Source organism: Elgaria multicarinata, chromosome 3 (genome assembly GCF_023053635.1).
Source record: "Elgaria multicarinata webbii isolate HBS135686 ecotype San Diego chromosome 3, rElgMul1.1.pri, whole genome shotgun sequence".
Classification (NCBI taxonomy): Eukaryota; Metazoa; Chordata; class Lepidosauria; order Squamata; family Anguidae; genus Elgaria; species Elgaria multicarinata.
The window spans coordinates 120,435,513-120,504,186 of NC_086173.1; the positions used below are offsets into that span (position 1 = coordinate 120,435,513).

A 68,674-nucleotide genomic window follows, 5' to 3' on the forward strand; every position below is an offset into this window, starting at 1 on the left:
CTCCATAGCAGGAGGGAGCACGGACTTTCTGGCAGTCATCTGGCTCGCCGAGCCTGCTCTCTTGCCCGGCCTCCCCACAGTTCCAGCAACCAATTGGTGGCCACGATCTTCCCCCTGGCGTGAACCCAAAGCACGGTCACCATTGACACCCAGAAGAAGGTTGGTGGTGACCTCGCAACAAATGGAAAAGTCACGGGAAGTCCGCAACTTTTTAAATGCACAGCTTCAGGGAAATCCCCCGTGAATGCTGCGAGTTGGTGGCTGCATCGTATAACTGACACAGCGCCACCGTGCAGCCACCACAGAGTAAATAGGGTATATAGACAAGCCCCACATCACTCTTCTCCATTATGGTGAGATGTATTGTCTTTCTGTTTAAATTATTTCTAAATTTTCAGCTATACATATAAATTTGCATATGCAACTGTTATGCAAATTGGTGCCCCCTTTCGTCCTCTTCTTTGGGGATGGAATTCCTCTTTTTATTGGCCACTCTAATCAGAGCCCCCAGTTCTACTACAAGGCATTGACTGGGTTCGGACAATTGCGTAGGGAGAAGAAGCTATAGTGCCTCCCCCCTTCCACCGGTCCTCTGCATGCGATGCGTAGGACCGCCTTTTGCATAATTCCCCCAATGCAGCACTGGTTGGCATGTCATCCAAAGCTGGCACCCAGTGGGCACAGATGGCTTTGTACCCACCCTACAACCCACAACTTGCAGTAGGGGTTGTAGTTTGGGTAGGAAGGCATCCCTGCTGCACCATGTGCTGGCTTCAGATGACACGCCAACATGTGCAGCATCACAGGGCATTATGCAAATAGCGATCATGCACATGGCATACGCTGGGGTGGAGGGAGAAGCCGTGATACTTTCTTCTCTGTACCCAGTCGTTGAAACACTCCCATGTGCAATAGCCCGTCTGGCTTTTGAAGAGTGCTTTCCCATGCCATCCTTTGCCTCGGTGTTCTCTTTTCCAGGCCAGACATATCTAGCTCCTCCACCCTTTCCTCAGAGGACTTGTTTCCCATGCTGCTATTTATTTTATGGATATAAAAGCCATGAAGCACCAAAACAGCGGGCCTCCTCTGTAGTGGCACCCACCATTTGGAAAACCCTCTGTCGTGTAGTTCAGGAGGCAGAAAATGTGGCATTTTTTAAACACCTTCTGAAGACACACTTGTTCACCCAGGCTTCCCCTGGGCCATAAGTAAACAAACTAATTACGCCACGCCATTTTACTGCTCCTTTATTATAGTTTGAAGTGTTTTTATGCTGTGTTCTAATATTGTGTTTTTAATACTGTATTTAACGTTGTGAACCACTGAGAGATTCTATTATATTTGGTGGTAGATATATTGAGCAATCTTTATGATTTAACTGACTGCAAGCAATCTTTATGATTTAACTGATTATATATATAAGAGAGAGAGAGAGAGAGAGAGAGAGAGAATGAATAAGGAGAATAGAAGGAAGAACAACTCCTTTGAAATGTGGTGTTGGAGGGGAGTTTTGCTGATACCATGGAACATGAAAAAGACAAACAAGTGGGTTCTAGAGCAAATTAAGCCACAACTCTCACTAGGAGCAAAAATGCTGAAATTGAGACTATCCTACTCTGAACATATAATGAGAAGAAATGACTCATTAGAAAAAAATAATAATGTTAGGGAAAGCAGAAGGTAGAAGGAAAAGAGGAAGACCAAACAAGAGATTCCATAGAGGAAGATAAAGACATAAAGTTTCAAGATCTGAATAGGGTGGTTTACAACAGATGCAACTGGAGGTTGCTGATTCATAGGGTCACCAAAAGTCAAAGTCGAATATGCAATAAAAACAACAACACTAATAACAATAAAAACAACAATAAAATACATACAATAAAAACAGCACACCTAAAAGAGTGTATAAAAGTCAAAAGCATACACAGATATAATAATAATAATAATAATAATAATAATAACAACAACAACAACAACAACAACAACAACAACAATGATAATACGCTCTTCCTGAATGAATAGTACGGTGGAAAAAGCAAAGAGAAGGGGCTAGTTATGGGGAAATTTACCCTAGAGAAAATGGTTGTAAACAAGTAAATGGATCACTATACTGCAGTATACAGTCCAAAGGCAAAAAGTTCCTTAAAACAAAACATAGAGCAACCATTTGATCTGTGTTGTTAACATTGCTATAATTATTAGGTACAAAAAAGTAACCACAAAAAATGTCTGAAAATACATATACCCAGTTCCCCCCTTTGAATTTAATCTTGGATACAACCTAAGAAGCTCATAAACAAAGCATGAAAAAAATATTCCTTCTTGGTTTCCTGACCAGAAATTAGTTATCAGTGGTATAGTACCTCCTAGCCTCCTCCAGAGGGTTTGGGGACCCTGACCTGAACAGCCCGGGGGGGGGGGGGGGGCTGCAAGAGAAAGGGGGGAAATTCACCTCCTTTGACCTCCAGTGGACCACAGAGCTGTCAATGAATGGAGGCCTGCAATGTATATAGCTTGAATTCCATAGGTGAATTTATCATTGAGTTTAATGAATGGCCTGAGAGCTTCTGGTGCTATAACATCATTGAAGCTAAGTATGTGTGACTTTGGGCCAGATCTACACCAAGCAGGATATAGCACTATGAAAGCAGTATAAAAGCAGTATAAAAGCAGTATATGGTATGTGTCATGGACCTAAGGTTTATCCCAGGATTGTCCTGGGGTCAAACCTGTTCATCTAAGTGCCACACAGGGCATCCAGCGCTCAGGCAGGGATGAACCCAGGATGATCCTGGGATAAACCTTAGGTCTAGCTATGGCCATGGGCCCCAACAGTTGTCAGTGCACTTCAATACCACTATAAAGCAGTAGTGTGGCTCCTGCCTTTTAGATACTACTTTTATACTGCTTTCATAGTGCAATATCCTGCTTGGTGTAGATCTGGCCCTGGTATGGCTACAGGAAACCACATGTATTCTGCTCTGAACTTTCAAAGGAAGGACAAGAGTTATAAGTTGAACAACTATGTTAAATTTAATGATATGTTTCATGAAGAAGTGTTTCCTTTTGTTTGTCCCAAACCTAATTATATTGGACGATCCTGGCTTTTAGGGTTTTCTGAGGAATATTTTTTTCTCTGTGTCCACTTCATTCCCTACAGCACTGGGAAGGGGCAGACATAAAACTCTGTTCTACTTATCTGCCCTGGTTTCAACTGCATGGATTATAAATCTATGTGCTGATTAAAGAAGTCTGACCCTAAAGGCTGAAGATATTACTGCAGGCTTCAACCTGTGTTTTTAAAACAAAATAACCTTGAAGTGCCCACCCCTAGGCTCTCCTTAGTATATATGCCATGTTTTGGGTGTCTAGGTTTCACAGGCCTTAGCTAGACCGGGCTTTATCCCGGGGTGAACCCCAGGATCGTCCCTGTGCATCCACATGACGCACAGGGGATCCAGGGATCATCCCTCTCTTGCCCCGGGATAGAGCCCTCCCCTTTGGCCCCAGTTTTTCCATGGTCCTGGGCTGTGCCCATGTATCGTGGGTTTACCCGGCTCCGCGCAATTCCTCATGAGGAGCTGGGAGCCGCGCACAGGGCACAGCACTCCTCAGGAGCACTGAGCCCATCGGGGGTATGGTGGGGTGAACAGGGGAAATAATTTAAATTTTAAAAAGGACTTACCTTTAGTGCACAAGCGTTCGTGCGCTGCTGGTGCTTTAAAAAAAAAAGGTGGATGCGACGCCTTGCCTCTCCTACTGAGGTCATCGCGTGTCACGTGTAGACAGAGGAGGGATCTCGCGTTAAGCACAACACGAGATCTTTCCTTCTCCATCACGGGATAGCAGGTAGGTCTAGCTAAGGCCACAGCCTTAGCACTATGGGGCTGATGGGCAGATAGATGGACAAACAGACAGACATCCTCTTTTATTATACACACACATGAACAAAAAGACTTGTTATCACAAAGTATATTTCTTCACATTTACTTGAAGTCAAAGAGGAGTGTCATCTGCCATTCTGTTGGTAAGGCACCCAATTTGCAAAGGTTTTTTTGGATCTTTCACATTTTTTCATAGCACCACCAAATTGGTCTCAGTTGCCATATCAACCACAACTACTACAAGCCGCAGAGCCACTATACTTATCTCCATGTTGTGACCTGCTAACCCACACAGTAAACCAGGAAGATTATTGAATCTGTATGGGTGGCTCTGTCCACATGGAGAAAAGCCATGCAAGTTCTTGCACTGGATTTTCAAACATGGGTAGTCAAGAGTCAGGCTTGTTGATCTATAGGCATAGTTCTCACTCACGGTATGAGAGATCCTGGGTTCAGATCCTGAACAAGTTCTTCTTGCCCGGCTAGCTGGGGGAGGAAGAGGAAGAGGCCCACACCATAAAGAATTTTTTACTTTCTGTAGTGACAGTTTTATCAGAGTTTTCTGTTCTCTGTGTGCAAAGTCCCTGGTTCAAGGCTGCCTGTGATGGGAGAGAGGTCAGTCTGGCTGACACCTTTGAATGTGTGAATTCATTTACTCTGCTCATGAGTGGTTAAGGAGTTGGTCTCAGGTAGCAGATTAGGAGAGACTTCTGTCTGTGATCTTGGAGAGTCACCATCAGTTGGCATAAACTATGGGCATGTCTACACCATACAGTGTAGAGGGAGGGGTGATCATGGACTTACCTGCTTCCACAGTCCTCACCCAGTGTCTTGACGGCTGCACAATGTCCCGGAAGGAAAGAGGACGTTGCGGCTGCCATTTTCTTTTCTGCAACAGGAGAAGAAGCACAATTGCGCTCGTCCGGAAAGTAAGTTAAAAAAAAACCCCAATGACCTAAAAAAAGGGATGGAAGAGGACATCAATTTGTATAAAGTTAAATAGAAATGCAGTTCATCTCACCCCAGTGGGGAACTTTGGGACCAGTTGACTTCCTGGGTGCCTGCTCAGTCTACTGTCCAGGTGTTGCTGATGGGCAAATTCAAGCCTCTCTTCTCCCCCTTCTTAGGGTTTTTAACAGCCCTCCAAACAGGGGATGCCTTCAAACAGAGGACTGTCCTCTGTAAAGTAGAACACAAGGCCACTTAGTCAAGACTGTCTTCTATTTTGAAGGCGTCTTCTATTTGACGATCTCTACTTTTTAATGACGATGAATTTCTTCTTTTCTGGTGATTCATAAATGGCAGTGTTAAATCAAGCTGAATGTCCATTGAAATGGTATGTTATTTACCTGGCGTCCAGTGGTCCAGACCAGCCTGCCAGGGTAGAGAGTTCTATAGCCTGATCATTGCACCTGAGAAGGCTCTATCCTACATCCCCACCTTTCACACTTCTGTCAGTAGTAGGACTGAGACCAGGGTGTCCATCAAATACCAGAATGGAGGGACATGTTCATGTGCAAAGAGAAGGTCCTTTCAATATCCTAATTCCAAACCACTTCAGAATTGACTGGCGCTTTGAACTGGGCCCAAAACAGGCTGGGAGGCAATGATGAATGTGCAATATCAGAGTCACATATTCCCCTAAATGGGCTCTGATCAACTGGCTACATCATTTAGTACCAGCTGGTACAAACATCAGCTGAAGCTTCTGAACGCTTTTCATAAAGCGCATTGCAGCAATCCCATCACCATGTTACTGAGCCATGTGTGACAGTGACCAGATCTGGCTTAGCACACAAGATCCTGTATAAACTTGTTCCTCAATCCAGCCTGATGTTGATGAAATGGATAACATGGGAAATCAATGTTAAGGAGAGTAAGTGGATATACCCCAATTATTCCAGGGCGTGCCCTCTGTGATTAGCCATCATAAAGATTGATAGATACACATTTGGATACACAAAGGATTATGTGTATTCTATGTAACTCATAGAAAATGCAACCTACTCCTGTTATGATCTGGTTCCATTAGTTAGTGTGAGGCTGTGCAGTACTCCTCTCCCTTTCCCGCACTTAGCCACATGCCTCTCCAGAGATGTCTGATCATTAGGTTTATTTGGCATTGTAATTCCTATATCTTTTTAAGGTGAACAAGGATTTGAATGGTCAGCATTGTTTGTTGTCATTAGTACTATTACTCTATTGAAGCGAGCCAATCTGCTCAGGGGATTTCAGCCAAGTAAGCCCAACAGCCAACAAAACAAAGTATTACATACATCCCTCATCTGGAAGTTATTTTTATTTATGTTATTGTAAGTTGTCAGGGTGATGTCTGGGCTTGGGCCCCAAGGTGGAAAAATCTGGAGGTTGCTACACAGTAGATATCTTTCCAGTTGGGAAGGACTGAAGGCTGTTCAGCTGAGGCTTCAAGCTGGGTTGCCTCACAACAACACACGTTTGGAAAGAGAAGGAAAGGTTGTCTGGTGCCCTGTGCTTTATGATGCCAAGGGCACTGGCCATTGCTTTTCATGAGGAGAAAATAGACGATGGCTTTTCATAAGAAAAATTAAGTCAACCCTTCCCACATTTAAATGGACACATAATATTTTGGGTTCCCTTGGTACCAGAATGGGAGAATGAACAGTACATTAAGGAGAGAAGAAGAGCCCTGCTGACTCAGACCAAAGGCCGTCTAGTCAAGCCCCTGGCTTCCCATGGTGGCCAACCAGTGGTCTTTTGGAAGCCCACAAGCAGAGCACAAAGACCATAGTCTTGAATGACTGTTGGCACACAGACTGGTTGTCAGTAGCTACATATTGCCTTTGCACTTGGAGGTCCCACAGCCAAGATGTCTCATTGCCTTTTGCAGGACAGGGTTGGAATATGATGTCAGTGATGCAGGATGGAGGCCCAGGCCAGGCAAGGTTTCATTGAGTAGTTTTGGACACACTGCTGTCTTTCAGGCTCAGATCCTCGTAAGTCCAAGGCCTAATTCTGTGCTGGCATTCTGACACCTAAAGCAGCATCCTTTGCTAGGCAATATTTGGGGCTATTAAGCTTGGGGGGGGGGAGAGAAGCAAGTAAGGGGGGAGATTGTATATATGTATGGAGTTTAGAAGTAAAACCAGCAGTACCAGAGAGATGGAGTTTGAAGGAGAAACAGGAAGTGAGGAGGAAGAGGAAGAGTGTTAAGAGAGGCAAGGAGAGACCAGAATGCCCTCTAACTTATTTGTGAGAATCCTTCTTAATAAAGCAGGCCATTTGCATGAAATTACGAGCGGCAATACTTTGAATAACTAAACAGTGTCACATGAAGCAATGATAAAGGTGTATAAATTTATACAAGGTGTGGAAAAAATGTGTAAATATTTTAACGTGTTTTTCATTTATTTGTTTGCAGGCTAGTCTGCTGTGGAATCCATGCATTGGATTGATAGAAATCTAAAGTAATTTAATTCCATTACAGAAAAAGATTATTATTCCTCCTCCTCCTCCTCCTCCTCCTCCTCCTCCTCCTCCTCCTCCTTCTTCTTCTCCACCATATTTTTACTTTTCTGGTTGTTTTTTCTAGTTTGTATATAAGGGTATCATTTTGGTCTGTAACCAAAATAATTTTCTTTAACCATGTAAACCAGTTTCTTTAACCATGTAAACCATTTATTCCACTGAAGAACGAAAGTAGTCTAATTACACATAAGTTGTTTTTAACAAATCTGTGTTGGTTAATTGCAGTCTTTAAGCCTTTCAGACAAATCCGGTGGTCTTGCTGTAATAATCCATAATCAAACAGCAAAACCTAGTAAATTGGTTTAAATTGTTGGTTTCAAAGTAATCCAGTCTCATATTATAAATATGCCCCATAATCTGTTCTAAAAAAACCCATAAATGCATACTTTAGTGTTATAAATGTGTAATTACAGACAAAACAATTGGCTTCAATACACCAAACATTATTCCTATTAACAGGAACTATATGGTATAACACTAGACATTAATATGAAGCCTCATTCCATTGAAAGGGGGAGGACTAGCAGCAGCCGATATTCTACACTGATATTCTTCCTTGGTACAATTCTCATATGGATTTGAACCAGTGGTTTTCAAACTATACTGTGTGGAACGTTGGAGTCTATGAAATGTACAGCTAGAGTGACCAGATAGAAAAGAAGGCAGGATGATGAGGGCATTTCACCAGGTGCTGCATGCGTAGAAATGACACCTGCTGAAATTCCCTTTTCTACACAACTGTTAAAGATACAGGAGCCCTGTCCTCCTTTCCATATGGCCCACCCTTCAGAACCCGCTGCTGAGGGAGGCTAGGTTCGCTTCCTCTCTGTTGTCCTTCCACCGGCAGCCACAGACCACTTTATTCAAGGGCTTTGGCCTGTAAGTGGGTCTGTTGGGTTGGGTGCTGTTTTTTATTTTCCTTTTTCATTCTGTAATTGTTATGTTTTTATTGTATTTTAATGTATTTTTTATTGTTTTAATCAATTTAAATTGTGCCTGTTAAGCCACCTTGAGTGGCATTTTTGGGTAGAAAGGTGGGGGTACAAATCAAATCAAATAAATAAATAAATAAATAAATAAATAAATAAATAGACTACTTCTTTCTCCTGTGATAAAACAACATAAACAGGAGATGCAAAGAAAAAGAAAAGAAGCACAGGCCTTATTCACCATTATGGTAAGCAGCCAACAGACTAATACCCTGCCCAGTTAGGTTCTCTGGTATGATTTAATTATGAAAAGGAGGACAGGGCTCCTGTATCTTTAACAGTTGTATTGAAAAGGGAATTTCAGCAGGTTCTGTTTGTATATATGGAGAGCCTGGTGAAATTTCCTCTTCATCCCAACAGTTAAAGCTGCAGGTGCCCTGCCCTCTTTTAAATCTGGTCACTCTAGTATAGCTCCTGCAGCTTTAACTAGTATAGCTCCTGCAAATTTAACAGGAACCCTGTCCTCCTTTTCATATGGTCACCCTAATTTAATCCTCTGGACTTTCCTAATGTAAATAGCCCAGCTTCCTTTATTCTGTACTAGGCTTCCTAGACACACCCCTCATCACAAAGCAAAGAAGCACTGGCTAATGGCTACATTCCTGGCTTGGGGTCAGTTACAATAGTAGCCTAGCCTACATAAAGAATGCATATTATCTACACTGCAGAAGGTGTTGCTAAATCTGAGCCGTCCCCACTGCTCCTGTTCCCAGAAGTTGATATTCACTGGCATATTGCATCCTCCCTCAGCAGTATTCTCAATTGAGGTCTTCAATCATCAAGAGCCATAACATAAGTAGGCTTATTGACTCTGTAATGTTACATAAGAGCGGGGGGGGGGGAGATGTCCCACAGTGATGCACTGATCCAATAAACCTGCTGAAAAACAAATCACTACAAACCAAAAGGACAGATTGTGTGTTAATTTTGACATGCCCTGTTTAATTCTAGAGGTTTGGATCAAATTTAATGAATGATTAAGTGAACCCGTACAGAATGAATAAAGTGTGGCCACTTTTCAACTAGCTTTCCAAAGTAGGAAACCTACCATATTCAAAAACCACTGCCTATATTAATGGATGATAGTTTAGTCACTAGATATAGTGAATGAATTACCTGTATGCTTCTTTAAAAAAAACATTGTTTTTGAGAATTTCCAATTATTTATTGCAAAGAAAGTAGGCTGGAAATGCTTGGCATAATAAAAAGGGCTTTTTTATATAAGGGCTTATCCAAATGACCAAAACTTGACTTCTCCACCTCTCTGCCCCCATCCCATAGTTTAGCCTTTATGCAATAGTTTTGCTGCCCTATACACAGCATCCAGTCTACTTGAAATGGATCAAAGGCAATATCCTGGATGCAGGACAGACATGGTGCTTTTCTTATCTTTTAAGAAAACAATCGCAGTCGATGTCCACTGTAAAGACTAGAACCAGAACCAAACAGCCAAATAAAACAAAATAATCAAAAAGAGGAATTAAAGGAAATGAACAATCTAGTCTAGTGTAAACCATGAAGGTGAGATGGGGTGATAAAAATACTGATGGCCACAATGAATGACATAAAACCTTGAGGAAATCAGGTCACTCTACTCCACATCTGCACCCAATGAAAAATCTGAGTTAAGTCACATCCTTTTCACCACATGGGCTATAAGCAATCAGATCCCCATGCAATTGTGGGCCCACAACAGCAGCAGGGCAATTGGACTGCACCAAGGTAGAAGCATCTGATGCATCTAGCACCCTTCTGGAAGAACAGCTTCTCCAAGGCCTTAGCTAGACCTAAGGTTTATTCCAGGATCGTCCCAGGATCATCCCTGTTCATGTAAATGACACACAAGGGATCCCGGGAGCAGGCAGGGACGACCCCAGGATGATCCCGGGATAAACCTTAAGTCTAGCTAAGGCCCAAGTCTGTCTCTCAGGTTTTAAAAAGCAATTTTCTTCCCATTGTGAGAAGGTGGTGGTCTAATTTTCTGCATTGGTCGGGAGCATGGTTGAGGCCTGGGAGAGGTTTGGATCATGTAGATCCAGAGCCTCCCGTGCTCTGACCACACCATGCTCCAGACCCTCCCACTTTCTCTCCCCCCCCCAATATTGTAGAGAGCTGAGGGGTGCAGAACTTTCAGCAACATCAGAAGGCAGTGGTGGTGTGAATTCATGCACCACCTGAGGTGGCAGAAAATCTGCCACTGCAACTCCTCCCCACAACCTCCGTTCTGATGCGCACACACCCATCTTTCTCCTGCCTGCCTCCCAACCCCCGTGTATTTCTCTCTCTCTCCCTTTCTCCCTCTCTCGGAAGAGCTTCACTGGCTGACAAAAGTGGCTGGTGTGGCTCTTCAGAAAGTTGCCTGGCTCTGATGGGGTCCTTCCTCAGAGCAAGGCATTGACTGGAGAGGTGTCCAAGGAGATTGCCTGTGGCGCATTCACCCATCTGCTGTTACCTCTCCAGCCAGGTAATGTCTGGTTCTGAGGAAGACCCCCCTCAGAAACAGGCATTTCAGACAGGGGGACTCTCGGAAGAGCTGTGCTGCCTGCCTTTACAGCTGCTGTGGCAGTAGGGAGCCATCCTGGGGTGGGGAAAGTGCACCATTCGCCACTCCTCCTGCTCTACTGCTTGAGGCAGCCAATTCACCTGGCCTCATGGGAGGGGAGATCCAAGATCTGATCTCCTCCTCCTGGGTGGAGCTCTTTCTCTGATTTTAGAGGGGCCCTGGGACCCCATTCCATGGACAATAAAATTGCAGCCTAAGTTGCCATTTGGTAAATAGTCACCTGTATTTTCCCTTTGATGTGCACTGTGCATGCCATATGTCCTCAAGCTCAACATGCATGCATGCAATCTGGTATCTTGCACAGGATTTGACAGTGTGAGAATTTATTTTAAATTAAGTTTCTAGTCCTCCTAGTTTTAGAGAACTGCTTGGAAAGGGAGGGGAGAGCGAAAGAAACAGCACCATCAGTGAAGACGGTGCTTTACAGAGTTTCAAAAGCAAAAAAAGACATTTCTCCGCATGCAAGGAACTTACAATTTAGCATTTATAGTGAGGAATACTACTATGAGGGAGGGCGAAACAAAGGGAGTGAAGGATGTGAGCAGATGCAATAGCATGATCTCAAGCTTGGTTGGAGTTGGAAATGTGGATTAAGGAGTTAAGCTAAAGATCTTGAGGAAAAAGTAGATTTTGACAAGGGATTTTATGGAAGAACATGCATCAGGAACCACGGACAAAACTTCCATTGGCCAGGAAATAGCCATCAACGGCCTTAAATGGTCTCTCTGCACATTTTTCCATATGTCTTCTCCTGCTCATGTATTTATGCATAACTGTATTGCCCCTACCTAGCAGAACAACTGAGGCAAAGTAAGCACTGGCATGCAAATGCAATTAATTTGCACAGTTTATGTCTGAGCCCAGAATTTGGGTGGATGGGTTATTTTGGTCCAGAGCACATACAGATCCAACTGTGTGCATGCTCTCTGCTTGTAAATGACAAGGAACGAGGCTGAAGAATTGGCGCCCATCCCAGCTGCTGGATCTCTTCTGTTTGCAGCCAACAGCACAACCCCACTCTTCAGGCTGAACTGGTGGACCTGTGTTTGTCATTCCTTGGCATCATCATGTTTGCAAAACGCTTTGCCCTCCCCTTGCTGCTACCACTACGGACTATCTCTCTGTTTTCCACTCCATGAGGCCTGGGACATGCTGTCCATGGGGGAAAAAAAACTATTCTCATCAGAAAGCAAAGCAAAGGCGGCTACCTGGCTGCCATGGATAGAATTCTGAAAACAGGCCAATTCAAAGGCAGCCAAGCCTGGGTGTTTATGTCCCTCTTACATTTGTGAAGGGATGGCTTATTAAAAGCCTGGCATCCATTTGGCACAATTACCTGATATTGTAATTACACTTTGGGGCCTCAGCCAAGCAGTCTCTGAAAACAATGGAAGCAGCAGGCATGGGGTTGCTGCTTGGAAAACTGTGTAGAAACTCTGTGTGGAAACCATTTATTTTAAACTGTTGAAATCTCTCTCTCTCAAAAAAAAAATAAAAAAAAAAAATAAAAAAAAATCCTGAGGAAAATTTCCAAGATTCTGCCCCCCAGCCCCTACCCTCATGAAAAAGAAGGCCGCTCTGCTTAACTTTCTCAGAATATTCACCGTTTTTTGTGGCATGGCATCACAAAGGGGAAAAGTCATCAGGAGAGATGACTATAAGGTTTTCTGTGCCAAAAAAGGTACCTCCAAAGCATTTGTGTTATACACGTCTACTCAAAAGTAATCCCCATTGAGTTCAATTGAGTGTACTCCAAGGTATGTGTGTAGGACTGTAGTCTTAACCAGAAGCTCCCAGGCCAGCTAGATTATATTTTATACTGTTTTTACCTAGGTTTTTTATATTATATGTATTTTTGATGTAAACCACATCAAGATTTTAGGTTATTGAGCAGTATATAAGTAGTTTAATTAATTAATTAATTAATTAATTGGAATATTGTACCCTGAACCATTTGCCCACTTGATGTAAAAAAACCATACCAAGGGTACCTCTGTCAACGGTTGGAGTGTATCGCCTTATAAAACATCAAGGCTTCAGCTTACATAACACAGCAAAGGGTCAGAGTAATCATTAATCTTGCCCCTTTTCCAGTTCACTTTGTACTCGAGTCACCTGTTTGCTTGGATTACACATATAAGCAATATGTTAGAGGAGAGGGGTGGGGGGTGGGACATGTTCACAGCTGCTGTGTTCCTGGAGGATGCATAGAGCTCAAGGGGAAGAAGAGGAGAGGCATGCCAGAGGACACCAGTTTCAAAGGGCTGGAGATCCATCTTCTTTCATTCAAATGGTTCCAAGAAGCTCTAATGAGTTCACAAGGAAGTGGCACTAATCATGCAAAGTGGAAGAACCAGAAAATCTGAAAGACCTACTAAGGAAACAGAAAGATTCCCTTGTATTTTGTTAGACATGGCACTGGTCATAGAGGGAGGCTGGCTTTTAAATGAATGAATGAATGAATAAATAAATAAATAAATAAATAGTTCAATGAAATAAGCAATTACCAGTGAAGATACATGGCACTATCAATTAAAGGGCCCATTTGTACAATCAGCAGAAATGTCCTGTTCCTTTTTTCCCCCTTTGGCTGTGTGACTGAAGGTGGGAGGTTGCAATTTTGGTGGGAAACCTCAGAATTAGCCTATCAGGGAGAAAACCGATTACTTTTCTCTGATACATTGCTACTTATCTGTGTTCACGGTATTGTTATTCACAATGGAAGCGCTCAAATAGAAGCAGTGGCAAGAAGTTGTGCAGTCGAAGAACATATTTAGCACTCCATTTTTCTGATCATATCCAATGATCCACTTTCTGCCCTTCCTGCCACAGATTAAGAGCTGGTTCATACATTGCAAAGAGAAGTGCAAAAGTGCAAGGGATTTGTGCATTTCTCATCCCCATTTCTTCTTATTTGAGAAGCAATGGTGAAGTGGGCCTCACCAATCTCCACACACTCATGATAAGGTCTATGAGCCTTCAAGTAACTTCCTGAACTTATGGATATATAACAGCAAGTAATATCCATAAATCCAATTTAAATATTATAAAATGCAGGGAAAGAAACACAAGTCATTGACTTCACAAAGTCGGAGGGTGCCTTGAGGGTCAGTGGCTGAATGGCCAGACTAGCTGGAGATGAATGCAGTTGTAGTGCAACACATCTGGATGGCTTCCAGATGTTTTAGATTTCCACTTCCAGAAGCCTCAGCAACATGACCCATGTTCAGAAATGCTAGTTGTTGTTGTTCTGGAGGGCAGCGGGTTACGAAGAGCCACCTAGACAGTGCCACGAGAAGTGCTCCTTCAATCTCAGAGTGCTTTCACGTCTCACATGTTACAAATGTGTGTGAGTAAATGTATTTGCCATGTCTCCAATCCTCTGTTTGTTCAGCTGAAAAAGATTCCAGATTTTCCTCAATCAGTGATTCCCAAAGAGTGAGTTATGTGATGCATCAAGCAGGCATCTTATAAGCAAAATCCCATGCTGCCAGTGGAGGTTTGGGGATAAAGTGTCTTATCACAAGCTAATGTAAGTGCTGCTGGTGCATCCCTTTAATAAACAGTTTATGAACTACTGACACAGGAAACCATGTTTAGATACATAATAGCCCTGTTTTGACAACATGCTAAAGCATGACTTAATACTGTATGTTGTGTGAACTATTCCTAACCATGGTAGCTACATAACCACGGTTTAACCACGCTCACTAACCATGGTTTAGTGTGTTGTCTGAACAGGCATATCAGTTCACACAACCCCAGCATGTGTGCTGCAAATATGCTTGAATGCCTGCCTACAATGCTTAGAATATTTTTTTTTATAAACCAAGGCTTACACATACACATTTGTACACAAACTCCAGCACCTAGTCCCATCCATGCTGATCTGTAGGAATATTTTAGCGGCCTGATGTAAGGAAAACACACACACACACACACACACAAATTTGGTTTGAATCCAAGATTTGTCTTCCATGAGAGGAAGGACTCTGCTCATAGAAGGCCCATCCACCTGATTTTTGGTTTCTTCCCCTCCCACACAACTCATCCTGTTCAGCAGAGCTAGGGGGCAGGTAAGTCCATTTATTTATTTATTTCACTTCTGTACCACACAATAACTCTCTGGGTTTTCCTACCAACCCAGTTGATCCAGCATAAATCTGGATCCAATCCTTTATAACAGCAACTGATCCTAGAAATATAAACAAACATGTTGCCCACTGAGATGTTCAGTTTCTGCTCAACATTTCTGAATACTGAGAACTATTTTAATGCTCAGTTAGATGTGTCCCTCTGGGCCATCAAAAGATCTTTTGACAATATGGCTTTTAGACCTTGTTAGTGCCAACCGTATAAGCAAATGCCTCATTCTGTAAGGACCAGGGCTTATTTTGCAGTGTGGGGTAGTTGTGACCCCAGTAAGAATCAACTAGCTGAAGGGACTATGAAATGTAATTCAGGGCAATGCCTTACTGTGAAATGGGGCTAGGGAGAGGGCCAACCAGAGCCCCCCAGAGCAGGTGGGAATAGGCAGCAGAAGACTTCAGTGGGCCTCAGTAGGCCAAATCAGGAAGGGCAAAGAAGGGTCCATGAATCCTTTGCACACATATTGTCCATTTGTGATTTTGTCTTGGATGTTTGAATGCCAAATAGTAGCCTTTGGTCTTGCCAACACACTCAGATGTTAACCGCTGCTGCTTTTGACCATCCCCACCACCAAAAAATCACCAGAAACGAGGGCAAGAGGAGCGGGCTTTGCATGACAGCTGCATGGATGCAAGTTTACAAATCATTATTATAATTGCATTAGAAACATAGTACAGCTCGCCGTTATGTAGAAGATTCGGACAAGGTGACCTATAGGCCTGCCTGTTCAACCTCCTGTCCAGGTGCTGGCAGGTGATGGGCAACAGTTGTTATAGTTCATTACCTTTAAACTGGAACTGGACAGGACATCCTTTCAAACAGAGGACAAATTCAAATAGAGGACTGTAAAATATGACTCCGTGCTCTCCTCAAAGACTTGACAACTTGACAAAGACTTGGCGGCGGCTTCTTCCGCTGAACTTTCCGACCCGGGTGGGCCCGGGTGGCTCTTTCGCCAGTAAAAGGAGGCCGGTGGGTAAGTGGGCGGCGGCTGATTCCCCAGCGAAGCCACCAGGCGCGGCAACTCTTCATCCCGTCCCCGCAAGGGGCGATGCGGGGCCGCCTCCTCCTCCTCCTCTTCCGCCTCTTCTTGGAACGGTTAAGGTAGGGTGTACATCATCGATTTCGGGGCGCCCTAAAGCACCTTCAGGGCGTCCCGAAGCCTGTGTGTGGATCTGGCCAACATGTGTGTGGAAAGTAAACCAAGAAAATCACTTTGGATCATTTGTAAAATTTCAAATTTCTTTTTATTGTCAAAGTAAATATATTTTATGAAGAACAAAAGAAAAAAATATACAGAATTGTAACTTATGTACACTGGCTTTAAAGATATTCTTTTGTTTCCAATTTACACATTTTTTCATATGTTATTAAAAGATATTTTATATAGATATGCAATATGTACAATTTTATTTACATACATTCATAGGATGTGAGATAAAAACCAGTCAATAAAAGAAAGATTAATTTATACTTATTTCTAGAGGACAAAGGAATGCATTCCTAGAGGAAGTTAGTGGAGCTGTTGCTTACATGACATGGTCTCCATTTTGACCTACTAATGCTAAAATTGCAGTGCTTTTTTCGCATTTGACTGATGACAAGAGGAGGAGGAGGAGGAGGAATAGATAGGGCGTAATCCTAAAGAAATTAATTGCAACAAAGTCCCATTGAAATCAATGGAGCTCAAGCTGGTTTTAACTAATCCTCCTGCCCCATTGCTTTCAATGGGATTGAGCCAAGGATAACACTTGCTTCGTTTTGCCTATCTGTGATCAGGCAGGAGACTTCTCTAATTGCCAGATTCTATTTTGCTAGAAAGCTTCCTACAACCAGCAGAGTACATAAGGGGAAAAATGCCCAGGGGGTATGTTGCTTAACACAACCATTTTTGTGGCCAACATTGGATTATATGTATGTATTTACTTGTATGTATACATGTATGTATTCTGGGGGTGGGGTAGCCCTCAAGCCACTTATCACTCTAGCTAGCTAGAACACCTGTTGCCCCAAGTTGCATTGCTCTCTGAATAGTGGCCCATGAGAATATTCTGCATTTGCTTACCATTTGCTGCCTAAGGCTCTAAAAGTGCTTTTAGAAAACATTCACTAAGTCTTAACTCCTCCCACCCCCAGCCACTGGGGATATTTTATTCCGTACTGCAAATGGAGAGAAATGGGCCCAGAATTTCTTCACACTTCAGCCTGGGAAGATGCTAAGCCATCACAGTGACCGCTGTGGCCATTAGAAACCACAGAAGGAAAATGTTAAAGCTTTTTCTTATTTTTGCCAGAGGTATGAAAACTCTTGCAGGACTGCTACTTGACTAAGGCTGTCCACACAGGGAAACACAGTGGCACAGCAAGCAACAGAAACAAGACATCAGCCGTATAGCCGGTCCTCCCACATCATGATCACGGGACTATGTGATGGACCGATTTAAGCCAAATGACAAGCGTCATTTCTGCAAACATCTGGGCAACCCCCCTCCTTCTCCACTGTTCAGTCTTCTATATAGAACATTAATCAATCTGTATTTTGGTTCCTGGAAAAGGCAGTATTCAGTGCTTCTCTCCAATACCAGTCTAGAAGCAGGGGTGGGGGAAACTCGGCAATTATCTTAGCCCTTTTCAGTTGTTCAACCTGCAGGACAAGGAACATGTGTGGCATATAGGATGGCTGCTTGCACATTACCACTAAAAAGGAAACACATCGCCCCCAAAAAGGACAAAAGAGGGTGCCGATTTGCATTAAATATGCATGTGCTGATTTGCAGACATAGATGCAAATTTAGACAGAATTCTTGTAATGTAAAATACATCTCACCACAGCAGGGAAGGCTGAGACCAGTGTGCCTGCTCAACCTGCTGCCCAGTGACTAAAGGTATGGTGACAACCCCCTGCTCCCCTTTTTAGGTTTTTGGGTTGTTGTTTTTTTAATCTTTAAACCAGGTGTGGACTGGGCCGCCCTTTAAAGAGAGAATAGCGAATGCCTTCAAAGAGATGACTGTCCTCTGTCAAGTAGGGCACATGGCCACCCTACCGGGGGCATCTTAACAGCAGGCTCTATCCGTGAGCTATGCATGTTTACTAGAACATCTGACGAGAGGGCCTCTACATACGAAGATGGGGCAGAGCCTGTTGCTGAGATGCACCCCACCCCATGCATGGTCTTTATCCCTGGATTGAACAAGTGGAAAGGGCCGGTGCATTTTAGAAATCAGGCCTTTCCTAATGTTAGTCATGACTCTCTTACGTTACCATAAGCCCCACTGATTTCAATAGGTCAGCTCTGCATCCAAGCCCTTGACCTTACCCTCCAATCTCTTTCCCCTCACACGCTTGGGTTGCCAACTTTTTATGCCCAAAATAATGGTTGTTGTGTGGGGCCGGGTGTGTGTGTGACCACGGCAGAATGGAGGGATCTTGCCCATCAGAAGAGGAACCCATGAGGGGGGAAGGGCAGGAACTGGTGTGTTATGGGTGTCAAGCCTGACAGACTTTGGCAGGTTGTGCACCGAACTGGAAAGCATCTGGAGACCACAATTCTGGTTATGAACAGAATACAATTTTCCGGCCCAGATGAGTAAAAACTCGCTAGTAGGCAAACCCTCTCCCAGCCCCCCAGCCCCACCCCACACACACACCAGACCTGCTCCTGCTCTTCCTCTTTTGGTAATTGCTACAAACTCCTAGCTAATGAATCCCAAAACACCTCAACAACAAAAAAGCACGATCCCCCATCCCACCACCTAAAAACAAAGGGGGTGTTTTCATTCCAAAAAGGAATTTGCTGTTTCCAAACTTGACAAATAGCCCGGCTTAATAATAAAAATTAAAATTAAAAAAGAACTCACAATGAATAGCCCTGTACATGAGCAAAGCCCTCAGGAATGCCAGAACTATAATTAACTAGCAGCAAGTAGCCCATAAATTATCATGGTGCAGGAGAAAACAGCTAAAAATAAAACACTGTAATTTTCAAAGGAAGAAGCAGCAGCAAAGGAAAGGAACGAAATAAGGCAAAGGTGATGAGGAAAAGAAGAGGCGTGCATGAAGTCACGGCCATGGCTGTTATATGGAGACAAATAAATTATTGTGAGACAGAGACTGAAGGAAAGTGCTGCCGGCTGCTGTTCTCGGATGGACAGGTGGAAAGGAGCTGGCAGGACAACAACATCAGTTCACTGAGCGCATAGAGCGGCTGCTTCTAGGAAACCGGTGGACTTTGACGTGCTTGGACAAGTGGTCGCTCCGAGCAAACTTCTTCTCACACACAGGGCACTGATAAGGCTTCACTCCAGAGTGGGAGCGCCTATGCCGAGAAAGCTCGTCCGACCGCGAGAACCTGGAAGTGAAGGAGAAAAGGCGATCAGTCAGTCGCTTTTGTCTCAGGGCCTGCCGTCCATACATGCGAAAGCATCGAACAGAAGACTTAGCGTTGTTATGGAGGCCCACGTGTTCCTCAGCCCTGGTATAGTGCTTTAAAGGATTTGTTTTTAAAAGGATTTCCCCCACATACATTATCCCAGTAATCCTTACAATACGCCTATCATTTTAGGTTGGCGTTATTATTCCTACACCACAGATGCAGGTGGCGAGGTTTGGGTGGATGGGTGACGGGGACTCAGGCTATGAAACAGTAGCTTCCCGGAGGCCTCCTAGGGGTTATCTGCCTACACCCTAGAACAGCAGCAGTTTACTTCAGCAATGTGTCCCTTCTCTTTTGTACCACCTGCACTGCCAATGCTGTGGGGAGGAAACTACTTCTCTTCACTTGGGAGAATTTGTACCTGCTGAGAGGAAGCACCCTACCGCTGAAGTTACACCTGGAGCAAATGGCTGCTCTTCAAGAGTGCAGGTGCAGACTAATGCAGGCTCAATGAGTTCACAGCTGAGGGGAGATATTTTACTTATTTCAGAAAATTTCTATACCATTTTTTATTTAAACAAAAAACAAATCCCAGTGAGGTTTACAAGATAAAATGCAACGAAACCAATCATTAAAACCATGACAAAAAACAGTAACATCTCACTAAAATAACCAGGGGTAGCTAACAATACTACCCGTCAGGGAAACACCTAAGCAATCAAAGTGGGTTTTCAGTGGAAACACTCCACACTAGGATTCCACCTGATCTCAATGGGCAGATCATTCCACATGATGGCACCACACTAGAGAAGGCTGTCCTCTGCGCCATAGCCAAATAAAGCTCAGTAGGCGAATGTACAGTCTGGGGTGGCCTATATGGGAGGAGGTCTCTCAGATATGAGAACCTGTCCTGGGGCTAACCATAGCCACCACATGACACCAGCTCTTTTCAGGATACCTGAGTACCAAAATATACACATTGTAGCACACAGCATATGTTTAGCTCCATTGCACTTTAAAATGCACGCTAGTGTCTGGGTTTGCAAGTATGTAAAAATGGCTAGAGCGCAAGTATTTAGTAGGCAGGTAAGAGGAACCTGCCCTATGATGTCACACACAACCCTTTAAGGATGTTGTAATTGCTTACTATTCCTTTCCTTTCCTTTATCTTTTTTTAAAAATATGGTCCTATCTTTAACAGTTGTCCTTTATTTCCTACAAGTACAGCTCCATGATATAAAACATTTCTGGAATTTTAATCTGGCAGATGTAAAACACACACATATTGGCTTGTTCATAAGGTATGATGTTTACAGAAATTATCACTGACTGGTAGGCCTCCTCAAGCCAACCTCAAAGATCTATACATCCACAATGGGGATATTATTTTTCTTACATACAGTCCAACTCAGTGCACATGCATATACAGGGACCTAATGGATATTCCTGCTATTTCAGTTCTGGCCTTCTTCCAATATTAGACAACATCTAAAAATTAAGCCCCATAATACTGTGGGATTTTTGTACCATTTGAACTGGTCTGTCTCTCTATGAGCCCAGCTGAGGGCTGGGGCACAAAAGGTAGAATCCAATGTTGGTCCTGCATAGAGTAGACCCATTGACATGAATGGGACAAGTTAGTCATGACTAAAGTCCCATTCATTTTAATGGGTCTTCTGTAAGCAAGACTAACATTAGATGCTACTCAAAGACAGCTAGCAAGCAGGCCACTTTGATACACTTTCTCTCCTACCACCCACACCAGCATCTTTTTTTAGTCTTAGGCATAAAACAACAGCTTTTAATGACTTTCCATGGAAGCTGACTTCACGTGGTGTCTGGATCATGCTGTTTTCCCCTTGCCATCACAAGACTTCATCAGAATTGTGGTAGCATGGAGAAAATTCTCCAGTATGTTTGGGAAGCCATTGTCCTTGAACTACTAGCTCTGTAGAGATGTCTGCCATCAAGGGTATTAAAAGCAGTCATTTCATAGCCATTTATACTGATTTTTTAAATGAGGAGGATCACACTATCTCATTGGCAAATTCTGCTCTCACACAGAAGTCCATCAACAGTATCTGATCACAATGCAGCTCAGTCAGATTGATGCTAATACAGATAGGGAGGAAAATATGGCCCTCCTCTGCTGGTAATCTTAATCTTCTGAACATCTTATCCCTTAAACAGCTTCCACCTATCCTCAGGAACGGGGAAATAAAAACTTAAATATTTTGTAAAATATTGAGAAAAATCCATAAAAGGCAGTGCCGTATCCAAGATTTTGAGGGTCCTTGGGCAAGACTCTCTCCATAGGCCCTCTCCCTCAGTGAGTGCTTTCTCACCAGTTTGTCACCAGCTCCTATTGCTTTCTTGTTTGATAGACAGAGGGCTCATCTACACCAAGCAGGATAGTGCACTATGAAAGCAGTATGAAAGTGGTATATAAAAGGCAGGAGCCACACTACTGCTTTATAACGACATTGAAGTGCACTGACAACTGTTGGGGCCCATTGACACATGCCATATACTGCTTTTATACCACTTTCATAGTGTTATATCCTGCTTGGTGTAGATGTGTCATGAGCCCCAACACTTGTTAGTGCACTGCAGTACCACTATAAAGCAGTAGCATAGATCCTGCAGTGCACTTCAATACCACTATAAAGCAGTAGTTTGGCTCCTGCCTTTTATATACCGTTTTCATAGAGCAATATCCTGCTGGTGTAGATGAGCCCAGAGAGTCGGAAAGCAAGTAGGCCATGACATCTCCTGCTCCCTCCTTTCACAACTACCAACGTCTGGGCCAGAGTGGGTGGCAGGATGAAGAGGAGCAATGCCAGGAGGTTCTTATCAGTGGGCCCTTCCTGGGGTGTGACCCCTGGCAGGTGTCTACCATTGATGCCAATCCTGATAAAGAGTTGCAAAGCAGAAGGGCAATCCTAATTCCTAGGCCTGATCAGTGCTGAAACTAGAGCTGAGCTGAAATCTCTCAGAAGATATTTTTTCTGGGGGGAAATAATGCTGAGGTGTTTCTTTTTCTCACCCCCACCTCCCAGAAAAAGAAGACCACTTCAGTTGCTGCTGCCACTTGCACTAGGGTGACCATGTGGAAAGGAGGATAGGGCTCCTGTATCTTTAACAGTTGTATTGAAAAGGAAATTTCAGAAGGTGTCATTTGTATATATGGGGAACCTAGTGAAATTTCCTCTTCATCACAACAGTTAAAGCTGCAGGTGACCTGCACTCTTTATATCTGGTCACTCTAGTATAGCTCCTGCACCTTTAATTGTTGTGATGAAGATGGAATTTCATCAGGTTCTCCATATATACAAATGACCCCTGCTGAAATTCCCTTTTCTATGCAACTGTTAAAGATACAGGAGCCCTGTCCTCCTTTTCATATGGTCAACCTACATTTGTATGCATGCAGCACCTGGTGAAATTGCCTCTTCAGCACAGCAGTTAAAGCTGTAGTAGCCCTCTAGAGTGACCAGATACAAAAGAGGGCAGGGATCCTGCAGCTTTAACTGTTGTGATGAAGAGACAATTTCACCAGGTGTGCTATGCATACAAATAACACCTGCTGAAATTCTAGTCTATATTTAGTTTTAATGTCCCTATCCCTATTGGTTTTCCCCCTCCGTCCCCTGTCTGTTATGGTGATTTTAGATTGTAAGCCATATGGCAGATTTTGTTTTGTTTTATTCTGTACAGCGCCATGAAAATTGATGGTGTTTTATAAATATTAATAATAACGCTGAAATTCCCTTTTCTATACAACTATTAAAGATGCAGGAGCCCTGTCCTCCTTTCCATGTTGTCACCCTAGCACAACAGATAGCAATGTTTCTTCCAGGGGTAGCAAGAACAGCAACACAGAAACGGTGCGGTGAACCCACCCCTGAGAAACTTTTGAATTTTCTGCTTTAGAAATTCAGTGAAATTGAACACACACACACCAATTTCTCTGTCCAAAAATAGGGTGGAGAATTTGAAAGCCATCAGCACACTGCTCTAGCTGAATCTCCTCTAGAACACTCAAGTGTTCATGATATACAACTGAGAACTGGCGTTGTAACTTTGACTGGCATTGTAACAAAGTGGATGTCAGCCAGAACAGTAACAAAGATTGGCACAGAAAGAAATTCCTAAGAAATGCCGTCACCTGTTTATTTATAGTAAATAAATGAAATCATGTTAATTTACTAACTGAAAATTAAGAAGGGGGAATCTGTAATTTGTGTTTACATAAAACGATGGTAGGCAATGATACCTAAGCAAATGCATTTCTTTCTTTCTTTTTTCAAAAGGAGGAGGATGTTCATTTTCCTCAAGAGACAAGTGGGCTTTCCTGTCACAAATCAACCTGTGTCAGAACTTTGGGCACCAGAACTCAACTACTGTCAATCATTATTTCATGCTTTGGTTCATTTCTGGTTGTGTTTTAACCCCACTCTTCAGTATCAAGACAGGGCGAAGTTTCCAGTTTATGATCCCAATACAATTCCAAGTATTTCCCCCACCTAAACAGAGATTTCATTGTCTCCGTAAATTCTCCAATATTTATTTAGTATACCTGAGCAAAGGAAGAAATGCTGAGTCTGTTGTAATTTGTCTTTATCCTGAGCTCTCCCACACTAGAGGCATTCAAGAGGCAGCTGGACAGCCATCTGTCAGGGATGCTTTAAGGTGGATTCTTGCATTGAGCAGGGGGTTGGACTCGATGGCCTTATAGGCCCCTTCCAACTCTACTATTCTATGGTTCTATGATTCAAAATTGGGGAAGAGGAGACGCTCACACACATCCAAACTATGTGCTATCTGAGCCATGGAAAGCAACATGAGTTAATATGATATAAATATATTTTGCATCATAACTAGGCTTGCAGTTGATCAGGTAACAATGTTGCTATGCTATTGCCCAGCTTACTTATAAAGATCAGCTTACTATACCCACAGAAATAAACTCACTGCTTGTTAGGTGTTTACAAAAACCCTCACCAACCTAAAGGTTACAACATAAGAAACAGGTAAAATTCTATGGGTTGTTATGTAAGGCTCCTTCACCATAGCAATGTGCTAAGTGCTTTACAAACTTTTATTTGTCCATTTTGGCTTCCGTTTATGTCACACAGTTTTACTCTACAATGAATGATGCAGCATATCTGTAAACAACTCGACTAGTAGATGGTTCTTGGGGAAACACGCAGTAAGCCTATTGACCCATGGTAGATTTTGAAACCACCCTAATAAGTTGTCTGGTTTTCAGCAAGACATCAGCAATTAACTGAGTCCAGAAACTGAAAGAAATGCTGAACATGTGTCCTACTTTACAGCAGACAGTTCTCTATTTAATGGGCTGTTCATTCAAGTCTGATTTAAAGAAAAGAAACTGAAAGGAGAGAGAGAGCAAAGGGGCCCAAAGTTGCCCATCAAGAGCACCTGAAGAGCAGAAGTCTGAGCAGGTACACAGGTCCCCTGGTCTCAGTCTTCCCCACTCATGGTGAGATGTAGTGTACTTCTATTTGAATTCTAGTATTCTTTCTAAATTTATATTTATACATATACATTAGCATATGCAAATAAGAACACAAGAAGAACCATGCTGGATCATACCAATGGTCCATCTAGTACAGCACTTTGTTCACACAGTGGCCAACCAGCTGTCAACCAGAAACCAGCACGAGACGGATGCAATAGCCCATGTTCCCCAGCAACTGGTGCATATAGGCTTACTACCTCTGATACTGGAGGTAGCACATAGCCACGAGGACTAGTAGCCATTGATAGCTTCTCCTCCAGGAATTTATCCAACCCCTTTATAAACCCATCCAAATTGGTGGCCATCACTGCATCCTGTGGTAGTAAATTCCATAGTTTAACTATGTATTATGTGAAGAAGTCTGTCTCTGTGTGTGTACTGGAGGGAGAAAGAATGTGCAAATTTATAGAGTATATTGCCCTGCCTTGCTATGTGAAGAAGTACTTGCCTTTATCTGTCCTGAATCTCCCACCAATCAGCTTCATGAGATGACCCCGGGTTCTAGTTTTATGGGAGAGGGAGAAAAATGTCTCCCTATCCAAATTCTCCACATCATGCATAATTAATTTTGTACACCTCTATCTTGTTTCCCTTACTTTCCTTTTATCCAATGTTTTGCAAATGTGTGCCCACTTTTGTCCTTTATTTGGCCATGCATTTCCTCCATACCATTTAAGAACTACTGAGATAACACAGTGTCTTCCATGTCTTACAGAGGTCTTTAAAGGCCAATAATAATAACACCAATAACAAAGGCCAAGTGCATTCCCTTGGACCTGTATGTGGAATACATCAACTCAGAAACATGGGTTGTTCTTTGTTTGTTTCTACTTTGGTATCTAAAATCCAACTTTTCAGTGAAATTGGGCAGAAATGACACACAAATATACAGCTGGTATATATTTCTAGGGCTGTTATATAAAATTGCAGGTATCATATCCTAAAATATCAATGATGGGATTTAAATATCGATTTCATAGGTCAAATACCAATGTTGGAACTGGATATTTGCATTTCAGCATGAAATCTGAGTTAAGGTATGTGAAATGCAGCAGATTCCAAATTGGATTTCTGAATGCAGAATTAATTTCAGAGTTAATTATGGCAGTCCAATAATGTCTTCTACCAATCTCTCTTGTGTTTGATATTTCCCTAGTGCTTCTTCCCTAGTGCTTCTTCCCAACACTTAACTCTAATGATGTCCATTTTACTATATGCAGAGTCAATAAATAGTTAAACACATTGACATATGTTCCTAAAGGAGATTTAGTGCAAATGAATTATAGCAGGACTATGTGACCTCCTTGTATGGGGTTGGGGGGAGGGGGATACTGTGGACACCCACAGTAGTGGGGGTCATTGCCAAGATCACTTAATTGCAGTGTCTTCATGCCAAGTCATGCAGAGGTTTAAAAATCATGGGAAATCATTCCTTCCAAGAGGAGCTATTTCTCTTTTGCCTGCAGGACTTGTCTGACTCTATAAACAACAGGATAATTTATCTTGTAGAATTCCATATTGGTGCAATAGTAATGAAAGCAATCAATGTAACTGAAAATGAGTAAGGGCTGGCTGAGGTGTTCCAAAGCCCAGCTCCTTTCTTATGGTAAGTTTCCATGCTTGACATGTAACAACATCTACAAACACTCACCACATCCTGTGGTTCCATCACTCTGGGCAGCAGCCAATGGGGGGCAATCACTAGTGCAAATTAGGTGGCGCTCGCATAAATTACTGAAGCACAAGGCCAAGAGCATTTCCCCAGGAAATCAGCATGCCAGCTAACGCTATTGGCATTGCGGTAGAGTAGTTTACACTAGCACGATGTAATTTAAATTAGTGGGTGCACCCTGTTGGATAGTGCCCATTGTTTCCCTACCTCCTATACTGGTTGCCACAGGAATATAGAAAGGAGCCTTTCAGCTGGCCAGACCATTTGTCCATTTTCCTATTCTGCTTGGGAGTGGCTCTCCAAGTCTCAGGCAGAGGTTTTCCCTACCACTTGCTACCTCACCCTTTTAAATGGAGATTGGGGGGTTGAACCTGGGACCTTCAGCATGCAATGCATCTGCTCTACTGCTGAGCTCAGTTTCCTTCCTGCGCCAGTGATATGATGCAGGGTCAGGGAAAACACCCAGCTCTTCTGCCATCTGACGTCACTTCAGGGCTGAACGGGGGGCGGTCCCTAGTGGAAGGCAACCGGCGATTGGTCGCCTTCCACCAGGAAGAGGCGGGGTGCGGCTCCAATACTCAGGGAAACTCACAGGAAACCCAGGAGAGGGAAAACACAGAGTTTCGGAGGGAGTTAGCGCCAACCCAGTGCTGTGATGACAGCCACCTGAGAGGGGGGAAATATTAAAACAGAGTTGCCAACCAACCGGAACATTTTTTTAAAAAATCTATTTCAAAATCCTGTTTTGTCTTTTAAAAATCTGGCCTGGTTAGATTATTATTTTATTTTATTTTATTGCTTTCAAGTCAGAAAAGCAAGGGGTATGTTTCACCACCACCACTTAGCTATTTGGTTTAGTTTTTAAAGCTATATACCTTGAGTGAATACACAGCATTTGTGCAAGGCTGTGCCCCCCAGACCTGCCCAAAAAACCCACAGGAGGTTATCCCCCAACTCCACACCTGTACCCACTCTGAGCTCTGACCCAAGGCTTCAGCCAGGTACCAGTTTTAAAAAAACGAACAGCTGGCAATCCTACATTGGAGCCAGGAGCAGCTGGAGAAACTGTTGCTTTTAATTTCACTGTCCCAACAATTGAGAAAGAAGGAACAGCTTTTGCTCTGTCCAGAACTAAATGTTATGTTTCCATTTACATACACCAGGGAAATTTTCTTTAATTGCTCTTTGTGCAGATTTTTAAATTATTCTTTTAAAGCCCAACAACCTTAAATGTACTCAGAAAAGAAACCCGACCCACATTGGCACATAGACGAAAGGAAAAAGTCTAAAGGAAAAATACCAGAAGTATCTTGTGCTTGTGTGTTCATTTGGACTGATAAAGAAAACTGGAAAAAAACAGAGGCTCCAGCACAGTCATGTGAGGTCCTCTCTCTCTCTCTCTCTCTCTCTCTCTCTCTCTCTCTCTCCCTCCCTCTCTCTCTCCCTCTCTGATCTTCTGGAAAGTAAACATGCTCCACTGATAAAAGGAGAACTGTGTAATTCCAGGCTTAGATGGCTCTAGCTACTTGCAGTTCTGACTTTGATGTTCAAGAATACACAGCATGTGCTGGAATCTCAGGTGTACCCTAAAGAGGGGTATACAAAGGAAACAAGACCCTTGGAAAATGTGCATCCACCTCCCCACTTCCCTTTAGTATCAAACCATTTTAGGGTGACCATATGAAAAGGAGGACAGGGCTCCTGTATCTTTAAAATTGTATTGAAAAGGGGATTTCAGCAGGTGTCATTTATATGCATGCAGAACCTGGTGAAATTCCCTCTTCATCACAACAGTTAAAGCTGCAGAAGCCCTGCCTAGTGTGACCATATACAAGGCCCTGACCTCTTTTTCATATGTTCACCCTAAATCCCAGTTGCAAAGGTCAGAACAACACCAGAACTGCAATAGGATTAGATCTGTTCCTTGTCGATTTCCTTAGTGCACTGGTCCAGCTCTCAAGAAAGACCTAGAGAAAGTCCCAAGACTTGTTTGTTGCCATTGACAAGTTTCCTTTATTTACAGTTTAATTAATCCTTCACCTAAGAGTAATTCTTATATTACCTGAATTGGCAGATTTGTGTACTTAGTGGCTCACGTAAGTGTTCAGCTCCCCAGAAGAGGAGGAAGGCAATCACAAAAGTTTGCAGATCAGCTTCCAAGAGCAGGAATTTCTGGTTTGGGAGCATTCACTGCTTGTAGAAGTTGATTTGCAAAGTTCTGTTAGTCCCCTCATCATATTGACCACGTATCAGAGCTGTTAAATGACCCTATTAGTTGATGCAGGTGATGTAGGCACTGGTTCAATGTGAACCAATATTAAAGGATGTGTGGTGATCCACAGGACCTGTCATTTCTTGATTAAAGAATGTGAAGTACATAGATATTATTAACCTCCCACACCACTTAGACCCATATGCTGCAGTCTTTCAGCTGCCTATACCAGGCCTACACAATTTATGATACACCTAGCCCTAAGCAGCAAACAAGTTGTGTACTGTACCCAGACAGATGCTTGATACTCCCTTCCCACTCTTTTGCAGACCCTGGCAGGGAGCAAAAACAGGGGGAATTGGGAATCAAGTGTCTAGCAATGTACACTGCACAGCTTGTGGGCTGTTGCATAGGTCCATGCAGGTAGCAAAAACATGAAGTCTATCAACGCTGTGGTGGGCCACCATATGTGGCTGATGAACCAAATTCTGGTTACTCAGCCCATTGTCACACAAGCATGCAAGCAGTCCTAAATCCAAATTACAAGGAGATTCCCCATCCCACCAATCCAACACTTCAGTTTAACACATTTCCACATAATCTGCAAAATGACCACTGGTCAGTCTCCTATGAGCATCTACCATTTTCTGAACAGTGAGGAAATTGATCATAGTCTAGTCCAGTGGTGGGTAACATGTGGCCCTCCAGATGTTTTGGCCTACAATTCCCATCTGCCTTAGCTAGTATAGCCAATGATGGAGGATGAGGATGAGGATTTCAGCCCAAAATATCTAGAGGGCCACAAGTTGCCCACCCCTGGCTCTGGTCTATAGTTTTCATACAAAAGCACTCTCAAATATTTTTTGTATCACTGAAGGAAGCAGTATAGGGGAACTAGAAAAAGCAGGTACTGGGAAAAAGCAGGTTCCAGAAGGGCTGGCCTTACCATGAGGCAGTATGAGGCAGTCACCTTAGGAAGCTGATTTTAGGTGTCATAAAGGGCAGCCAATTGTTAGTTATTTACTTCGTTATTATTGGGTTTCTACTACCATAGATGGGGGAGATGGTCATGGCATGTTCTGCCTCATGTACCAAAATAACTTGGCTGGCTTTGGATACTACGGACCTTAGGTGAGTGAGTGAGTGGGTGGGTGGGGGCACCATTTGCTGCTCTGTGTCACACAGCAAAATGTCTTGGGCCAGCCATGGGTTCCACCTCTGGTGCACCAGTAGTTTGGATCCCACTGAACAGTCCGAATGCACAGGGGCCGTAAATGTTGTTTTCTAGATTGTGGATCAAAAGGGAACCATCTTCCTGTTGATTGTGAATGGACTGTATGATCACACCCAACCATCTAACCCCATGCACATTCACTCTTGTGCAACAGCAGGGGATTTCATTAGGCTTACTCTAATGCAGTGCTTTGCGGATGGCTTCATTACATTTCAGCCATTGTCCTCTTGACACTTCTCCTCATACCATCCATACTAACTCTCCAGAAACTAGGAACGTAACACCTATTTGCATCTGTAAAAAGCATGTTTAATGACAAAGGGCAGGGTAGACAAATTGGTGCCTTCCAGATGTTTTGGACTAGAACTCCCATACTCCCTGACCATTGGCTATGCTGGCTGGGAATTTGGGATGTTGTACTCTAACACATCCGGAGGGCATGAGGTTGCCTAGCCCTGGACCTACAGATCTCAGATGGACTTGTCAGAATTCAAGTCCATGAACTAAAGAATGCCAATTGCTACAAATCCATTTTTGCACCAGTTCTTTTTAAACAAAAATCTGAACATTGGTCATTATCTCCTCACACCCTTTTTCACACAAACAAACTTTCCATACAGGTTCTTACAATAGGTTTTACTTTTAAGAAAGCAACTATTATAAATGGCTACACAGGATGTCATCAGGACAGAAGGCACATCTTGTAGTTAATAGTTCAATATTTCCCTAAAAAACCCAGGGAAGAAACATCATCCCACACAGGCATAGGACATATAATTAAACAACCTAGAAAAGTGTTGCAAATTCCAAAATTCAAGGTCATAAACACTGGGTCAAGCAAGTGTCCTTCCTCCAGGTAGAACCAAAAGTGGGTACTCTGTAGCAAGCAATTAAGCAGCAATTTATCTGTCTGTGCTTACTCACTTAGGGCACAGCCATATGCATATTTAGATAGAAAAAAGCCCTATGACTCCCACCATGGCTGGCTGGGGAATGCTGGGAGTTTTAGAACTTTTTTCTGTCTAAAAACACATAGGATTCCGTCTTTACAGCCTGCAGCAATCAGAGGTTATGAGGTTTAACTAACCCTTCCCTATGAAGTACATGCATTTTATACATATATCCAAGAACAAAATGTATTAACAATCAACCTTCATCCAGTGGAAGCTGGTGGCTCCAATTTCGGTGGGGCTGTCCATTTTGGGTTGTAGTCAGAACTAGCCAGGACTCTCAGGGCCATTCAAGGTGTTGAACCCTAGCCCCAAAGTAGTTCCAGAACCTCATAGAATCATAGAATAGCAGAGTTGGAAGGGGCCTACAAGGCCATCAAGTCCAACCCCCTGCTCAATGCAGGAATCCACCCTAAAGCATCCCTGACAGATGGTATGGCTCCTTTAGAGTGCTAGCTGGTTCTGACTAAAACCCAGAATGGATTCACTGTCCCACCAAAATTGGATCCACCAGACTCCACTGCTTCATGCAATTATTGTTTTTCCATTGCGAGTTGACCTTTGTAGTCACTTCACAGTGCAGAAGGACAGGGAGGTCAGTCACATCAAAGGCTCCAAAATACATGGATCAGTCGAAGACCAGTAAACATTCAACAGACCAGATTTGCAAAGATATACTGAACTGGTGGTGACCCATAATCTGAATGACTGTTGACTGCCATTCAGAAAACTGACATTTCGATGGATCAGGATGTGTAAAGTCACATAAAGATGGTTTAAAAAACAACAACAATCATTTTGGTAACTGCAATTATAGGAATAACTAGCCTAGAATTGTCTACTGGCAAAGACCCCACAGGGTCTCGCCTGACCATTTGACTCAGGCGTGCAGAACCTGTTTCAGCCCAAGGGCCAGATTCCATTTCTCAGAAGGACTCGAGGGCTGCTTTCCAGTGGAGGGCGGGGCCAAAAATACCAGTAACTAAGCAACCCTAGGAGAGATACTACAAGCTTTCAGAATGGGGAAAAACCTGCACCAAAGTCAGGAAACCAGCAAATGATTGGCGTTTGGGTGGGGGGAGGTGTTGGGGCCAGGGGAAGGCGACGTAGCCAGCTGGGGAAACCTGGATGGGGTCCCCAGATTTGGGCTCTGGGCCTGAGGTTCTGCTCCCCTAATTTACCTGAAGATGGTGGGGATTGAACTTAGGATCTTCTGCATGCAAAGCATGTGTTCTGTCACTGAGCTCCAGCTAGTACCTACTCTTCACTTTGCTACAGTGTGTAGCAAGTAAGTTGCACTAGGACCCATACTGTACAAACGGAGGTGCCTCCTCCAACAAACTTAATTTCTCTTTTATGAAATGATACCAGTTCAGACAGCAATCCTATGGCCTCTAGACAGTGTCTGGGGTGCCATAGGATAGACAAGGTTCCTGGATCCAAGGTTGGAGAAAGGGTTCCAACCTCCGACCCAGGAATCTATGCTCCCCCTCCCTCCATAACTGGTGTGGAGAGAACTACGCAAAAGTGACCTTGGAAAGGGGGGAAAGTGCAGTTCTGTGGGAGGGGAGGGGAGGATACTGGGGAGGCCAGCCTAGAAGAATCCTCCGGCCTCCCCAGCCTCCTTCCCTCCTGCTTCACAGAGCCCCAGAAAAACAGGTGAAAAAGCCCATCTAACAAAAATGCCTCCATGCTCCTCCTACTCTGCATAGGATGCCAGTCAGCCTCCAAGTTTGGAGGCCAACGGGCGTCCCGACAGGATTGCACACTTCGTGTTTTAAAATACATGTTTGCACCATTAGATGGGTTGTGCTATTCAATTCACAGACATTCTAAGATGATCTAATTTTTTAAAAATGTACCTAAATTCTAATAATGAGAAAAATGCATGTTCAGAATGCTGGCTGACAAATGATGTGGCGTGAAGGGCAGTATTTGTGAAAGATCATCAGCTGCCATATCTCAGTACTAACCTCCATCCGCAACCCGGCCAAGTACATGCAAAGGGTTTTTCTCCTGTGTGCCTTCTCAGGTGGGCTTTCAAATGGCTGCTTTTTGTGTACATCTTGGTACATCCAGGGAAAGTACATTTGTGCATTTTAATGAGTTCTGCCGCAGGATTCTTTTGAAACTTTTGACCCATGATGACCCCAGCTTGGCCTTGGATTGTACCTCCTGGCCCAATAGGTTTGGCAGCTATTGGAACTGGGGCAATGCGGACAAATTTGGAAGATGAGTTCAAGTTGGAGGACTGGACAAGCTGTGGCACCAGCGCAAATGTCTGCCCTTGGATGTTGACCAGGAGCTGTGCAATTTTAATGTTCTCTTGCACTGGTCCTTGTGAACTAGGGCTCATGTCTGATGGTTGTTTAACTTGCACTGGTTGGATTTGGAGCATGACTGGAATCCCTCCATCAAGGGACACTGCTCCATTTGATGCATGGCTACTTTCCGTCATGCTGCCCGACTGTTCACTTTTACTATCTTTTAAACTAATACTGGGCACCGTGTGGTCTTTTTGCTGTATGGAAGCCACTGTGATCTGGCTACAAGCTCGCATGTCTTTGGTCTCACTTTTAGGCCCTTCCTTGAGATCGGTCTCCATGTTCTCTTCTAGAAACTCCTCTATCTCCTCAAGGGTGGGCTGGAATGGTCCAGAATCTTCCATCTCCACCATGAACTCCGGCATCCTGAAATGCTCCTCCTTCACAATGGGCTGAAGTCTCCTTTTGTCCCACCAAGAGGCATGGCCATTTCCTAAGGATGCCTGGGACAACAAGTAGTCCAAGATACTGTCCTGACTCTCGGCGCTCGATGAGCTCCCATAGCTCGAGCCAAGAACCTGGGAATCAGGGCTGGAACAAGAGCAAAAACTCGAAGAATCGCTGTCATCTTCAGACAATGGGGAGGGCAGCATTTGGTAGGACCTCCCCATTGCTGTCATGTCCCCAAAGTATCCGATCGAGGGCCGTGTGGATGAGAAAGATTCATCCGCAGGAAGCAAGTGATCCACCATTCCTGGATGAGCTCTTTATGCTTCTCCCACCAGCATGTACCAACAGAGCGAAAGCCTGAATATGGGAAACACAAACATTGACAGTCAGAAGTCAGGTTTAATCATTCATCTCAATGTGCTAAAACTACAAAGCTCTCTGTAACTTGGCTTAGAACCCTTGTCGAGTGCACATGTTGCTACATGTTTTGATCTTGTTGGTATCACCCAAGAGGATTTCTTGAGTGCTCAAAAGACTTTTCCGAGATTGCACCACATGCTTGCAAAAGAATTCTCTTGAAAATCCTTATGAAAAAAAAGTTTCACAACTAGGCGTTCATTAAATTTACAACAGCCTCTGTTCCAAAAAGATTGCTGGCTAGAAGAAAGATGTTGCCGTTCTGTGTCCTTTCGCTTCAGCATAGATCCTACAGCCAAAGCCAAAGGACATGGAGAGGGAAAATGATTGCAACTTTTCAGCATCCCAAACCTCCGAGTCAAATACAGTGTTTATTGCTGGACTGTAGGTTTCCATTGGCTTTATTTTTAACTTGCTCCCATATACAAATATAGGCTAATCAGTGTAATGCAAGGGCTCAAGTGTGACAGGAGCTAAAAATATTGGCTTGCCTTCAACAGCAAATACACTAGGAGGATTTTCCTCTCCAGATTAATGAACCAAGTTTCTAGGGCCATTATCTTCGGTGCTGCTCCTTATATGGCTTTGAATTCAGCTGGATTAGTCAATTGCCATACTTTGGAAAATACGATCCCATTTCTTTCCCTGTCCCCACCCCATGAAAAGAAAAAGATTATGGGCAAAAGATCCCTGTCAAACTGTGGCTCTGGCTTGCAACCCCTGGCATGTCCACAAGTCCACTGTGAAACTAGAGTGACTTCACTCTATATCCTTCTGCCTATCATTTCAGAATACGGCCTTGGGATGATCTATGCCACATGCCAGCTGCTAAATTTGGAAGACTCTTGCTCGTGTTGGCACCTCATTCTGCCTTTGCATTTTGAAGCATTGTGGTCAACCACATTGTGCTGGGCTCCGGCATCAATTTGCTCATCAGCTCAGGAGGAAGACCTGAAATTGTCACATCTATTAAAGCCCATTGGGAGTTGGTGGGGGGGGGGAGGGGGAAGTAGGTGTAAAATTTGCCACTCTTTTCAAGCAAAACTTGCACAGGGGGCATTGCAAAGCCTGCAGCTTGAACTTTCAGTTGTGAAAGTAAGAAGAACAGTGTTGGCCTACATTTATTTGTCCTGAGCATAGGGACTGACTGAAAACAGCTCTGTGACTATGTTTCAGAATACAACTTCTTCTCTGTGAAGGAACGCAGATTGACAAGCTTCCTCTACATCCAGTCAAGCCCCAAGAACTTCAGAAGAGGCCTTATTGGTTGTTCCACGACCAATAGAATAGAGCCGGGTAACAGCACGTAATCTTCTTAGTAGTGGCACCCACCCACCCTCTGGAACATTCTCTGACACATGGTCCAAAAGGCAGCAACAGTGCCTTTTTCAACAGTGCCCCTTGAAAAACTATTTCTTTGCAAAGACTTCCCCTGCCCTGTAAGGAACTGTGACATTGCACTGTTTCATTGTTGTCTTTGCTGTGTTGTTGTTAATTATTTATTTTATTCTGCTTTAATATTGTCTTTTATAGTGTATTACATATGCATTTTAGTGTGTATCACTTAGGGTTTTTATTAAATTAAGTCGTACAGAAGTATTATAAATCGAAATAAATAGAAATTGTGGAGGCAAGTTATTTGATCTCCATTCAAGAGAGAGGGAAGAGTTCTTTTGCTAAATGGCAAGGCATGTGTGTGGCCTAACACAAAGGAAATACCAAACACAAAGTCATTTTTAAGATGCTCCCCCACTGTTGCTACTACAACCAAATTGGCCTGGTTCAGACAACACGCTAAACCATGCTGCTTAACCACAAAATGGTTAAAGGAATGAATTTTTAATGCATTCCATTAACCATTTTGTGGTTAAGCAGCATGGTTTAGTGTGTTGCCAGGCCAATGTCACAAACTGTTCATCTTGTCCAGGGGGAAAAGATGTGTATTATCCTTGCCTAATCCACACTGCTTATTCTGTTTATTTCCTTCTCCCCCATCCGTAGCCATCTTTGTTTTGCTCCACTTCAGGAAACAAAATCCCATGCAGGCACGCTGAGGCTGATTTGGCAAGAGAGATTTTGCACAATGCCCCTCACATGCTCCATCAGCATCAGTCCATTAACATTCCACAGGAAGCCCGAATGAGTAAAAGTACATTTCTTCAAGATATGGCTTCCTGATTGAGGCAAGGCTGGGGATGTGGATAGTTAGTTCTGAAGAAAAGACACTTGTTGGCCTGCCAAGCGGCACGCTTTCCCCGGCGTACACACCAATGGCAGCCACATCTTCCCGTCAACTGACAACACTTATGAAATGCTCACATGTGCTGAATGGGGAGGAAGTTCAAGCAAAGGTTGGAGCGCATGTTGTGTGACCTTCACCCATCACCGTTTTTTGAGTAGTAAAAGTGATCCCTCACATATCTGAGTTATATGCCTAAAGACACAGAACACAAAATACCACCCTGGTGCTGCAAAGCTTTTCAGAGCAACCCTCTATGGGCTCATCTACACCAAGCAGGATATTCCACTATGAAACCGGTATGAAAGCGATATATAAAAGGCAGGAGCCACACAATTGCTTTATAGCGGTATTGAAGTGCACTTCAGGATCTACACTACTGCTTCATAGTGGTGCTGAAGTGCACTGACCACTGTTGGGGCCCATGACAGATCTACACCAAGGAGGATGTACCCTATTGCTTTTAAATTATATATTGTTTTAACTTGGATTATGGTTTAATTTGTTTTTAACTGTGTATCTTTATTGTTTTATACTGTATGTTTTTATCTGTACACCGCCCTGAGATCTTAGTGATATAGGGCGGGATATAAATATTTTAAATAAATAAATAAAATAAATAACACCATGAAAGTGGTATATGGTATGTGTCATGGGCCCCAACAATTTTCAGTGCACTTCAGTACTGCTATAAAGTAATAGTGTGGCTCCTGCTTTAATATAACGCTTTCATACTACTTTCATAGTACAATATCCTGCTTGGTGTAGATGAGCCCTATGTGTCTCCATTCAGACAGGTAATGTACGCAGGATTGCAGGCTTGATCAGTTTAATTGGCAGATTGCTCAACTCAAGCTTTAGTTGATTAATTAGCAGGGTTTGTTTCTCTTTAATCAGGGAGGCTGCAACTTAGGGACACATTTGTTTATTTGTTCAGGCTGTTTTGACACTGGTGTGTTAATGCAATAGGGAATAAAAAAAGAAATTATTAAAGGTGGCCTTCCTTTCTAACAATGAGTGCTTATTAAATTAAAAATGATCTCACCCTCCCTTTAATATGTCCCCAAAACCCACTCATATAAAAGTATTATAAATATACACATGAATGTACATTTAATCAATTCATTAGTGGATTAATCACACAACAGGCAGCTGATTATTCTTTTAATTCATAAATCTATCCCAGAATTTCATAGGGGAAAGGAAGGACAAATCTACTAAAGCAATGTGAATAGCCTATAAAAGAGCCATCTGGTATTTTCTTGCATTCTTGATTGTATAAAATGCAGATACAGCAACAGTTGTTGTAACTGGTAGAACTGCAATATGCTCACGTTTGGTTTCCCAATGCAGCGTCAGCAGGAGGCAGAAGGTTGTGCTGGAGACTGGAGTCCCATCCTATGCAATTCCAGAAGGCTCAGTTCTGTCCTCCATGCTTTTTACATATAGGTACATGAAACCAATGATAGAGATTTGGTATTAGGCAGTGGAGGCTGGTGGCTCCAATATCAGTGGGGTGTGAATCTGCCCTTGGTTTCAGTCAGAACTCCTTGGATAGCTCCTTTAGCAAAGCAGTCACATCCTTCAAATCTAAAGAGTATTCCTCCGCTATTTTCTCTGCAGTCCACATCTGTGGAGATGGGTGATGATTATTGAGAAGGGTCAAGACTTCAACTATTGAGATTTTGCCTTTGGGAAAAGTCTGAATATCTCAGGAGACTCAAATCACCTACTTTTGTAAGTCTGCATTCTTCCCGCTTAGATGGAAGACTTTCTCCTTTGCTTACGTACATGGGAATGCAAGCATAGACTTCCTTTAATAACGTGGGAAGATGGTCATCTTTTTCTTTGATATCTTCTCAGAGACTGGTAGAGTCGTCCTGTGCAGCTACAGTGGGGTAGCACGGGGTAGGCCTGGGCTTGGCTTTGGCGATCTCCTGGTGCGCTCGGTTCTCCAGGCTGAACTTGCTAAATACGTGGGTCACCCTGGTGCCCCTCATCCTGGCACACACCGGATGTGAGGGCGATCTTAATTGCCATGGTTGATTCAGCTCCTTTAGAGTTCTAACTAAACCTGGAGTGGATTCACTGCCCTACTGACTTCAGAGACACCAACCTTCACTGGTATAAGGTACCATTTGTCTGCGGATAACACTCTGCTCAATTTCTCTTTTTTCAGCAAAGCCAAGTGTGGTAATACAAGCCCTGATCAAGTAATCTGGGGCTAATGATAGACCAGATGAGGATGAACAAAGTGAAACTTATCCTAGCAGTTAATGCCGGGAGATTCCATCGATCTGGGTGTTGGCAGTTCTATGGTGCTGGGATTGGGGACACAACATTTATCTTGAAGGATCAGGTGAGCAGCCTGGAATGGAGGTGTCTGGGTCTGGCAGTACTCCTGGAATCCCAACTCAGGGCAACTGTGGCCAGCGGTACCTTTGAACAGTTTAGATTGATACATCAGTTGTATATCTGCTCCTAAAAACTGTAGCAACCTGGCCACAGTGATGTATGCGTTGGTAACCTCCGGGCCGGACTACTGTAACACACACTATGTGGGGCTAGGACCGAAAACTGTGAGAAACTTCAATTAATTCAAAATGTGACTGCCTGCCTAGAAGTGGGAGCAAACCCATTCACTTCTGAGCACAATCCAGACTAGTGTATGTCTTAAATCTAGGGCCCCCTAAATGAACCTTACCAGGTTACCAGAGACAGGAAGAAGGTCTGGATGATTTGCAGATCACCAGCAGTTGCATCCAATTTTACTTAATGTAGACCCATTGAAATGAATGGAGCTCAAATTACGCTAACAATGGAGAGAACCCATTTGATACAACCCCAAGGTTGTATTCCAAATGCCAATTGTTTCACAGCTATAATTTTTACAGTTAAATTAGACTGTTAGAATTCCTGATTTATTTATTACATTTATATACCGCCCAAGAGCTGAGGCTCTCTGGGTGGTGATCTCTAGTAACTCTGATGTGGATTTGTATTTCAGAATGCAGGTCATCCTAGGGGGTTCATACGATTCAGTAGTAATTGGTTCTACCCCTTGGGTACAAATTGATGGAACTCCGGCTCTAATAAAAAGCAAAGTAGATAGACAACTCTTCCCCACATCCCAAACATCCCTTTGGAAGGGCCCTGTTGTGAATTCCCCCCCCTTTTTAAGCTAGATTGATAGGAATGTGAATCTTCTCAGTAATAATAAAAAACCTCCTAATAGAATGCCCTCCCCAGAGATGCTGGTCTGCTCCCTTAAGAAAAAGTATTTTTTTAAAAAATACAAACTTTTATTCTGGCAAGGCTGTAGTAGGGGGAAGACAACATTTTAATTACCATTGGTTGTATGCTGCTCTGAATCCATTCTTAATGCCCTGATGTTTTTAGATTGCCATTTTAAACATTTAATGGTGCTTTATTGTGCGATTTCTGCATTACCATTTTAATATGATTATTAGCTGCTCTACAGGTATTGTTGAGCCTGTGGTGGAATATAACATTTCAAAATAATAAATACATTAAACAAATTATCCCCAGTTCAGTCCAGTTCTAACACTGCCCCTGTATCTGGAAGTAAGCACCAGTGAACTCAGTGGAACTTATTTCTGGGACATGCATAGGATTGTGCCGTAAGAGCTACTTCACAATTTACATAGCAGCCAACGTGCATCAGATTTCCATGGGACAACAGGGATCAGAAGTCTCCAAACATGCAGAGAGCACATGCTGGAGAACTATGGCCAATCACAGCTCTGGCATATGTTTGCTTTATATCTCTCTGTGTTAGTGCCTCACCTTTAGAATTTAGTGCCACCATCCAGCACAAGGTTAGGCACCCTTACGGTCAGGTTTAGTCAGAAAAAATAGTCCTAAAATTTCCAGCATGCCCCAGCCAGCATGAAGCTTACAGCACAATCCTATACATGTCTACTCAGAAGTAAGTCACATTGAATTCAAATAAGTGTCCGTGGGCTTGCAGTCTAAAAGCCATCAATATCAACAGATTGAAAACTCGGCTAACGTGGTGATGGATTTACGACCAATGTGTTTACCTCCAAAACGCTGGTGTATCCAGCCTTGCTGTGCAAAATGCCAGGACAAAACAGTATTTTAGGAGGGAAGTCTGTATTCCAGAAGTACAGAAAAAGAAGCATAGATGAATGGGTGGACAGAAAAATAATCGGAATCTCTCAGGCTGCAATCCTTTACCTACTTTCTTGGAAGTAAGCCCCACTGAACTCAATGGGATTTGCTTCTGGGTAGACAGGTACAGGAAGGTGGCTTCCAACCAGTGATAAGGATGATATTTAATTTCAGTGATTCCAGAAAATACAGCTCTTCCACCAGGATAAAGAGGAAAAGCAATAACATGGGAGGAATAACATGGGAGTCTCCAAATCATGAGCATGCTTTCTAATAACGGGCCAGCTGTTATTCATCTTACATTTCCATGCTCATATGGCACAAATCAGTGCTGTCTCATTGAAGAAACATGAACATGAGGCAAAGGCTTAAGGATCAGTAGACACATGTGACATCTTTTGCCACTTTCCTTGCCCTCACTGAAGCTAAGGGGAATTCTTGGCATTAAAGGAATGTGCATGATTAATCATTCTCCCTCTAGTTACCAAATCCTTTCTTTGACTTGAGATTCTCAAAGAAATATGTAATAACAATAAATAATGTTTCAGTTGTATGTGTGGGAGGGAGGAATCTGTATTTTCATTAAGTGAGGTCTGCTCCCAACAGTTTATCAATGAATAGTTTCCTTTCATCTGCAGCTGAAATGCAGCCAGCTCTGGGGTGAAGCACATCAACTATTTCACAGCACACGGTAGCGCCCCAAGCCTCTGCAGTAGCTTTCTTGCTAGAAATTAAAAAGGCAGGAAAAGTTCTACAAGTCAGCGTATTGCTGTATGTCAAAGTAAGCATTTAGAAGAGAGTGCAGAAAGCTCTGCAAAAATGGAGCTGCTTGTCGTTCGAGGAGATGTTTAGAGGGCTGCAGAGTGAGGGGTGCCTTGTCACCACTAACACTGTAAGCTTATTTGGTTTTTCTTTCTTTCTTTAGAAAAAGAAACCCTGTGGATATGCAGACAGTTCCTTTCTAGGGTTGCCAATACCTCTTTCATGCAAAACAATCCCACAAATCTATGTCCTGCCTACTACACAGATTGCACAAACAGAATGCGTAGATATACTTGCTTACATTGTGCATAAGCTGGATTGGAACATAGCAATATGTACCTACAAAGGCAATCCTTGCATCACCAGAATGCCACTGGAATGTTTATCGGAATGCCATGGCCCAGAAATTCCAAGAATCACTTTACATGCAGATGTCATTGTTTTCATAAGCGTACAAACCGGACCCAGTGTCGTCCAACAACCAGTGTTGTGTTTGTATGGATCAAGGAAAAATAAGTTCCAGTCTCTGCTTAACTGTAAAGCAGCCTGTCCCAACCAGGTGCCCTCCAGAATGTTTTGGACTACAACTCCCAGCACTCCTGACCATTGGCTATGCTAGCTGGGGCTGATGGGGTTTGAAGTCCAAAATGTCTAGCGTCTACTAGGTTGGGGAAGGCTGCTGTAGAGAATAGCCCTAGTTCCTGCCACTGATGACCCTGCTGGCCATGCTCACCACTAGTCATGAGTTAAGAATGGACCCAATGGATATACTGGTGTGAACACATAGAGTTCCTCCATGTGAGGGTAAATTCTGGACCAGTCAGGATTCCTCTGGTATGAAAGAGTCCTATGTGCGTACATCTTTACACACAGAGTGCCTGTTCTCACTATGGCTGAACACATGGCCAGTGGGGTGAGGGAAAGGCTAGCTGGCATTAGCATAGGGACATAGGAAGCGGCCTTATATTGAGTCAGACACTTGGTCCATCTAGCCCAGTATCGTTGACACTGATTGGCAGCGGCTCTCCAGGGTTTCAGCCAGCAGGAGTTTTTCCAGCCGTACCTAGAGATGGGACCTTCTATGGTGGTAGGGCACCATAGCAGGTGCCCTACCACTGAGCTGCAGTCCCTCCTGTAAACCCATACCCACACCCACATACTTATTGGGAGAATGTGTGCAGCTTGATTTCCAAGGTGAAGATCAACAGGAGCAGGACACAGATGTATTCACACACACACCAGTGTCCCTGAGCACAACGCTTGCCTTTTGACACTGCAAACTAATTTCCCCCTGAGATCAGCAACTAGATTGCTGCACTTAAAGACACTGCTGAACTGAGCCAAACTAGTCCTCCACGCTGGGTGGCTTAGCTCCTACTGATAAAAATTTCCTAGGGGTGGGGTGCGCAGTTGTGCATTTCCCTCTATGAACAGAGCACACAAGAAAAATAAATAAAAGCTCCTCTCTCCATACACACCCTGCCTTTTACAATGGCAGCCATTTTGCTGGTGGCTGTTATAATCATCATAAGATTTCATAGTTCTGCCTGCCGATGATGGTGAAGAATGGGAGCTGGACAGAGCCTCCAAAAGTGAAGATACACAATAGCCCAATTTTATTGACTGATTTATCACATTCTCCCCTCAAGGTAGCATTGTCCCATTACATCCTCACAACAACCCTGTAAGGTAGGCTGGCCTGAGAAACAGTGCCCAAGGCAACCCACTGAACTTCACGGCTGAGCAGAGATTTGAACTAGGACTGCCCGGTCCAAGTCCAACTTTCTGGACACCAAGCAGTCATTGTTCAGCTTTATTTAAACCTGCCAGTATTTGAACATTCAGAAGAGGTATATTTGCAACCTGATCATACGTTCTGTTGCGTACGCTGGGTCAACATAAAGGAATGTACCAAATGTGAATCATACAACACTTCATAATAATAACCACTCTTGACTGTCATCTGCTCTCAGGCTGTCGTAAAAATATGCTTGCTGTTAAGTGCTGCAAGAAAAGCTTCTTTCCAGTCTGCAGAGCGCATGATGGTACAGTTGTGCTACTTACTCATTTAAGAGAAAGGCACATTTGACAGTGTATAGCAATAGCTTCTGTATATTAATTCAGCCTCTGTTTTTACTGCATAATTATAAGCAGACATAACACCAATGCCATCTTCTTGAATCCTGCCAGCACTAGATTTCATTTCTAGACACTGGGCAAGTTTCTAGATCTCATGATTAGAGTGACTATTTAAGAGATCAACAGAACCCCAACAAAAGACTCCTAGAGAAGTTTCAATGAGAAGTTTCAATGAGAAGTTTCTGGAAAGCAAGACTTTATCTCTACCTGCAGCCACCATGGGACCTATTCTGCCTTCCTATTACACTATTTCACAATTAGACATTCAGAATGCAAAACCTTCCATGCTTGGTAGATCCCTGGCAATAAATGCAAAGGAGATTATTTTGGAAGTACTGATACAGGATCCAAAATGTGGTCTAGTGCGTTGTGTTTCACAGCTTTATTGAAATTTCTCCAGGAGTGGAGGAGGGGGAAGAAAAGGAGCGCCTTTTCTTATCCAACGTGAATTGGCTTTTTTTTTTTTTTTTAAATCCATTCTCCTTTGTTTTTGGAAGGAGGAAAACTTTGTTTACTGCAGTAATGGCCAAAGACTTTAATCCAGGGCTGTAGTTGGTGTACATTCCACATTGACATTCATGCTGGTCACACACATGCAGTCCCAAGCCTGTCTATGCTCATCTATCACAATGTAAATGGATAAAAGCTCTGGGATTCACTGCACTAGGCACTGGGGGAGGAATGGAGATGGAGGGGTACATTTCAGATCTCTGCAAGAATCAGGCTGCGGTTTAGCAGGGGGGCCTTTTTGGCTCCCTCTGAATAGCCAAGTGTGTTTAAAACCCAACCTCAGCTTCACAAGGCATTAAAGAGCCTGACTGAACACACAGTCTTACTAGTGGTGGATGATCTTCTCCACTCCCTCCCTTTGGCCTCTGAAGTTTGGAGTGACCGACAGTAACCCTGCAACCATCTCTCTCTCTCTCTCTCTCTCTCTCTCTCTCTCTCTCTCCTGCCTTCCTTCCTTCCTTCCAACATTACCACAACAGCTATAAAGCAAAGCACACAGCTGCCTCCTCCTGTTGCTGCTGTAGTTCCTTTCCCACCACGACCTCCCCCAAAACAGCCCCATCCAAAGCTGTGCAGGGGGGGAACAGTAAACATCCCCTCACCCTCCGCAGCAGAAAGTCCCTCCGTCCCTTCTCAAATATGTAAAATTCTGTCAGAACAGAGAAGCCCATCATCAAGGTGAGAAGCAAGAGGTTTAAATTACAGGAAGGTTCATCTGTTGAAAATGGGGAGGGAAAGACAGAGAGGCCTCCCAATTCCGACAGCAATTTAGAAATAGCACCGGGGGCCATTTCGCACATGATGTTTCCCCCTGCATGGGGTGTGCAAGGGCAAAACGTAAAGCCATAGGCTCACCGCCATGTGTGAAAAGTCACACGTGTGTGTGTGTTTGCCTTATGCTTGGAAACCACCACAACGACATGTGGCAAACGAAGCCCAAGATCTTCTCACGTGATGGTAGACACGCGATTCCCCAATGAACAGACACTCCCACTCCCACTCCCCCACGGCTACCCTCAGGATGGAGAAGACCAATATGTGAAACAGCCCTGTGCTTCCTAGCAAGCCTATGGAATATCTCTCCTCAAAGGCTTTGAAGAGAAAACTTAATAGGTATCCGTCCCAAAGGCAGGATTTTGGGCTGACTGTGTAAGATGAAACTACTTCCAACTGTCAATATTCAATGATTAGCTCCCCAAAGAGGAAATACAATGCCCTTTCAGTTATCAGCACTGGCATCAGATTGTACCAGCTTTCAAATCACACAGAATTCTTCAGATGAAAAGTTTTTCGTAGCTCAGCCTTCCCCAACCTGGTTGTCCCCGAACTGATTGGACAGCAACTCCCAAGATCCCCCAGACCGTGCTAGTTGGGAATAATGGGAGTTGTAGTCCAAACCCTCTTGGGGAAAGGCTATTGTAGCTTAAAAGCTGCCCTGCTATATTATACCACATAAATCAGTCCATTAAAAACTACACCATCCTTCTGCCAGTTTTGCAGCTGTTCTGCTCTCCTAGGTACTCGAGGGCACAACAAATTCCCAAACCGATCGCCATCTGCAATGCCCAGCCATTTCTCTCCAAGCCCACGTGTTTGTGTTTCACTCTATAAGGTAGCGCGAGGTGTGTGTGTGTGTGTGCGGGGTGGGGGCGGGGGGAAGCTTTCAAATAAACCAGAGCCACTTTTTCACCTGCTGGAAGGAATCAAGCCTGCAAATCCAAAGCGAGAGGCTGAAAAGCGAAGGGGGGCATCTCTCTACAGGAGCGGAGGACGGCGCAGACCTCGGATCCCCCTCCGGTGGCAAAGAGGAACAGGAAAATCTCACCTCGTGGCCGAAAATAGGAAGCGGGGAAGCACCTGCGTGTTTATCTGTGATTCAAAGGACGGCGATTGGGTCACCGCCACACACGCGCGGGGAGGCAGCGCGGAGCTTTTGCGCGGAGCGGGTGGAAGTCCTGAGCCGCCGCGGCCACCAGGCGGGCTCGGCTTTTAACATATGGTGGGAAATGACGTCTCGCTCCTTCCTCGGAAACTGGGTTCTCCAACAGGGGCAGGAGATCGGAATGCCTCGGAATGCCCAGGCACGGAGCGTGGCTTTCGCGGCGGCGGCGGGGGGGGGGGGGGGGAGGATCCGCAATAGGCTTTTCTGTTCCCCTTTTACCGCGCGTTGCCAACACGCGCACACCCCGTCCTGCCTCCACTGCTCGGAGCCGCGGCGGATCTGCTCCCGTCCTTCTCCGTTCCATGCACATTCCTAGAGTTCTGAATGCAACCTTCCCAGCAGAGGCGGCTAATCGGATCGGATCCGGGGTTTCTCGCCAGTGACCCTGGAGATATACAACCCACCGATCCGTAGCGCTGCTGCACACGCACGCAAGCAGAGGTTGACAGGTTCCGTTACGCGGGCAAGCGTCTTCTTCGCCTCGCGTTTCTCTCTCTCCCCCCTTCCCTCCACCCCCCCCTCACAAGCTTCCGTCTTGCAGGGGGGCCCCCGCCAAATTACCTTCTGAGACAGGATTGTATCGTTTGCTTCTTACCTGAACCTTTTTCTCTCTCTCAACCCCCGGGGCGAGGGTGAGTCTGGGGAGGGAGAAGAAAGCCCCCCCGCCAAAAGAAAAGAAAAAAAAGCGAAATCACGAAAAAAGATCCCAATAGGCAGCGGTTCCTCTTGACATTGAAAAAGAAAAAGGGGAAATAATAAGAAGAATAAATAATCAGGGGTACTTTAGGACCTCAACAATTCCCCCAAGAAGATGACTGACTGGGTGGCCGGTGTTGTCCTTGAGCAACGCCTCGAGGCAAAAGGGGTCCCGATGGGCGCCTAGCAATAGGGCTGGTGATGTGTCCTTTAGCTCTCCTAGCATAGTACTATATCCCCATCACATGACTGCCAGGGAGGTTGTCACAGTAAAAGCAGGGGAAGGCTTGAAGGAGGCTCGACCCAAAGTGGCCACCTGATTGGCCAAGGAAAAGTCAGGGGGCTGGCCTAAGGATTTGTCGTCAATGGAAGCATCTGGCATGCTGGTCGCTCGCTCTCCCCCCCCCCCTTCCCCTCCTTGTTTGGCTTCTTCGTTCTGCTTACTCTGTCTCTGAGCCATGGCAGAAAGCATCATGTAAACGCGAGGTAGAAACCTCTCAGGCATATATTTAGAAGATTGTTCTTCACTTGGAAGAAACCCCGTGGACAAATTGCTCCTCTTGGCTGTAGCTTGTCATTTGATGGTTTGGCTTTCCAGGCTGGTGCCTGGAACCACAAGTAGATAGATCCTTCTTTGAAAGGCACAAAGATGGGCAAAGCAGATCACTTTTATGAAGACCTGATAGATTGTTCTTTCTTCTCCTTTTTCTTCAATCCTGTGCTTGTTTCTCTCCTTGGTTTCTGATCAACGTGAGTCCATAGCCAGCAGGGGTGGGCAACTTGTGGATTTTGTGTGCAATCCTTTGCATGTTTAGATGGGGGGCGGGGGAGTCCTACAAGTCCTGGTATTCCCCAGATAAAGCAATTTGAAAACGTTTTGAAAACTGTACATGCAGTGCGTCCTGGGCCCCAACAGTTGTCAAAACTGTTATAAAGCGCTTTAAAGCAGTAGTGTAGATCCTGCCCAGGATTGCATCCTTAAGGTGTTTTGTCATACATATAAATATTGTAAATAATAACTTTCATCAGCCCTAGCCAACACAGGCAATGGTGAAGAATCATGGGAGTTGTAGCCCTCCCCCCCCCAAAAAAAATTGGAGAGCCACCACTTACACACAGCCACCACTTATACACAGACAAAGTGTTTATTGCACCATCCCCCTGCCTTATTCATGGAATTTGTCATCTTCCATTTGTAGTCCTTCCCCATTTTCCCACCAGTTCTTCTGTCTTTTTCCCCCTCCAGGAAGCATCCCCCAGTTATTTACTTTCAATTTATAAGCCCTTTAATCTCTGGATTCCTCCCAGTGAAGCTTTCATTATGCCACAGCCCTGCCTCATCCATGTAATTTTATGGGGTGATGCAGCCTAGGTCATCTTCCACTTGTAAGCCCTCCAGTGTTTTCCCACTGATTCTTCTACGGGGTTTTTTTTAATGCGGAAAATTAAGGCCACAATCCTATCCAGATGCCCATCACTCAGTCAGAGGCTATGCAGAGGCTATGCGGAGCAGGATAAGTACAGAGGCGATCTTTACCTCTGAGCTTCTCCCATCATGCATTTTTGCTAGACAGGCATTTTCCCCATCTAACTAAGGCTCTGCTGAGGGGGAAGGAAGGAGGCTGGAGAGGGCTGGGGAAAGCTTGTATCCCCACTTCCCTAGTCTTCTTCCTTCCCTGCCCACAGAGCTGCCCCCTTTCCCTCATCTCCAAGGTTGCCTTTGTGAGCTTGTAGAGGCAGCCACTGCAGTTCTCTCTGCACTGGCAGAGAGGGGGAGGGGAGGGGAGTTTGGACTCCTGGATCTGAGATCAAGTGTCTCTGACCTCGGATCCAGGAATACGAAGAATCCTATGCTCCCCCTCCCCTGACACTGTCTAGGGACCATAGGATTGTGCTCCCTGGAGATAAAGATGCACACAACACCTTTTGATTGATGGTGCTAGGAGCCCTCTGTCTGGAAGCACATTGCTCCCCTCCCCATAAAACATAATGCTGGAACTCCATGCTGCTTTAAAAATAAACACACCACACAAAACAAAACTAATGCTACCATTAAACATAACAAAAAGGAGCAGATTCATTTTTATTGCTTACTCAAGAGTAATTGGCTACTGGTAGTAATAACTGTAGCGTCATTGCCCAAGCCTTAGTCATTTTAGGGTAGTTAGATCCCCCATGTGCAGTCTGTGAAATGCTCTGGAAAGGGCTGCTATTTGGAAATGATGCAAGAAGAATGCAAGATTAACTCATACTTGGTGGTTACAAGCAAACTGGGCTATGGCCTGAATGAAAGCATTTCAGTGTTATCAAAGGAAGAGTGCATGCCAAAATTTGGGACATAGAGATTGTTTTAGTTGAAGCATAACACATAGTGCTGTGGGAGAGAGGTGGAGCGGGGAGGCTAAGAAATGGTGCACAGCTCCCACGGTAAGAGTTTAGCAGAACCATTTAATCTCATGGCGTTGGTCAAAAGTATTTTTAAGATATGGGTCCCAATCCAACTAAAGAAGTTGTGACTGTGTAGTCCTATAGGTCTTTACTCAGAAGTAAATTCTACACACAGTAAACACTGAGCATATTTATTCAGCAGTAAATCTCATTCTTTCAATGCAGATTTTACCCTTATCAAGTGTGGTTAGGGTTACAGCCTAAGAGATAAATTGCACATAGTTCGCTATTTCATGGCAGGGGTGGGTGGGGGGGGTGGGTAGTATTTTAAAATAGCCCTGTGGTTGGGGGGATCAGGACCATGGCGTACAACAGAGTGAAGCCAGATCTACACCAAGCAGGATATTGCACTATGAAAGCAGTATGGAAGCAGTATATAAAGAGGCAGGAGCCACACTACTGCTTTATAGCAGTATTGAAGTGCACTGACAACTGTTGGGGCCCAATGACACATACCATATACCACTTTCATACTGCTATATCCTACTTGGTATGGCGCCTGCCTCTTATATACAATATTAATACCACTTTGATAGTGCTATGTCCTGCCTGTTGTGGCTCCTGACTTTTATAAACCACTTTCATACCACTTTCATAGTGCTATATCCTGTTACTTTTTTCCTATCTGTTGCAGTCCCAATGAAAATTGCCTCCTTAAAACTGCAATGACCTTCCCTCCCGAGACGAATTACAGCTTTGGGGGGGGGGGGGTGTCATTTTTGTGGGGGTTGCAGAGTGGGGAAGATTAACAACCTTGTCCTACACACGATTCTCCTGATGCAGATGACCCCCTCCACCCAGCGATTTTAAAAGAAAAAAACACTGCATTGTTGTTGTGTTGTTGTTGTTGTTGTTGTTTATTACATTTATATACCGCCCCATAGCTGAAGCTCTCTGGGCAGTTTACAAAGATTAAAACACTGAACATTAAAAACCGATATACAATGTGTTTGGCATAGCTCACAACAGTTATAACTTGGTATATTATAACTCGGCCCCTGGAATGTGGGAGAAATCTGCAATTCATTCAGACGGATTCAGATTCCTATGAATCCAACCTGTGCATCCTGCGGTGGACTGGCTTTTTCTGACTCATGCAGACGTGTGAACCATAAATTTATTTTTACTTTGTGTGTGTGTGTGCGTGTTGCAGGAGGAGGAGATTTGCACTAATTCACATTAGCATCAATTTGCATTAACTAATGAACATTTACCAATGTGCATTAGTGCATTTGTGTGAGTGCACAAGTGCAAACTAGCGTTAATGCAGATTAGCATGAGTAGAACGAAATTCGATATATATTTTTTTAAAAAAATCTGACTCTGTCAATGAGCAGACGAAGAAAAGAAAGATACCTGACAATCCACAAAACACAATCAGAATAGATTTTGCCAAATTTGTGCATCCCTACTTGGCTCTTTGTCCAACCGAAAGCAAAAGAATATACGCTATTCAGATTGTTCAATATGTGCCAAACTAGCCATGACAACCACACGAGTGCCCCTTTGCATGCTTGTTATTTGTTTATTCAGTTGCAAGCAAGGTGGAAAGAAGAGAACGATCAGGAGTGGGGGATCAGTACTAGGGTGACCATATGGAAAGGAGGACAGGGCTCCTCGTTAACAGTTGTATAGAAAAGGGAATTTCAGTCGGTGTCATTTTTCTGCATGCAGCACCTGGTGAAATTCCCTCTTCATCACAACAGTGAGAGCTGCAGGAGCCCTGCCTTCTTGACCAGATACAAAAGAGGGCAGGGCTCCTACAGCTTCAACTGTTGTGATGAAGAGGGGATTTCACCAGGTGTTGCATGCATAAAAATGACACCTCCTAAAATTCCCTTTTCTATAAACTGTTAAAGATACAGGATCTGTCCTCCTTTCCATATGGTCACCCTAATCAGTACCACACCCATCACTGTGATCCTGATTCACATACGCAAACAGTTGTTATTTACGCGGATACTAATGGCAGCTTTTCTTCTAGGGCAAATAGCAATTATGGGTGGTCCCAATCCAAATTGGGACCACAGTGGCACAAAGGGTTAAATAACCCCCTCTCTTCTTACATGGCTTTTTAAATTTTTTTATCTGTATCTGTATCTCTGCAGCTGTGCAGATACAGATAATTAAAATAAAAAGAAATGGGGGGAAGGAACGGGCAGCCAGAGGGAATAGAGGAGAGGTGGTTCGCCCCGTTCCTCTCCTCCCCCCCCCCCGTTCTTTTTTTTACTTTTAAAGAGTGGGAAAGTTTGCACTTGCGTTCCTTCCCGTGTAGATGCTGGGAAGTAACACAAGTGCAGGAGCAAGGTGCCTCGCAGCACCAAGGCACCGCCATAAAGATGGGGGCAGGGACTGGTCAATTTACATTGGACTATTTATTTATTTATTTATTTATTACATTTCTATACCGCCCAATAGCCGGAGCTCTCTGGGCGGTTCACAGACTAGTACTTTTCCATTTGCACTGGCTGCCAATCCATTTTTGGATCCAATTCAAAGTGCTGATATTAACAGTCAAAGCCCCAAATGACTCTGGACCAGGTTACCTGAAGGATCATCCTTGCCAATATACAGCTGCCAGGACTCTAAGTTTCTCTACAGCAGTCCTTCTCCAGGAGCCCCCGCCAAAGGAAGTGAGGTGGGTGGTTACTAAGAAGAGGGCCTTTTCTGTTATGGCACCCCAGTTATGGAACAAGTTTCCCATCTATGCTTGCCTGGTACCTGTGTTGTACTCTGTTTTCCCAGGCATTTAAGTCTTTCCATTTCTATTGTTTTAAATATGTTACTGTGTTTTAAATCTTTGCACCCCTGCTAGGTTTTATTCGGTTATTTTTATTTCATACCGTAGTTTTAAACTTGTGTACTATATTTTATCACGTTGCATTTTATGGTTTCAATTGCTGTGAACTGCCCAGAAAACTTCAGCTGTTTGGCAGTATAGCAATGGAGTAAATAGATAAATAATAAAGTCATATGACATTGTCAATGTTATGACAAGGCTGGCTTGATGCCCAAAGCTATCCCATATTTTCCTCACAGGGAGCTTATTAGGACAAAGTTACATGAATTATTTGTTTCTGAAAGTGTCAGCAGAGCCCAGCATCCAGACTGGTGACCCATTCAAAGATCAGACAACTTGGCTCCACCTATTGTGATCCCATTGACTCCGCCTACTGTTAGCTGCCCTACCCTCCGTCCCACCAGCCCCAATGGGCACCAGCTGCCATTGATTGATTAACAACCGTTAATGAGGTCCCCATTGCAGACAGAAATGCTCTGTGTCATCATCTGCACTCTGTAAGGAGTAATGCTGGCACTGCATCATCTCACACCACCCTGTCTCTGATTGAAAACATACAGCTTGTTCCAGGATCCTTCCTCGTCCCTGAGTCTTCCTACACACTGGACTAGCCAGTACAGACAAAACATAAGACCGATTGCACACACTACAAATCCAGCAAAGGAAATTACAGTTGATGATTCACTTCTTGTGAATCACTCATGTCACAAAAAGGACAGGACCCTTAAGTCAGAAGTTTCCTAACGTTTTTCTTTTTATATCCCATCTCTTCTTTTTAGAAAGGACCCGTGGAATTTCCCTTTCCCTGTCCTTCCTAATATACAAAATCTAAATTTGCAGTGTACATTAGGGCTGTGCACAGCGCTCCTCACTGACCTCAGAGCCTCTGAAATGGCCCTGATTCAACGTGGGGTGCTTTAGGGCTGGGCCTCCTTGCTTCAGAACTGACTCCGAAGTGAGGTTCGTCATCCAAAATAGGCCATCTCTTGTGGGTTCCTGGGTGCAAGTTGTGCGACCATGCAGAAGGTACCCAGGAAAGCCAGTCACCTCCACTCACCCCCTTCCTCCACGTTCCCCCAAACCCAGAGCCGCCACCCATGCGACTTACCTTAGCTGTCAGTCCTTTTCCATTAGAGCTGCGATTTAAAAGTAAAATGGAGGCTCTGTCATTTTCATAGACCTACCAATGGAAACTATAGAAATGGCCCTTTACGGCCGCCTTAGTTTGCAACCGCAGATCTATGAAAATGTCAGAGCCCCCATCTAATTTTTAAATCTCAGCTCTAACAGAGGAGGATGGATGGCAAAGGGAAGTACTGCGGGCAGTGGTTCCAGGTTCGAGGGTGAGGAGGGGGAAAAAGTGTAACCCAAAGGACTCACATTTGGCCTTGGGCTGGCTTTCCCGTATGAGCAGGCAGGTGTGGGGAGTGGCCCACTACCACCCCAATGGTGCTTCAGACCTGATCTGCTTCACCTCGGGGTGCCTCGCACCAACCTTGTACCACCTTGTATTAGGCTTGAGGTGGGCCAAATTGGCCCACCTTGGCTCGGATTCGGAGATTGGCCCGAGGCAGTGCACAGCCCTAGTGTACATTGCCAACCAGTCATAATCAAACCTAAAATAAAGCCCTAAACTGCTTGAGCTGAGTGACCTGTAGCAGGGTTGCCATGTGTCCTACTTTACGGAGGTTAGTCCTCTACTTGAAGGTGACCTCTATTTGAAGCACAGTCCAGTCCAGGTCTGATTCAAAGATAAAGAATTATAAGTAGTGCGGTGCTGAAAATTTATCCCAAGAAAATTTCAACCATTCTCATTCAATTTGATATTTTAAAAAATTGCTTATGAAAAGAATTTCAAAGGAGAAGAAATTTCGGAGAAATTTGCATGGGTTGGGTTCAGAGTTTGTGTGCTTACCTTACTTATGAGGTGGTTGAGGAGTGTGTGTGTGTGTGTGTGTGTGTGTGTGTGAATGCCCTGCCTTTCATTGTACAATCACTTCTCTGACAGTCTGTAACCTCCTTGGCTTCCCGCACTTCCCATCCAGGGAGACGGCATCATGAGTTATTCCTTTCATGGGGCCTTTTCAGATCAGCAAGTGCAGGCAGCCTGGGAGATTGTAGAGCAATGGTTGAGATGTGTAATAGAAAGAAAAATAGAGACAGTCCCTTCAGCCACCTCACAGTGATTAGTTAGGGTTAAAGACACCACCAACTCACATTCAAAATAAAATATAAACTGCCCTGAGAATGAGGCAGAAAAATGGAAGCCCCTTTCACGGAGAAGGAAAACTTTCAAAAATTCCTGAGATTTTTCTTTTCCTACCTCTGAGAAATAAAAGGTCACTTTTCAGAAGGTCTGCCACATTTTCTTCACCATTGTTTTTTGTGGTGGCTGCATTCCCTCCCTGAATATTATGGAGGATGCAAAATGGGGCCAGGCTGCTGACACAGTTGCTGCTGTTGCTGCTTACAGTGTGGCGGGGAACACTTGGGGGTGGGGGGGAGAAACAAACAAGCTGTTCTAAAACCAGTACCAATGGTGATGCCTACCTGTGAGAAATTGTTGGAGAATTTCTGCTCCCCCTGGAGAAATTCAGTGAAATTGTCCCCCTCAATTTCTCTACCCACAAAGAGGGTGGAGAATTTTGAGAGGCCCCTTGCGCCCAGCTCTAATTAGAGGAAAACTGAAATTGACCATCAACAGTTAGTATCCAGCAAGCAGATCAAAAAGGCAGAGAGGTCACACTCTTCCCCATTATGATGTGATGTATTGTGTTTCCATTTAAATTATACCCATTATTAACTGGCCACCCACTCAGATCATAGGTCTTCTGCATCTTCTTCCACCTTCACAGGTGAAGCTGGTTGGGAGGGAAACATTTGGGAACCATCCTTATAGTAGGACTAAGGAAGTGGAACAACCTGTCCCAGGAGATCCACTCTGATACTGCCTCGATTATATTTAGGTGTCCCCTGAAAACTGTTATTATATCAACAGGCTTTTGACTGATGTTATTTTATCCACCAACTTGTCCATTTGTTTATTTAAAGTATTTTTGTCTCGCAACTTAGCCAAAAAAAAGGCTGCTAGAGTGACTTACTATCAATCAGTAAATGTGACAGTCCCTGCCTGCAAGGTTCCAATCTAAAAAAGATGTGAGTCACAAGGAAAAAAGATGTGACACAGTGGGGAGGGAAGAGGTTGGGAAATTAAGTAGACTTTCAGCAGGACTGGTAGAATGGCCTTGCTTACCCTTTTGACATCAGTCGTTTCAAAATGTTGTTTATAATGATTTTTAGCTTTGTGTCGTGTGCTTCAGAGCTAAAAAAGAAAGATAGAATGTAAGTATAAAAAATACAATAAAATAAACCTGCCTTCTGTATACTGTGGAATGTCTAGCCTAACAACAAGATAGCCATTTGTTATGCCCTGCCCTTGCCAAACCCAGGCCTCAGCTAGACATACCAGTCTAGCGCGATGGGGGGGGGGTGAGATCTCCTCCTCTGTTTACACATGGAGTGCAACGACCCCAGAGGGAGAGGACGTTGCGCCCGCCATTTTTGTTTTTTTAAAAGAGGAAGGAGTGCACGAATGCTTGTGCGCAAAAGGTACATGTTGTTTTTTTCCTGCTCACCCCACCCCACCCCCGATGGATGCAGAGCTCTGCACCCCACATGCGGGTCCCAGCTCCTCACGAGGAGCCGAGACAAACCATGACAGTGGGCCACACTTTCTGCAGTCTCGAGATCATCCCAAGACTATGGAAAAAGCGGGCCTGATCCCGGGATCCCCTGTGCATCATGTGAATGAACAGGGACGATCCCGGGTATCGCCCCGGGATAAAGCCCCGTCTAGGTATGGCCCCAGGCTCCATTCAAGTAAATTTCCCTTTGAAGTCTTTGGAAATTCTAAGCAACTAATAGAATGTTTTCAGGATCAAGACTGGCCATTTAAGTGTCAGCGGCATCTTAACACTTTCTATGTGAACACTTGGGATTCCCAGCCACTGAATCAAAATGTTTGCCCACACCCACTGCAGCCAGATACACATTTGACCCAAATATTCCAGCATTTCAAGGCTGGATGGTATTTCAAGGACAGTAAATGAAGATATGCGTTTCTCTTTACTAAACAAAGCAGGCAAATCATATATTGTTTGGGAGATCCTCTTCTATGAATTGCCCTAGTTAAGAGGTATGAATGCAGCTGGTTTGCAACATGCTATCTGCACTAAATTCCATTCACAGGGGAAAACTCAATTCAAACACGATTTTAAAAATGTAATAGGATGTTGTGATTCATGAATCAACTGATTGCAATAATGATTCTTCAGGAACAACTTTGGTTGCTATGAGCACCGTACCAGCGTGGCCTGAAAGTGAGGAAGGAAGAATCTGTCCATTTCCCCAATATTAGGTTCAGTTCCTCCCAAACTTTGAGAGGCAGGTTAGGCTGCGAGCCAGGCCCAAAGTCACCCAGAAAGCTTCAGGGCTGAGTGGGGATTTGAACATGGGTCTTCCAAGTCCCTGTCCAACACTCTACCCACAGATACACAGGAGGAGCCCTCACTCTACTCACTACACCACATTGCCTCTCCTCCTCCATACCTGCTCTGATCCCATTAAAGGACTTTGGAATGTAAGCTGGTTTGCTGTTGGAGGGTTTTGGTGTTTTTGGTGTGTGTGTGTTTGTGTGTGTGTGTGTGTGTGTGTGTTTTAAAAAAACTGGTTGCGTGCTGTTTATCTCTTTGTTTTGCTGTGTTTTTTAATTGAATGTTGGTGTTTGAATCAAGATCCTGATGTTAATTTGTATTTTCTTATTGTTATCTGCCTTCAGTGCCATTTTTGGAGGACAGGCAAGATCGAAATTAAATAAATAAATAAACACACACACCCAATCCCTACTCTCTGCCAGTTGATGCTGTTTGCATTTTTAAAAAACCTGCACATTAAATGCAAAGACACATTTAACACATTTAATGACCCTTATTGTGCTTATAACATCTAAACATTTGTTCAGCACTGATCAATGCTGAGTCATTCCTACAGGGCAAAATGACTCTGGTGAAGCCAACTGTGTGTTTAAGGAGGCAGGGGTGTGTGTGTCACCTTCTGGCCATGTAAAAACTTTCAAGCTCTTCTTCCAATGAAGTTGCAGCCTGCAATTCAAGAACCACCTCCTGTCCTTCTTTTACGCTGAATACACACAACTATTTTCTTCTTGACTCCAATAAGGTAAAGGTTGTCAGATTCACCATCTGCAAAAGAAATAGCCCTCTTCAGCTCACACTCTGTAGCCCATTTGTATTTCACACAGTGACATATATATTCCAAAGCTGGGAGCCTGAGCTAATAGTGGAAGGATTTTACATCCCATTCTTACGTAGGCAGCTGGGCTGTTTTGACCGCATTAATTTGCAGTCCTTGAACATTAGCAGATAAGAACTCCAAGTCCTCTTAATGCTACAGGACTATTGACACAAAGAACGTGTTTATCCTCCGTTGCTGTATTGCAGTACAAGGTAGAAACATCGGCAGTAACCCAAGGGCCCATCACTTATTACAGAGAATGCTTCTCAAGGGCATTCAAGCAACATGGCTATTATGTTCTCACTTTGCACCAATTGTGTAATTTGGCAACAAGATGATTAACAATACTGGCTCATGCCAAAATTTACCAGGGGTAATCCTGTACTGAAAAGCAACATATGTATTAGCATCCCTAAAACTCAAACACATTGCAAATAACGTGGAACTACATGGTGGTGTGCTATTTTCAAAAAAGCACAATTTAGTCTTATTTGCTTCCTTCATTACCAAAAATCAGAAACTTTACAAGGTTTGATCCCTCCCCCACCTCTCTTGGACGTGATGATGGGGGTGGGTGGGTAGCCTCTTGAGATTGGTGGGCCACATTGGCCGCCGTAGAACTCTTTGGAGTCTACCAAGACGGGTTGGAGTCATGTATGGAACCATGGCGCAGACCGCACATGTGCACAAGCACATTCACATGCAAACAGACAACACACACATACAAAGAATCACTGAGAGGGCAGAGAGAGTTTTTATCCTTCTCCCCCCATCTTGATCAAGGTCCTGGCGTACCCTGTTTCCCAGCAGAATTGGTTGGCAGCGGCACTGGCAGCATGGGGGAAGCAGGATGGAACAGGGCACCTGAGCAGACCACAGGTTTGATGAGCAATGAGTTGTTGCCTTCTTGTGCTAGACCAGGGGTGGGCAACATGATGCCCGCAGGGACAGATGCGCCTGTGGGCACCTTTTATGGCATCCACAGAGCTACCGTACCTCTTCTACTTCTTAGCACACTTTCTTACCAGCAGCTGGGATTGCTGTGAAATAGGTCTCTCTTGGCACTGTTGTTTAGTGTGTTGTTTCATGTGTTTGGGCTCAGCCCCCACCTCTGACTTTTACTCTGTCGTACAGGCAGGTTACTTGTCCTTGCCATGTCTCCCATGGCAGCCATTTTGTGGTGGTGCCCAGGACAGTTTCTCAAATTGCCAAATGTACCCACAGCCCCCAAAGGTGGCCTAACCCTGTGCTAGACCTATAATCCATGATGTCTAGTACTGTGTACTCTAACTGGGCATGTAGGCTACATGAATCCTTTAAAATGGGATGACAGGGATAGAACCTCCTCCCTCCACCTTCATCTGGCAGCAGCCATTACTTCAGCTGCCATCAACAATCAAGTGGCAACCTAGGAATTACAATGGCAGTAGGAGAGGAAGGATTGTTTACTTTACCACCATTTCCTGGGCACTATCATGGCAAGGGACAGCAGAATCACTGGCCGGCCACCAAGAAGCCTTTGGCTTCTGAGTAGTATGGGCAAAGCTTTCATCAAAGTTTCAAGTCAGTTGGGGTACAGTGGAGACACGGGGCCCTACCAGGGACCAAAGGGGCTGTCATTTCCCAGGTAATGTCCTCTTCTCTTCACGATCACAGGGGAGAGCCTCCATATTCAGAAGCAGTATATATTTGACTGCAGGGGGAAAACAAGAACATCTTAGAACAAGAAAATCTCTCAACACAAAAGAACCTCTCTGGTATTACAGCAAGGAAGATTTGGCAGTAATAAACCCATGTGTTAGTACTTTTTTGGTTTGGCAAAAGTTTAAGAGCAGGCTATGTAAAGGTAACCTGCTGAGTTTAAGAAAGCCATAAGGACTGATCTCTTCCGGCAGGCCTAACCAGATGTTTTTTAACGTGTCCAGTTATTATTTTAATGTTGTATCGGTTTTATATGTTTTTAATCAGTTTATGCATTTTATGGTGATTTTATATTTAATGTTGTTCCTCATCTCGAACCAGAAGGAGAGGTGAGTAAGAAATAAATATTCTATTCTATATTCTATTCTATCACCCTTTACTACTATCAATTTTAACAAGGAATTAAAGGGTTTATTGGGAAATATAAAACTCTGGGAGGAGACAGGATCGATAGGAAATTGTTGGTAAATGGGTTGATTAAATATTATCAAGAAATTAAACAAGAAATGCCGCAAATCCTACTCTCGTTTCTTCAACACTTGAAAGTGTGTGTGGGGTGTGTGGGTGTGGGTGTATTCTTAACCAGTTCTTTTGGAAATATGGCTCCCTGAGAGATAGCTCCAAATTTGAAACATTAAGTCACAGTGAATACTGAGTGATATTTATAAAATTATTATTAAAATGGAATCGTCTAAAAATCAGTATCAGGTGAAGTGGGGAAAAGATCTTTCTAGGACAATATCAGCAGAAGGATGGAAATAGTTATGGATTAAGGTAGCTAAAATGACATTACGTTTCAAAGTTAGTTTTTTCAAAATGCTTTGTAGGTGGTACTTGACTCCTGTGAGGCTGAGTAGAATCTATGTTGGCTTTAGTGCTAAGTGTGGGGCTTGGCAAAAGCTGTTAGGATTAATAGTATTTGGTTATGCCTAAAAATCAGAAGTTATTGATATTAATCCTAAAAGAATTTAAAGATATGACGGGATATGATATATCTGTTGAGTTATGGCTTTAGCAGCTGTTTAGTTATTGCACAGACTGGGTTTCTGGCACATAACCTTTTGTGTTAAGTCTCTGTCTGGGCCTTCCAGAGACTAGCAGAGATTACAGCGGTTCTCAGCCAAGTCAGCAAAGACGTGAATTAAGACAGAGATTTATGTAGGTTAAAACAAACCTTTTTACTGGCAAATAAATATATAATTTAGTTATGGCAGTACAGATACAAATACTTACAAACGGTCAGTCAATACAGCTCACATGAGGGACATGGAAGTTATACAGGAACTTGAAAATACATTTACTTTTATAGACAACCTGTACAATGATGCAACTCCTTGCAACCCTTAATTGAAGACAATCAGTTAGACAATTATTCAATTATGACACTCAATGTCCAGGTGTAGAGTTGACCTTTAAGTTTCTGCTGAGTCTTCTGTTCCTCCAGATCCTTAGCAATTAACAAATCAATGGAAAACATAACCAGGATCCTTTCCAGGATCCAACAATATCATCAGACCCATCGGTGGTTTTATTCTGTTTTATTAAGAGCTCGGCACTGGAGGAGAATGTTGAAATGGTTGTGTATATGTTAGGTTTTGAGCTTCCTTAATCCATTAAAAAAATAAATGGAAATATGGTTGGATTCCTTTGGCAGGCAGGCATACACTATGTAAATGGTGCAAGCTGCCCACTGAGTGACATTAGTGGGTGCTCTGTAGAGCCCCACCAGTCCCACTCCCTTGCTGTGGCAAATGTCGTAGTGAGAGGTCAGCCGGCAGGGCTCTCTGGAGCAGCTCCCTGCCATACGGCCTGCAGTGAGAGTCCTCTCAGGGAAAACCAGAGGGCAAGTGTCTCTCTGGAGAGCGGCATCGCCTGAAGAAGCAGCCAGCCCAACTCTTCAGAGAGCCAGCCAGGCCGCAATGCCTGGTTCTGAGGGAGTCCTTCCTCAGAACCAGGCACTGTGGGAAGGACCCCATTTCAGCCGGCTCTCTGAAGACCAGTGTTATCAGATTTCATTTATATTTAAGTGGGAAGGAAGTCCAACACAAAGTCACCTTCCACTTCAAAAGCGGAAACTTCTCCAAAATGAGGGAACTGGTAAAAAAGGAAGTTGCCAGTTACAGCAGCTGGAATTGTTTAGCTTAGAAAAAAGGCGAGTAAGGGAGGGGGGGACATGATAGAGGTGTACAAAGTTATGCATGGTGTGGAGAATGTGGATAGGGAGGCATTTCAGCCCCTGCCCCTTCTGAAGCTGTTTATTGATAACTTGGAAAGTTATCCAACGAAAATGGATTTGATTTGAAGAGATAAATGAAAACGGAGCCAAAGTCATGGTGAGGACCATGTGGGGCTATGGGGGCTGGAGAACAATGGGGAGTCACATCTGAATGCAAGGACTGGAAAAAATATTGCATTTATTCTGGGGACAGAGCCTTGTACATATATATGTGTTGTGTGCTGCTGTATCGGTTTGTGGGTAGGGGGAGAGACCCTGCCCATTGCCAGCTCAGGCTCTGCCCACCATTGGCACGGGCCCCTCAAATGATTACATAAGCACATAAGATGACCTGTGCCTATCACGTCCAGCATTCTGTTCCCACAATGACCAACCAGATGTCCTCAGCACATATTATCCCCATAGCCCTACAGGATCCTCACCAAGATTTCGGTTCAGTGTTTACATTGATGTCCTTAAATTAAATCAATTTTCTTTGCCTAACTTTCCGAGTGTCGGAATGAGACTTTAAACAGCTCGACAAGGGGAGGAGTTGGAAGTGAGGGGCGTGTAGGTCTCTGGAGAGCCCTGCCAGTCACTCTCCCCCTGCAGCATTGGCCGCCTCAGGAGAATGGGGCTCTCTGGAGCTGTCACCTGACCAGCAACACACACCAAGTATTCCGGGGTGCCCCACCATGCCCCCTCTCCTGCTGTGGCAAATGCTGCAGGGGGAGAGCAACCAGCAGGCCTCTCCAGATACAGCTACCCACCCTCTGATTCGCCCTGATCCTCTCAGCTGATCCAGAGGGTGGGCAGGTGCCCTGAAGAGCCATCTCAGCCAGGAAAAGGAGTTTGTACCACTCTTTAGAGAGCTGGTAGGCCCAAACGCCTGGCACCGAAGGGGTCCTTCCTCGGAGCCAGGCAGTAGGGGAGGGTATCTGTGGAAATCACCCAGCAAATAGTTTTCCAAGGCAGCCCTCCAGAAGCCGAGCAAAACAGCCAAGAGGAAATCGTCACTGGATTCAGCGCAAGTACGTGTGTCAATAGAGAAGGGAAGTTTGAGTGGAGCTCTAAAAGCAGACAGCGCTGCACTGAACCCAATCTGTACACCAGGAGCTTAGGGGACGCTGGTTCTTCCCTGGTTTTCTTATCAATAAAATGGGACTGGAATTCATTGGGGCTGCTGCTTTGTGGTCAGGGGCCCTCTACTGGCTGAGCCTGGGATGTAGCAACAAATGCATACAATTAATTGTTATGTTTGGTTCTTTCCTTTTTTTATCCATTCATGACAGTTACGTGCCATGGAGCTGAGGGTTCCTAATAATCCAGGGACATGGATGTACCATTTATTTTGGGAGGAGAAAAAAAATCTTATGGGACAATGTATGAGATCTAGGCTTAGAGTGTGGCCAGATTTTCCAAGACCAATTGCCGGAAATGAGAGGGAGGGGAATCCTGAAACATCCCAGGCAGAGAAGTCTTATTTCAGCAGGTGCTATTTGTATGCAAATTCCTGGTGAAATCCCCTCTTCATCACAACAGTTAAAGCTGCAGGAGCCCTGCCCTCTTTTCTATCTGGTCACTCTAGCTCTTCAAATGACACCTGCTGAAATTCCCTTTTCTACACAACTGTTAAAGCTGCAGGAGCCCTGTCTCCCTTTCCATATGGTCACCCTACATAAGCATATCAAGCAATAATAATAATAATAATAATAATATAATTTCTTACCCGCCTCTTCATTTTGATCGAGGCAGGGAACAACAATAAATGATAAAATACATAAAACTGAATCAAAACATAATATACATTGTTAAAAACATCCTAAAAACATTCTAAAAACACCTTAAAATTCCATTGGATAGGCCTGCCGGAAGAGATCAGTCTTTATAGCTTTCTTGAATGCTAGTAGACTGTTAAGTTGACGAATCTCCTCCGGCAGGCCATTCCACAGTCAGGGAGCAGCAGAAGAGAAGGTCCTCTGGGTAACAGTTGTTAATCTAGTTTTTGCTAGCTGAAGTGGATTCTTCCCAGAGGACCTGAGTGTGTGGTGCGTGTTATCTGTAGAGCTCTTATAGATAACACGACACAACTGAGCACTACGTTCACTTGAAATGTCCTCCCAGCAACAGCTCGTCATGGAGTGATTCACTGGAGACCACCAGAACCCATCACTGAGCATCAATTTATGGAGGAAGAAGGCCCCAATAACCTTTTTAGAGGGTGTCGAGAGGCAACAGAGCCAGGATGAGTGCTGTTAACTTACCACTGTGCAAGCACACACCTACACACACCTACATGGTGCTGAGCTAACAACCCTCATGCCTCCTCCATCATATCACACAACACTCTCCAGTAATCACCAGGTCCTTATCCTCCATGCAGCAGCACTCAGTGGCGGATACTGGAAGTTTCCAGTGAACCACTTCACAAGCCAACTTGGCTGCCTCCATATAGTTGCTGCTCTATAGGCAAGCAGTGGCGTAGCGGAACCTGGGCTCACAGGGTCAAAGCGCCAGGACTTTTTGATCAGCAGGGGTGATTATGTGATCTGCCACCCCACCAACCCCATCAAACTTCCATTTCCTTCTAAGCTTAGCTGCAGTCTTCTCAGTAGCCTGGAGTGAGGGGTGGATTTTCCTATTAGCAACATATTGTTGTCCCTGCTATAATGCAAGGTATTTTTTGAGGTGGTTGGATCCTGAATGGGCAATTAAGACCCATTCACTTTACAAAAGACTTGCCAAAAATGAAAAGACGTGGTTTGTGGATCTGGATCAACACAGCTTACCTGCACTTTTGGACTCTCCCTGGTGATGTGGCTATGGAGACTGTTATGATGACTTCAAAATTTTATCACACTATTGTAGACAACTGGCTCATGCATGTACATTCATTACTTTATGGCTGTAGAATCAATTGGTGCATAGGTGTCTGAGGCAGCACAGAACAAAAAACACAGATGGAACTTTCATACAGTCAAACACAACACTTTTTCAAAGAAGTGTGTACACATGGCAGTTTTTCAAGCCATGTCTGTGCCTATGCGAACCATCCCTATATGCAGGCATTTCCTGATTTGCACAACACTATGAGCCATGGTGAAGAAGATTTTGCAGAAGAATGGGACAAAACAAATAGCATGGACATCTCCAAGTGCTTCATCAGATGTGGAGGTAAAATCACGGTTCCCTACTGCCGCTTCTCCCCGCCCCCCACTTCTGTCCCACAATACTTCCTCTTCCCCACGGAGAAGAAAGAGGAAGTAAACAAAGATCGCGTGGCCCATTCAGTGGGCATTTTTATCGTGCCGCTTTTCCTGCACACAGCAGGAGTTTGCGTCAAGTTTCATTTCTAAAAATGTTGGACTTTCTGGGGTCTTATTTTGTGACAGGAAGATGGCCAGAAGAAGCAGGAGACACATGGGAGGTGGACGTTGTCATCAAAAGGACCCACAAAAAACTGTGATTGGGCAATAATGAGCATGCAATAATGAGCATGCAAATATAAAACTGGTGTTTTATATAAAAATGTTCCACATATTAAAATCTGTTTATATAGGTATATGTTTTTAAAAATTAAGCTAAACAATTTTATATATATATATATATATATATATATATATATATATATTTAAAAAAATCTATAAAAAATATAAATTGGATGCACTACTAGTGCTTTATTTTGTTTTTGGAGTGCTGAATCACGCGCATTGGATCACCTGCATATTGGTTGGTCTGAAATTTTGTATGTGCATTGCTGGAGTTGCCATTCTTTAAGCTCGTCTCCAGAAATTACATATCTGAAAGGAGGCAAGGTAGACACATTTGATTGTAATGTACCCACCAGTGGAGGCTGGTGGCTCTGATGTCAGTGGGGCAATGGATCTGCTCCAGGTTTCGGTCAGAACTCTAAAGGAGCTATCCAAGTTTCTTTGCACCTTGCATATAGCTCTTTTAGAGTTCTGACTGGTTCTGAGTGAAACCCGCAGCAGGTTCACCGCCCCACTGACATCAGAGCCACCAGCCTTCACTGGTGCATACTTCCTCATTTGCTGCTTTCCTTCCTTCCTTCTCCCTACCACCACCTGTCCCGAAGGACAATCGTTGATGAAATTGTTTGACTTGGAGCTCTTTTTTAGGAAGGACCACCAGCTCTGTTGTGAGGTATAAATATCGTCAGTTGGATCTGGACTTCATCATACATTGAGTCAATCCGGTTTCCCCCAACCGCTGATCATTTGTTTCCCCCCCAGTATTTGCATGTTTTTCTCCCATTCTAAAAGGTTGAAATGCCTCTCCTAATTGCCTCTCCTCTTAGTTACTGGCAGTAAGTGCTTTAAGCCCCTCCCCCTTTTGCCTTTGACCCCACCCACCACTGGAATGTGGTCCCCCACAAACTTCTGCAACATTGAAATTGGCCCTCAGACTGAAAGAGGTTCAGTGCCCCTGCATTCAGGGCTGTACAAGGCAAGAGTGAGCACCTTAAGTTGGGCTTGGAAACAGGCAGGCAGCCAACACAGTTGCCTCAAGGCCGGCTAATCCAAACATCCCCATTTCCCTCTGTAAAATGTTGAGCAGAAGCCCTTGTAGGCCTGGAGCCCACAGGGTGACTTTTTGTATGAAAACCAGGCAGAGTATTGGTGAATGTGAACTTCTCCTTTCTCACTGTTAGCAAGCCAGATAGGCTAGGCCATGCTGAGACGCTGGCTGGAAGAACCTCAGCCCGCAACAGCATCAACACTGTATAGTATTTCATTCCTGGAAATGAAACACCCAGTATGAAGTTGTCCTGGATCCCAGACAAGGCACTTAATGCCTGCCCAGCAGTAATTCCCAAACTCAATGCCAGAGCATAGGAGCACGCTGAAAGAAAAGTGCTAGTGTGCCACGAGAAATAACAAACACAGCAGCTCAAGGTAGCCAGCCCTGAGACTAAGCTGCCAACCAGCCTCTGCACAATTCACTGTTCTAGCCTCTCTCCTAACCAGGCACCCCAGGGGACAGTTCATTCTGACACATCGCTCTCCGTTGGGTGAGATTGGCTTAGAGTTTTTCTACATGAGACTGTTAATCTGCTGTCTCTGCTTTTGCTTTCCTTGCAGAATTGAGGCCCAAGCTCTACACAAAGAGCTTTTCCTTTACTGCTTTTCCATTACCTAACCTCTAGGTGGTGCTGTGCTATAGCAGAATAGCAAAAATAGGAAAATATATTTTCTTCCACTTTCAGAAATAATACTCCATTTTTCCCATACAAAAGAAACCAAAAAATCCAGGAAAGTGCCCTTAAAAAACAGAAGTAAAACCAGAGAGTCATGGTGTCGTCTGAAGAACCCATAAACAATCATAAGGAAGAACAAGCAGACAATAAATGCCTCATGTAGAAAAGCTCTCATTCAATCACATCTGCTGCAAAAACACAGCAGAATTACTTGTCCTGAGAAGTCGCACACCCAGAACAGGGACTCATGCAGAATAAGCAGTTGAATAGGAAGGTATAACAACCCCTACTCACATGCGGTGGACCCAATCCAGCACTTACACTAGAGTCAATATTATTAGATCACCTAAACATTATGCATTTAATGTAGCATCTACTTTAGCTCTGAGCTAGTTTAAATTGCATCAGTGACAGTGCAGTGGCCAAGTTTAAAGACGACACCAAATTATTTAGGTTGTTAAAACACAAAGGGATTGTGAAGAACTCCAAAGGGATCTCTCCAAGCTGGGAGAGTGGTCATCCAAATGGCAGATGCGGTTCAATGTAAGCAAGTGTAAGGTGATGCACATTGGGGCAAAAAAAACCCAACTTCAAGTATAACCTAATGGGATCTGAGCTGGCAGTAACCAAACAAGAAAGAGATCTTGGGATTGTGGTGGACAGCTCGATGAAAATGTCAACCCAGGGTGCAGCCGCTGTAAAGAAGGCAAACTCCATGTTAGGCATTAAAGGAATGGAGACTAAAAAGGCCAGTATCATACTGTCCTTATACAAATCTATGGTGCGACCACACTTAGAATACTGTGTTCAGTTCTGGTCACCACACCTAAAAAAGGATATTATAGAGCTGGAAAAAGTGTAGAAAAGGTAAATTAAAATGATTAAGGGGCTGGAGCATCTCCCCTATGAGGGAAGGTTACATCAACTGGGATTGTTTAGCTTGGAGAAGAGGAGGCTAAGGGGAGACGTGATAGAGGTGTACAAAATTGTGCATGGTATGGAAAATACGGATAGGGAGACATTTTTCTCCCTCTCTCAAAATACTTGAACCCAGGGTTATCCCATGAAGCTGATTGGTGGGAGTTTCAGGACAAATAAAAGGAACTACTTCTTCACACAGCGCATAGTTAAATTATAGAACTCACTACCACAAGATGTAGTGATTAGCACCAATTTGGACGGCTTTAAAAGGGGGTTGGATAAATACCTGGAGGAGAAGGCTATCCATGGCTACCAGTCCTGATGGTTGAGCGCAACCTCCAGTATTGGAGGCAGTAAATCTGTATATGCTAGTTGGTGGGCCACGTGGGTGGGAGGGTGCTGTGGCACCAGGTCCTGCCTTGTTGGTCCCTGGCCGATGGCTGGTTGGCCACTGTGTGAACAGAGTGCTGGACTAGATGGACCCTTGGTCTGATCCAGCAGGGCTCTTCTTATGTTCTTATGCTCATGGGAGTGGGGGAGTATTGGGAACAAAGTGCAAGAGAACAGGGCGTTAATTTCCCCACCCACCCCATAGTCCCAATGGTCCCAACAAAATTTGCTTCTCACCCCACAAAGCTGTTATTTGGCACAGAAAGAAAACTGCCGTTGGTTCCCTCCCATTGTGGATATCAGTTTGACAGTGGGGAAGAAGCGAATTTTGTTTGGACCAATGTGCAGATCTGACCAGCAATGGAACGATTTAAAATACAGTAACAGATTACAATAAGGATGCCCCAAAGTAATGTGCTCACCTAAAATAAATTGATCTGGGCTCCATTTGAATGTGGTCAGAACTGATTGTTTTAATGTCCAGGCAATTCTCAGTTCCAGGTCTGATGGCACTGCTAATGATGTCATTAGGAACACAATATAGCCCAGAGGTCTGAGCACCAAGAGTCCTGTAAATTAGTTTCCTAGAGCCTCCAGGTCTCTGATAGAGACCAAAGAGCCTTGGGAATCCACATTTCCCAGGGGTCTTGTTGCCTAACTTATTCAAAGTTGCCATGTTTTTGTTCTGATTTTATTTATAACTAGCTGTACCCTGCCACGCGTTGGTGTGGCTCAGTCTGGTTAAATTGAAAAGAAAGAAAAGACAAAGCGGATGTTTCTAATATGTTTAATTTCACAATGCTTGTGGATATACAATATTTTTAGTTGTTCCATTGTCTGTGTAGATATAGAGATTGTCTGGTTTGCCGACTCTAGAACACGCAACATATAATTGTCCATGTGAGAAGCAATCTGTGTCTAGATCTAAACCACACAATTCTAAAGTTTGGCCTGAGCTTTGTTGATGGTGATTGCAAACGCCAATCAAATTGGGAATTGCAATCTCTTAAATTGAAATG

At 44.0% G+C, this 68,674-nt stretch overlaps 1 protein-coding gene across 1 annotated transcript; it reads right to left on the bottom strand.

Annotated features, from left to right (window-relative positions):
* Positions 1–18,728: 18,728 nt before the first annotated feature.
* Positions 18,729–46,874, bottom strand: KLF15 (KLF transcription factor 15). Its single transcript, XM_063121384.1, has 3 exons — positions 46,552–46,874; positions 33,052–34,149; positions 18,729–19,441 (listed from the first exon to the last, which is right to left on the bottom strand). The coding sequence occupies exons 2-3, from the start codon at positions 34,092–34,094 to the stop codon at positions 19,273–19,275; spliced, it is 1,212 nt and encodes a 403-aa protein (XP_062977454.1). The 5' UTR covers positions 34,095–34,149; positions 46,552–46,874; the 3' UTR covers positions 18,729–19,272.
* Between the last annotated feature and the right edge of the window lie 21,800 nt (positions 46,875–68,674).

What these genes read in the sequence shown, in the direction of transcription:
- KLF15 (XM_063121384.1), bottom strand. Translation starts at nt 34,094, where the DNA reads ATGGTGGATCACTTGCTTCCTGCGGATGAATCTTTCTCATCCACACGG. An exon ending in TGGCCGGGTTGCGGATGGAG is followed by an intron (nt 19,442 to 33,051) that starts GTTAGTACTGAG and finishes CTTCACTTCCAG; the next exon opens with GTTCTCGCGGTCGGACGAGC.